The following is a 72,089-nucleotide window of genomic DNA, read 5'->3' on the forward strand; positions in this document are numbered from 1 at the left end:
ACAACAATTGTGGTCTACTCTAGGAGATAAAGGGGACCCAAACACATCACATCACATCCTTCCCAAATGATTTGAATGAACCACACACACTAACACATCCTCCAAAGTAGGCATCAAATGGAATGTGTACATAAACAATAAAACACACTAACCAGTCGGCTCTAAAACATCTTCCAATACACAAAACTCAGTGCAAATATACACACACCATGAGGAGATCCATATCAACATCCCAAATCAATCACTAGAGCATATCTAGACAAAAAAGACATGATCCAGATAGGATACACCACCTTAGCCAACCGAAAACCAACCCAATTGACGGAACTAAGCTTACAACAACATAACTCTACTTGCCAATTAAAAAATCACTAGAAAATTGAACTAAAACATTGCACAAATGAAATGAGCATGTCCTCCAAGCTGCAACAATGAAAACCACATATCAGTGAACTACCATGAATTCTCTAGACAAGTTCTGATAGAGACCCCATTGTCAGAAACAACAATAACTAACTCTACCCATTTGAGTCATAGAGGAATTGCATAATTGATAGTACAATGTACACATATCATAAACATAATATCCAGAACCACACTCCATAATCTTCACATAATGGAGAAATGCAATTTCATTAGGACATTAAATACTCTTTCTTGCATAAATATTGTTTCCAATATATTAACACTTCCACTACACCAACCTTCTAAAAATACCTCAAACATGCACAACATCACTACTAGACCACGCATCAACATCAAAACACTCACTTTCAAACCTCCAACAATACATAGTGACATCAATGACAACACCAGATATGTTGATATCAATGACAACACAAGACAATACAACAACTCAAATTTCCAAGATTCTCCCCCTTTGTCATTGATGGAAACACTTGTACCACCACCAACAAGCATAATCTGTATCTCTCCCAGTATCTCTATATTTATCTTCCCCTTTGACATCAAGGACAAAGGGAACTTTACTAAAGTCTCTCCCTCATTCCGATAAAATTCTGATAATTGCAACATTCACTACTTCCCCTGAGAGCAACCACCACATTAATCCAAGAGAAAAATATGAACTTTGTAACTCCCCATGGACAAATGCACCATCTAATTGTAGTTAATTTAAAGGAGGGGAAATAACCCCCAATTTTTGTCAGAGATACTCAAAATTCTCCTTCACTAAAGCCTTAGTAAAGATAGCTGCAATTTATTCCTCAATAGGTTCATACTCTAATCTAACTTCCTTCTCTGCAACCTTCTCTCTTAAGAAATGATATTGGATTGAAATGTGTTTAGTCCTTGAATACATTATCGGACTATTTGAAATTTTAATAACACTTGTGTTATCACACATAATAGGAATTGCCTCATCATACTTCACCTTGATATCTCTAAAAGTTTTCTTCATCCACATAATTTGAGAATAACAAGATGTTGTTGCAATGTGTTCTGCCTCTGCAATAGATAATGACATTATTTCTTGTTTCTTACTCAACCAAGAGACCATTCTATCTCCCAAGAAAAATGCACCACCACTTGTGCTTCTCCTGTCATCTGCACATCCGACCCAATCAACATATGTATATGCTTTCAAAGTGAAACCATCATGCTTCTTATACCATAATCCATGATTTGGAGTCCCTTTCAAATATCTAAATATAATCTTCACTATTTGATCATGAGATTGCTTAGGATTAGCTTGATATCTAGCAACCAAACAGATAGCCTACATAATATCCAAAATTGAAGCAGTCAAATACAACAAACCTCCAATCATAGATCTATACTATTTCTAATCAACACCCAAATATCCATCATCCTTTCTTAACTTACAACTAGTATCCATAGGGGTTGCAGCTAGTTTAAAATTCTCCATCCCAAACTTCTCATAAAACTGATAGCTCACATATCATAAACATCTCAAGTTCCTTTTACATTTCTTCTGCAAACTTCCTACATACATTATCATCTCCTCCAAATATAATTTTTTTCTATAAACATATATTAATTTTGAAACATACAATTAATATCAATATATGACATTCAAGTATTATAAAATTTATGTAATATGTCACTCTGACTGATTGGATGAAGTATCTTTGTTGTCTTTGATATGGCTTTTGGGAATTATGTAAGGGGAAATTGATCCAATATGCAATTATGGAGTGACCTTTGCTATTCCTAATATGCTAAAATCTACTACTATCACTTATGATAATATATCTTCTTGTTCCTAATCCATCTTTGTAAGTATGCAAATATATGCAATATTGCTTATAGCAATGTTATTTTTGTTTATGTGTTTTACCTTATATGTATGCAATTGTCTTCTCCCTATTGCTTATAGTGATAACATTTCCATGTCTAATTTGAACTTTAGAAATATCCAAGATGGTGGTGCTCATCTTGAATAATTTCCCTAATTATATGCAACTTGATTTGCCAAAGGCAAGTTCTCACTTGAGTGATCCAATAAGGATAAATAGGTAATAAGAAATAATCGATGATTTTTGGAATGAGCATTTTATCCTCCTTAATTATCTTATTCAATCAATGGGTTGTGTCTCTTCTCAAAATGGACATATCCTCTAATCACACCTTTATATGACCATTTGTTAAAGATTGATTAATTATTGTTGATTGAAGTTGCTTGTGCTTAATCTCACCCCTTTCCATGGATAAAATTTGTTAGTCGATTGATCATCTATTAATCGATGTTCCCTTATGTTTTTAATATAATAATTGTTTTGATAACTAATCAATGAAATGATTAGTTCCTAATTGATTTTGTTCATGCCTTAATTGGTATTTGTATGATCATATACTAGAAATCCATCTTTGATATGGATTATTGACTTCCCCTCATCCAACAACATGCTTCTTGATAATATATATTAATCTTTGCACAATCAAACCCATGAGGAAATTAATACTCTTTTTTTTATCTTATGACAATAGTAAATACGAATGGATGTTATAGTGGTGACATTGATAAGAAGTTGTCTCCATGTATGATCGGTATGGCACTTATATTTGACTGTTGTTGTATCCATGCAATCGGTCTGCCTTCATGTTGTCTTGATGATGATGTTAGGATATGTTGCTCATCATCTCCATTGTCTTTATTCTAATAGATGTTATGGATCAATCCATAAGAGATCTCCATGAGTTTCCATATAAAATCAATATTATGATCAAGGCTTCAGTATGTCGTGAGCCTTCATTCCTTGATTATGAGAATTCTTGTCTTTACTTCTACATCTTATTCTCCATGCCATACTTGGACACTTGATAGGAAAATTATAGTCTTATGGATAAAACATTTTTCCTCAATAAGGTCTTTATGCTACAATCTTTATTGATACAATGTGTAAGGTTGTCTACTTGTACTTTTTAAATACTATATACAAATTATTATTTCCTAACTACTAACTAGTTGAAGATGTTTCAAGGCTACCATCCTTGGTCACATAAGTATTTTAATTCTTATTATTATTAGGTTAAAGATGGGGACATCATAGTCTTCCCTTCTTGGAGATGATTGCCAACAAGCACTTTAAAATTATTTCTTCCTTCATTTGAGGCTCCATCTTTCTTCACTATCCAATTTGGTGTGGAAATTATATCTCTTTGACTTAAAAATCCTTTGAAGAGTCCTTGGATACTATCCTTGAATCTTTTGATGAGCTTGAAAAGTGTCATAAAGTTGGGGACTTTTTTGGATTGTTGTTGATTTGTTCCTTCAAGGAGCTTGTTCACTATAATTTGATTGTGACCCTATATGGTCTTGTCACAATTCATATGTGAGCTTGTATTGGCTTAGATATCAAATAGTCCCTTAAGAATAACCTTCTTACAATCAACCTTAAATTTTAAGGTCATGGTCTTGAAGTCTTGTGTTAACTTGCCAATAGAATCCATCCATTATATCCCTAGGATCGTGTCTATATTGCCCAACTCCAACACATGAAAATAATCACGAAGCACATAACTTCACATCATGACCTTGAGAATTGGTGCTAAAGTTTGGAACTTCAATATTGAACCATTAACTATTGTTATGACGAATATTTCTTGTTTACAAGTTAGAATTTCAAGGGAGCGGATAAGAGTTGAATTTACGAAATTGTGGGTGGCCCCACTATCTATGAGAATAATAATGGGACATGTTTGCAAAAATTCTTGGACTTTAAAATTTGTAGGTCTAAAAGATCCTATCATTGTGGCTAGGGTGTCATTCTTTTGAAACAAGGGTGGGTTGGCTTCATCATCCAATTCATTGCTATTCATGTCCTCATCTTCTTCCCCCTCACTATTGGGTCTCACCTCTATATAATGAATTTTTCATTTACCCATGCATTAGTGCCCTGTATCCCATGGTTCTTTGCATGTAAAGCATAGTTTTATTCTTCTCAAATTTTGTTAGGTCTCTTCATCCAATTGGTTCCTCCAAGGTGTGTCCCTAAGGAATGGTGGGCTAGTTGGATCCTTGGGTTTTGCTAGTTCATTGGGAGGGTCTTTTATTTTTATTGTCCCTCGATTTCTTGATAGCCACTAATAATGTATTTGGATTTAGGTCCTTTATCCATCCTCTCAAATGGATCCATGAGTAATTCCATATATAGAACTATCAACCTTATTTTGGATATGTTAGTGACTAGAATTGACAATCATAGGAATTCCATTATGTATTCATCAATAGACCCTTTTTGTTTAAGTTATGTCAATTCTTTGAAGTGAAGTTCCAAATCTTGTTATCAAATATTTCAATTAATCTCTCCATGAATTTGAAATAGAAGGTGATTTGGGCATGCCCCATGGTGGTCATTCCATGGTACTATCATTCATGTGCTACCCCATCCAAGTGCAAGGCCACATATTTGATGGATTCTTCTTCGAACATAGGTTCATTTGGAAATAGTATCAATATTTTGTACCTATGCACATGTTGTTGTCTTACCCAATCCATTAAAATAGGGTATGTTAAGTTTTCCCACTTTCCTCTTTAACTCAAAATTGTTATCATGGTTTCCCTTTTTTGGCATGTATCTCATTCTTAAACCCATATAGTCCTTTAAGGACATATTAGTTTGAAGACCTCCATCCACCCAATCTTTCCTTAATTGGTCTTGAATATATACCAAAGAGAGTTCATTTTCCTCTTGTTGTTTAACTCTTGGTATAAAAGTTGGTATCATGGGCCTATAGCTCTTTATAAGATTCTTGTGGTTAGGAATTCCATTAATGGATTGTCCTTGATTTCCTCCTTGGTTCCCGTTATTGTGTTAGGGTTCATGGTGAGATTGATCATAATTTGTGTTAGCATATCAAGTATTTGAGCCATCATTTGTTGTGTATCCCTTTGCTTGGTGAAGAACTGATCCATATTACTATCACACTCTTCATCAGCCCATGCTTGTTCCTTCTTACTTGTTGTCCTTAGGGTTTTAGCCGTATTTATTTCACTAATAAGTCTTTAGTTCCTTGTCACTCATAAGCATTCACATATTGGTAGGAATGCTCACTTTGAGACCACTTGTATTGTCCCCTTATGCTAGTACTTAGGAAGAAGGGAACAATTAACTTGTAAGTCAATTGCATGGGACTTATTTCTTATCAAAAGACAAAATTCTTATGAATCTTATATTGTTGATAACAAATACCACTTGATAGAATGACAATTGATGATTTTCTATAAACATATATCAGTTATGTAACACATAGTTAATATCAATATATGACATTCCAGTATTATAAAATCTGCCACTCTGACTAATTGGATGAAGTATCTCTATTGTATCTAATATAGCTTGTGGGGATTAAATGCAAGGGCAATCCGATCCGATTAGCAATTATGGAGTGATCTCTGCTATTTCTTATATGCTAAAATTCACTACTATAGCTTACGATAATATATCTTGTTGTTTCTGATCTATCTTTGTAAGTATGAAAATACATGCAATATTGCTTATAGCAATGTTATTGTTGTTTGTGGTCTATAACTTATATGTATATAATTTTCTTCTCCCTATCATTTATAGCAATAATATTCCTGATGCGAGCTTTAAAAATATGCAAGATGGTGGTGCTCTTCCTGATTACTTTCCTTAATTATATGCAACCTGATTCGCCAAAGGTGAATGCTCACTTGAGTGATCCCATACGGATGAATAGGAATGAGAAATAATCAATGGTGTTTGGAATGAGCATTTTATCCTCCTTAAATATCTTATGGTATCGATGGGTTGTGTCTCTTCTCAGAATGGGCAAATCCTCTAATCGCACCTTTATACGATCATTTGTTAAACATTGATTAATCATTGTTGATCAGAGTTGCTTGTGCTTAATCACACTCCTTTCCATGGACACGAGTTATTACTTGATGATCATTTGTTAATCGGTATTCCCTTATGATTAATATAATCATTGTTTGGATAACTAACCAATGGAATGGTTAGTTGTTGATCGATTGTGTTCATGCCTTTATTGGTATTTGTCTGATCATATAATCTAACTCCATCTTTGATATGGATTATCAAGTTCCCGTCATCCAACGATATGCTTCTTGATAATATACATATTACTCTTTACACAATTGGATCTATGAGACAATTGGTTCTCTTTTTGTTATGTGATGACAACAATGAATAAGCATGGATGTTATTGTGGTGACATTGATAAGAAGTTGTATCCATGTATGATTGGTGTGACACTAATATTTGAGTGTTTTTGTATCCATCTAATCAGTCTGCCTTCATGTTGCCTTGATTATGATGATGGGATATGTTACTCATCATCTCCATTGTCTTTCTTCTGGCATATGTTATATATCAATGGATAAGAGATATCCATGATTTTTTGTATAATATCAATATTAGGATCAAGGCTTCATTATGTAATAAGCCTTCATTTATTGATTATGAGAATTCTTGTTTTCACTTCTACATCTTACTCTCTATGTCGTACTTGGACAGTTATAGGAAAATCGTGAAGTTTTATGACCAAGACTTTTTTCCTCAATAAGGTCATAAGGTCTTCATGCTACAATCTTTATTGATACAATATGTAAGGCTACCTACTTGTACTTCTTAAATACTATGTAGAAATTATTATTTCCTAACTACTAACTAGTTGAAGGTGTTTCAAGGTTGCCACACTTGATCATGTAAGTGTTTTATTGCTTATTATTATTAGGTTAAAGATGGGGACATCACAGATTCTCATTAATCTCAAAGATTTTTGATAAACTTTACAATTCCAAACTTCATAAAATCTCTTGCATACCTCAACAATACAAGATATACATGTAAGAAAATAAAAAGAAACACACACGTCTTGCAATATGGATGATACTTGTAAGAAATCATAAGCTCTTTCAACCTCCATGCAATGTGTCGTACTCATTTGCTTGATCCTTGTAGCATGACATGCTTAAGGCAACAAGTTGGCCAATGTAACAATGAAGTTTCAATGCAAAACTTAGAAATGATTGTTCCAATGCCTTGCTAACCCTAAATTTCAAAAGGATTCTTAGCTTTGGTCAAAAATTCCCTCTTAGACTAGCATGGAGTATTTATGAGTGTTAAAATTTTCATTTAATTGCCTAGGACTTGAAAATAAATTGACATCACTCATTTATTCCTTATAAGTCGTGAATTTAGACCTCCAAATACTTATAACCAAGTATTGTGACCATATAAAACCTTTTAAGAATCCCTAAATGACTATTTGGCCAAGGTTACATAAAAAAATTAACACCTAGCTTGCCTATGCATTTTAAAAGGCACTGTCTTTTGTGTGTCTTGATAAGATTGCATGTTTTGTATGAAATCAATTATTGTGTCACCCAACTAGATATGAACATCAATCTACTACTCCCTACATCTTCCCATCATCTCAACACACTCAACATATTAGTACAAATGTCTTTTTAATTTGATCTATTTTAGTGTGTTCCAACTACCATGTGATTATATATAACAACACAAGGATTATCACAATACACATTCTTAGACTCTCATGATTATATTCTCTAATAAGGTGTTTGAACATAAATATGGCAAGGAGAAATATAGGCATGAAGTGACAACTCGAATAGGGGTGCACTATGTAGTGGGTATTGTTTATATCAGGGTAAGTGTCGTGCTTCCATGGTGATATCTATCGCATCACCTTACAAAAATCCCCCTTGGTTTACCAGAGCTAGAGCTAGATCTATAAGTGAATGAGGTATTACCTACCTCAATTGTCTAACCTAGGTTTGGTGGATATTCTTCTCAATCTTGACACCCTTGACACCTAAAAGACTATCCAACCTTAAGGATTTAAGATCCACAACTTAGATCACAACACATTATAGGACAATATTTGCAAGAAGTCATATTATGGTGTACTCTATCTAAGATATGAAATTAAGATGTAGAGGTATAGCAAAAAATAAATCTAAAAATTAGAATCAAAACCTTAAGGAAAAGCAATTGGTGGGTTGGAATCACAAGTTCACCTAAATGCAAAGAAATAAAACACACTCTAAATTAATTTAAAAGCATAATTGAGTGATAAAAGAACAAATAATAATCAAGCCTAAATTAATTGAAGCTTAAATAGAAGTGAATAATAATATAAATATTATAAGTGCAAATGTATCTTGTTAGTATGATTTTAATGATAATAGGAATTTTATCTTTTATTATTATTAACAATCAAAGTTATAGATCAAGGATTATATGTTCACTAATAAGTATTTGATAAATATACACTATGAGTATGGGACTAGATCACACCTATGGTGTGATCGAGGATGCTTTTCCTTTGTATGATCTAGTTTGGTTGCTACAATTTTTTTTTTAATTGATATGATAAACACTTTGATCTTTAATATCTACATCAAAAAACATAGATGATGCTAAAAGGAACATTAGGATCTACTATGTCAAGAGGAAAATATTATGACTTCATTGATTGTGAGTAAAACCTCTTTTTTAGCGATACAAAATTGAATACACACTAAGGAAGAGATGTGATGCCTATGTTAGTCAAATATATTTCAATGATATATTCTAATGATACTAATGACCTAAGGCTACCTATAGAAACAAGATCCTCGATGCTCAACTTTAAGTATTTTTCTATGTGAGTTGATAGAGTAACAATCAAGTTTTGAAAAAGTCAGCCATGGAATTGGAAAATTTAAAATAAGAGGATGAGACCATCTTGCCACCTACTCCAAGGGGCATGGATACACACAGAACCTAATTGAAGAGAGTAGAAACCTTAAGGGATTTGGGTCATCTTGTCTTAGCATAGATAAAGCTATATTAAGCTAGTAGGCTTAGAGCTTGGGATGGTTCATGCTCCGAAGGAATAAAATGTAGTAAAAACATGGTATTCGTTTTGTCCTCGATAATCCTTTTTTTATTTGCATCTACACTTGTCTAACTATATGTACAAGTTATTCCTTATTTTTCTATTAGTATTACTTCTCATTCATATGAGATTTTCCTTAATGTTCCATAAAAATCAATTTATTTTTCCTAACATTTCTTATTGTCTTTAGTTTTTTCTAGAACTTCTTTATTTACAACCATTCTTTCCTCAAAATTATAAAGATCATTTTTATTTTATTTATTTTTTCCAACTTCATAGTTATATAAATTATATTTTCACATATTATATAAAATAAATTGTTTTCAAAGATAGAATATATGAAGGACATATTGTCCCTTTCATAAAATGAGTACATTCCACTTCATAATTGTCTAAACCATATTTCCACATATTATACATAGTATATTGTTTTTAAAAATATATTACAAAGTGTTAGAATGTCTCTTTTATAAAATCATGAATAAATGTAGCTAAACCCTAAACCTAATTAGGATTTAAATAATCCATTTAAATATTATTAGGCATAAGATATCTAGAATAGGTAATCAACAACAAAGCTAACTTTTGAATATTTTTGGCAACCAATAATTTTTTTGACAATCTAGTTCCACATATTTTGTTAGTCTAAAATTATCAATTGAAAGATTTGTAAAATTAATTTTATATTTTGAATTGGAGATCATAGTGATGTTCAAATTGTATTAAAAAAGAAAGCATTTGTGTTGATAAACATGTGGAACACCAAAACAAATGAGTTAGGCCACTCCATTACTAATACAATCACAACAAAAAGAGAAAAAATTCAGTTTGGTCACATTATTAGTGATAGGACCACAAAATAAATAAATAAACATAAAAAAAAAAAAAAAACTAGTTGGATCACTTAATTAGTGATACAAGCAACAACAAAAAGAAACCCTAAAAATTTTCATTTTACAACCACAAAGATAAATGAAGAAATCCAATCTCAAACATTAAAAGTTAAAAAAAAAACACATGGAAAAAAAAATAGTATGTGAACCCTTAACCCCATGTAAAACTATGTTTCAATTTAAAACCATTTAAAACTATGTTTTTGTAGGTGATTGTATTAGGTTCATGAGGAGCTTAAGTTTCTATTTTTTAGGAACATGAGATCGCCTGAAGAAAAATAAAATTTGCTACTAGATTATTTGGATTCTTTTCCTAAAAATAGAAGCCCCTACTTTTTAGGTTTGCATATTTAAGTAGTGAAATGGGGTGTGGCTAGATTTTGCCCCACTAGCTTAAAAATGTAGGTTGCCAAAGTTTAGATTTTTGCTAAAAAAATATTTGGAAGGAAAATATGTTTTTTTACTTGTTTTTGTTGTATATATGAAAGTATTATGTTCATGATATCACCAACTTCCTTAAATTTTGGAGCTAGACTCCACCACAAAATTCATGAGACCAACAACTTTAAAATATTCCTTAAAAATCTCACCAACCCAATTATATTTTTTAGGAAGCTCTTTTCCATGGAACACCACCCTTAGTGACCTTCCATTTAAAACTCGATGGAGGAGTAGAATGAAGATAACCCTCATGAATAAACAAGAATGAAAAACAACTAACATTTCAAACACTTCAAAACATAGAGAAGTGTAGTGAAAAATATGAAAAAGAAGAAACAAACCACAACAAACACCTCAAAACATATGCCTTGCTAGTTCATTTCCTTCATGAGGTGTAGAATCCTCACTTGGACCGAAGACATGTAGATGATGACCTAAAAGATGAGCCATGAGCAACAAACCAACATTGATGATGACCATTTCTTTTGCGGAAGCCATCACAAATATAGAGTTGAAGTGAACATGTTTTGGTGCAAAATGCAAAAATTCTAGAGAAGAGTCAATAGTAGAGTGTTGGTGAGCAATAAATGTAAGGTATTTAAGTATTGAAGACTCCAAGGCAAGGAAATTTTGCACCATCCATGCATCGTTACTACTCGGAAGTCAAACCTTAATTATAAGTAGTTAAGTTGCATACAGAGACAACCAAAAAAATCGTCAAAATCTGATGTACCATTTAAGATCTCTGGATACACAAAATCAGCTATAACCACCACTACTGATACGCTTCGACTAAGTTGAAAAGGAAAGAGGAGAGTTTTATATTTGGTATATTTAAAAAAGTGGCAGTATGCTGGTCGTGGCTATTCTAGCTCCAAAACAGACCTTTCGTACAACATGTTAGTTACAGGTTAGTCAATCGCATCCATTAATTGCAAAATCGACGGTGTAAAACGAGCTACTAACACGCGTGTTAGTCAATCCGTACTATCTTTTTAAAACCAGAATAGATGTGTCCCATTATGATTGCTCGCCACAGGTCATCATGGTCAAGGATTGAGCACATATTTGAGGAAGTGGCTATGCGGCCACATAAAAAGCAAAACAAAATCAGAAACGAGGTACAGACCAGTGCTTTACTCTGTAGGCATCGCAGAAACAAGGTACAGACCATTCACAGAGAATATACACTGTATAGTTCGATGTCCGATTGCAACTGGCTAGTTAACTCAGTACAGGACGGCCAGACATACATTAGGAAAATTGGAGCATTCCATGACTGAGCATTTCTAGAAGGTTTGTTTGATCCAAGAACATTTAAACATATAGAAGAAAAAGAATTTGATGCAGCTATTGGATCAGAAGGCTCCGGTATCCGACCAAAGTGAGTAGAACTATTATCCCTGGTTAGTTGTTTCTTTCGCGCGAATGTGATTATTGCTGCATATGAGAAAAGACTAGTGGAAACAAAATCACAATAATAGTTGGCGGATGAAAGAAATACTGGAGTTGAAATTAATGTATGATTTTTTCAAATTAATGAACTGCAGCAACGCTGTCATACAAAACTATTGTCACCTTTATTTCCCAATTGTTAATCCACTGAATTTAATTATTTCCTTGCTACCCTTATTTCCCAGTTGGTAATCTGCAAATCTCAGTTCCTCATGACTTTGGTCTCCGAATTCAGGCATTGCAGATATAGAAATAAACTTTCCTGGCGTCTTCCAATTATCTGCCTCATCTGTAGCTTTGTATGATGTCAGCCCACTTCCACGTAGATTGCCAGAAGATATTCGCCCAAAAGCTTCGGTAATGAAAGTAGATGTCGTGGATTGGGTTCCTGTATAATAAAAATGGGAAGAATCAACGAATTTCTGTACAAAGAGATCATAATGTTATCACATAACAGTCCATATGAAAGTAAAAGATACCACATGACTATCAATAAAGGGCGTGAAAACCCTATCACCCATTAAATTAAAATTTAAAAATGTTTTAGGAAAATGAGTCATTCCAACAATATAGAATGAGAAATTTAATTGAGGAAAAGAAAAATGGCTTTCTTGAAAAACATGGCTTACCTGATGTTGAACCCTGAGAACCATGTTTAGATGCATTAAATCGAAATGTTGGAGCGGTTGCTCCAAAAGCAGTAGCTGATAGATCAAAAGCAGGAGTGCTGCAAAATCCAAAGGATGGCAAACTTGAAGCCTCACTAATTGAAGTGCTGGTACTACAAACCGTTGGTAAATTTGTTGTACCAAATGTAAATGTTGGAATAGAAACCGAACCAACTGCTTTAAAGGGTTGAATAGCTGCAGCAATTGGTTGAGTCCTGCAACCAGATTCTGTTTGATAGGAAGTGCTTCTAGGACTGCTGGCAAATTTGGCAGCTGAGGTTTGCCCGACAGATGTAGCTGATAGACTAAAAGCAGGAGTGCTACAGAACCCAAAGGAACGCATACTTGAAGCCTCACTAGTTGAAAAAATATGAGTACCAAATGCTGGCGCAGTTGTTGCATCAAATGGCGTGATTGTACCAAATGCTGGTATAGAAGTGGAACAAAATGCTGATATACTTGCAGGTTGAATACTTGTGAGAAACGGTTGAATAGATTCTGTCTGACAAGTGCTCGTAGAAGGACTGCTAGCAAATATTGTAGCCGGGGTTGCTCCAACAGCAGTAGCCGATACATGAAAATCAGGTGAGCTATGAAACTTAAAGGAGCACATACTTGAGGTACTGGTTGCACCAAATGATGTGTTCATCGTACCAGGTTCTGGTATAGAAGTGGAACCGAATGCTGGTATACTGGTTACACTAGATGCAGGTTGAATAGCTGCACCGAAAGTAAAAGCAGGTTCTGTCTGACAAGAAGTGTTCCTATGACAGCTGGCACATTTGTTGAAGGAAAATTCTGAGGAATGGAGACTTGAAGGCTTGAAACCTGAAATACTGGGAGCATCAAATGTCGTCACATTCATCATACTGAATGATGATGTCTTGCTACCAAATGCTGGTGCCGAAGTGAAACCAAGTGCAGAGGTACTATTTGCACCAAGAGGACTTCCATAAGAACTTGATTGAGTAGGGTTTGGTGATCCAAATCTTCTAAATGAAGACTTTTGCCTTGATGTAGATTTTCCTGGATAAAAGAACATAGATGCAAAACAAAATCAGAATGGTAGTTAGCTACGTTACCGAATCAACCACACTACACTCTCTCACAATGCAAATGTTCCAGAATTGTCAAAACAGTGATTCATGCTAGTATTAATGTCAGGTAATTTCAATGAAAACAATTGCTCCAAAAATGCTAATGACAAAAAACAATTTGAAGATGAAAATATTTGCTTCAAGAAATTTGAGACTCGGTCAAGAAAAACATTTCCATCTAACATGTGCCTGTACAGCGGAAAAGCATCCATTTAAATCATGGACGGAAAGAAGGAAAATAGAAAGAAATTATATTTTGACTAGGTTGCCAAACTTTACTTGAAAAGAAATTCGAATGTCAAACATTTACTAGCCAATAAAATTTGCTAGGAACACTTCAGCCTTGCAGAAATGTTTCCCCTTATGATATTCAAGTATGGAAATGCTATTATAAAATATCTAGAATCAAAACTTAATTCATGTGCAAGTTACCAAATGCAAGTGGAGTGGCTGCATCAAAACGTTGTCCCAAAAGCTGGTTCAGCTGTTCTAAAGAATCTCCTCGAGCAGGGCTTTGTGACCTATGCCTGAATAAAGACTTCTGCCTGAATAAAGATTTTCCTGCATAAAAGGAAATACAGGGAAAACAAATCAGAGTGGTAGTTAATTATGTTGCCAAATTCACTTCCTACCCTCTCCCACAACAGAAATGCTCTAAAATTGTCAGACTCAAAACAGTGATCCAAGCAAGGATTAATGGTGGGTGATTTCAATGCAATAAGAAATTGCCCCAGAAATGCTTGTGACACAAGTTCAAGTCTTGGGTGAAATCATTTGCTTCAAACAATTTGGGACTTGGTAGAGAAAATAAAGCATTTTCAACTAACGTGTCTGCACAGCAGAAATGTTTCCCTCTAATTTATGGGACAAAAGGAAGAAAAATATAAAGAAACTGTATTTAAGTTGTTAACTAGGTTACCAAAACTTGATCCAAAACCATTTTTAAATGTAAACATTTCACCTCGGCTCCACAAGGGCATGCCCCCTATTGTGACCATTTCACACATCACCCCATCACGAATGGGGACCTCCTTTTTTGCTAATAATTTTAGGTCTCAGGCAGTTTGGTAGTCTAATCTCTCTTTAGGTTGAGATGACTCATAGCAGCTCTCAAGAGATCAAGTGATGAATTGAGATCAAAGTTAATCATCGGATGATGTCTCAGATCAGGTCAAGATATTAAGCAAGTGAAATTCTAGGCCAGAACTTGGAAGCCAAGAACAAGCAAGGAGGTAGGAGCAATTATCAAATGATGAAGCATAAAACATGTCCAATCCTTGCCTTGGAATGACTGAATGAGGACAATGCCTCAGCAAGAACAGAAGGATAGGCTAGGTCCAAGAAAACTGACCAAAGTGAGGAATGTTCCTCATGCCTTCAAAACCACGGCATGTTCCTCACTGCCTCAAATCTGCGACCTAGCAGTATGACTTGAAATTGGTTGGTAATTTGAATATGGTTGCTTTGGCGAATCAAGAAAGAATGTTGTTTGAAGATGATTAAGAGAAAGGGCTCCCAATGTTGAAGGAGAAAATGATAAAAATTGCAATGTTCCTCACCACCTCCTCCCCACAGCATATCCTTGGTAATGTTCCTTACACCCTTCTTCCCACGGCACCTTCCTTGCATCTCAATTTCCTCAATCACATTCCTTGCACCCTCAAATTTGCAGCATGTTCTTCACCTCCCCAAAACTCCGATCTTTCCTTAGCAATGTTCCTGACCCCTTTCATTCCATGTCACATCACATGCCTTATCCTCCAAAATCTCCAATCCATCCTAAGGAACATTCTTCACCCCTTCCATTTCACAGCACCTTCCTTACCACTTCCTTCCCATGACATATGCCTCACCACTCAAAACCCACGGCACATGCCTAGGCCCCCCAAATCCACGACATGATTTCGGGAGGCAAGGTTTGGCACTAAAATGAAGGAGGCCGAATTTTGGGTAAAGCATTCCAACTCAAACATGACCATTGGAGCCTAAATTCAAAAAATAAAATAATAAAACATTGCAAGACAAGTTGGCCTCCCTACATTGGAATTTGAATCTTGCAAATCTTTAAATAGAAATTGAAAGATCAAGTCGGCCTTATGATGACTTCGAAAGACCAAAAGACGCATCCCTTCAAGATCAATGCCTATTTAAGATGGTTGATCATTTCATTTGATCAACCATCTCATTCGATTTATCCTCTTAATAGCAGCGATTTTCTTCCAAGATCAGCAGACATAAAATTTGAAGATCACCAAATTTCTTCCAGCAAAGATCAACGATCTTCATCACAAAGCAGCGATCTTCTCCAAGACAGGCGAATTCCTATCCAAGACAAGCGAATTTCTTCACAACCCCAGCAAATTTTATCTTTGAGCAGCAATCCTGATCAGTATTGTAGGAGAATTCAACAAATTCCTCCAGTCAATTAGCAAAACCCTTATTCACCAGCAGGTTGCCACAATGATATATAACAATTTTGAAGCAATTTTTGCAACATTAAGAGGCAGTCTTAAACATCAGCATTATAGACAACTACTGACAGGTCTGATTTTGACATTTTGATCATTTTATATATCAGAACCAGGTCTGATTTTGTGATGTTATAGTCACCAACCAGGGTTTGAAAGGGTTTTTAATTATAAAGTTCTTTTCAACATTTGTTTTCAAAACCCTTAATTTGCTTCACGGCACATGCGTAGGCTCCCCAAATCAACGACATGATATCAGGAGGCAAGGTTTGGCACTAAAATGAAGGAGGCCGAATTTTGGGTAAAGCATTCCAACTCAGACATGATTGTTGGAGCCTAAATTCAAAGCATAAAATAATAAAGCATTGCAAGACAAGTCGGCCTCCCTAATTGGAATTTGAATTTTGCAAATCTTTAAATAGAAATTGAAAGATCAAGTCGGCCTTATGATGACTTTGAAAGACCAAAAGATGCATCCCTTCAAGATCAATGCCTAATTAAGATGGTTGATCATTTCATTTGATCAACCGTCTCATTCGATTTATCCTCTTAATAGCAGCGATTTTCTTCCAAGATCAGCAGACATAAAATTTGAAGATCACCAAATTTCTTCCATCAAAGATCAATGATCTTCATCACAAAGCAGCGATCTTCTCCAAGACAAGCGAATTTCTTCACAACCCCAGCAAATTTTATCTTTGAGCAGCAATCCTGATCAGTATTAAGGACAGTTCAACGAATTCCTCCAGTCAATTAGCAAAACCCTCATTCACCAGCAGGTTGCCACAGTGATATATAACGATTTTGAAGCAATTTTTGCAACGTTAAGAGGCAGATCTTAAACATCAGCATTATAGACAACTACTGACAGGTCTGATTTTGACATTTTGATCATTTTATATATCAGAACCAGGTCTGATTTTGTGATGTTACAGTCACCAACCAGGGTTTGAAAGGGTTTTTAATTATAAAGTTATTTTCAACATTTGTTTTCAAAACCCTTAATTTTCTGATATGTGTTCTTGCCTGATATTAATTTCAATATTGTAATCATCTTTTAGGCAAAATCTGATTTTTGAGAGTCCAGGGTTTCGTAGCAGCACCTAGGGTTTAAGCAATCTATTGATTTTTGAGCTTTTTAAGACAGAATTGCTATCCTAGTTGATGACTTTCAATCCTATGTGCATCAATTACCTTTCATGAACCTATCTTAAACAATTCTCACAGGTAGAACATGGCAGCCCCAAAGGTCAGAGGTGTCACAAGGCAGGCTCTCATCATGGAGGATTCGAGAGGGATGTTACCTGAATCAAAGATCACATCACTGTGGACGAATGTTGGAGACACCAACTTGGGGCAAGATTGACATGAAGAAATTTCAAAGTCCTCTCTACACAAGCAAGCCTTCTAGAGTCTCAAAGAATATGATCAAGAGCAGAGTCGTGCGAGCAGCTGGTTTTCCTCCAGCCATCTAGTGCAATGAACTGATGGTTGAATGTGCCAAACACTATGATGCTAACAAAAGGTAAATAATGGCACTGGACGGCAAAGTCTTAGCATTCTTATCAGAAACTGCGATCAACAAGACATTCAACATATCAGAGCCTAAGGATATGATATACAAGAATAAGGACGAAGCACTGACAATCTATGAGGATAACCTTGACAAGTGCTTAGGCATCATAAATAAGTAGTGGCTATGAAATGCTAGGCCCACCCTCTGCAAAGTATCAAACAAGCTTCACTGAACTAACTTCAAGGAAGAGTTTAGTGATTTGATCAGCTTGCTCAACAGGATCATGGGAAGTCCTCATGCTTCCTCATTCGAGAATTGGATGTTCTACTTCATGGAAGCAGTGACAACAAGCAAAGAGAAGATCAATTGGGCAAAGATCATAAGCAACAACATCGATCTACAACTAAGAAGACTAGAGCGCACCAAGCAATTTTATATGAGTTCCTAGATCATCTACTCACTACCATGAGCCTACTAGTATACGGGATTGATGTATGGAGGCCTAGTTAGAAACGGAAAAGGAGAAAGAAGAGTGTGAGAACTACACACAACTGCACTTTCATAAAAAGGTGCATTTCTAGAGAGTAAATGATGCTTTCTCCATGCATATATCAAGAAATTTACAAGGCAATATCTATCAGAGGTTATCCCCACAGGCATAGGAGTTGGTGAAGAAATATGGCACTTTGTTCATTCAATTTCCCAAATTCACCTACATAAGAGTTCAAGGATGCTTATCCCCACCATACAAGATTCCACACTATCTTACTAACAAGTTAGTGTTTTTTGAGCTTTTTAGACAATTGGTCACATACGACAGGATTCAAAAGAATAAGCATAAGATTGGGATTTCCTTCCCTATTTCAGTCAGACAATCATTGGAAATATGTCCATCTCTACAGGCAGCTGAAAAGTTAGAAGAGGAGATGAGATTCTATCCCCTTACCGAGTATCCTTCACGAGCTAATTTTGATCCATATGACAACATGAGGAGGATAAATGGTAGTAGGCACAAGCATAGGCTACACATAGAGGACTATTGGATGAACACCAAAGATGACTTTGAGATTAGAAGAAAGGTATTCTCCAAGTTGCCTATAGATATCATTAGGATATGTAGAGTATTTCCGATCCCAAAACAAGCACGGGATGATGGAAAGTGCCTCCAGCGTACTTATGAGCAGGAAAAGGACAAATAAAAATTGGATTGATGTGGAGATCACCAAATTGAATGAGCTAATGAAACCCATCATGTTGTACACACAAAGATGGGTAGATAACCAAAGTAACAAATTGAAGAGTCAGAATGCCTAGCTTACCTTTGATATGATGGGAGATTCAGATTCGTCAGATGATGAAACAGAGAGTGTAAGCATGAGCGAAAATACCACTCAGTCAACTCAACCTAAGGGCTCCAAAAGAAAAGGAAGTCACAAGGAGGGATCAAAGCAGAAGAAGCAAAGGACAAGTGCAAGTCATCCTTCTACTAGCACCTCTTCCATCCATGAGGTCGCAAGGAACAAGACTGCCATCAATGAAGGACAATCATCCTGGAAGAGAGGCAGTGATCAAGGTGTGAATGAACCACTAGAATCCATTATACATAACAATCAAGGTGATAAGACAGCTAAGGGTAAGTAGCCTCAAGTACAAGATCCTCTAATAGTACAAGAACTAGTTGCAAATGATAAGGCCATTGAGGATGAATATGTGAATATAGATGATGATGGTGAGGAGACGACTTCCCCACCCCGTAGAATAGTAAATCAAGGAGCTGCAAGTAGAGAAGGAGCGATCCACTATTCCAGCATGGCTACAAGAAAGAAAGAAAAAGGAAGTGATAGTAACTAAAGAAGAGAATTGAGAACTTGGATGACTTCTTGAATAGAATTGGTCAAACAGAAGAAAAGAAGAAGGCTACCAAGCTTTCAAAGATCACAAGAGATCCCGAATCATATAGATTGCTACCCCAAGAGTAGACAAGCCAGAAGATCAGATTACCGCCGATGAGTATGATTTGGATATAATTGAGTTAGGTCCTCCTAACATTGAACAGACAATGGAAGACTTGAATGATACAATGAAGATAGTCCAAGAGAGGTTAAAGATTGAACTACAAAACAATAAGAGATTGGAAAAGGAATTGAATGCCTTGAAGAATTATGTACAACAACTTAGACATCTAGTAAGGCAAGTTGATCCTTCAAGCATGGCTCCATCATTGCTTCCATTAGATTTAGTGGATGAATTGGAAGAGTTGAGAAATAACTCTCAGCTGTTGAAAAGATGGATTGATAGATCCTACACCAGGGCAAATGTTTTTTGTGGAAGAGCTAGTAAGCATATTTGATAAAGTTTCTAGTGTTCTTGATAGGACTCAAGTCCTCATGGCCTCTTGTGATGTTTTTGTTTATATAAGGGATTTCACTATCCTAAGACTACAAGCATTAATGAACACACCCAAGAAAACCTTGGTGAATGCAGAAGTGCTAAAAGAAGGACAATCATACGACTTCCACAAGTGGTACAACTTGCTTAGAATGAGAAAGATTGTGTTTCTAAGATATCAGCATTGGTTGTACCCAAGTTGAGAATGCAACTAGCGTGATACATGACAAGGTCATGGCAGCAGCAAAAGTAATACTTGGAGAAGACATGAAAGAGGAAATCCACAGAGTAATTGATTGATTGATGGAGAGAAGAAGAGGTATCTTCTTTGGAGCAATCGGATCATTTTCAGATGGGTAGCTGGAGAACATTCAATCCTTAATGTCATTAGTTGGCAAGATCACTGACTTTGGGCCTGAATAGGAGAAAGTTTTTGTCATTGCCTTAGCCAAATTGAGCTTCATGGAAGATCAGTTGAAAGCCATGCCTAATGCTCTAGAAGAAGAGCTCAATTTCATCATGTCCAAATTCATCGAATTTGCTTCTAAGGAAAGAGATCAAGGGAACAAAATTCTAGATGAAAGTTTGTTATGATCCCATGTGGCATCTATTTTTCTCATTGGAGGATTTTTCCTCGAAATTTGTGCCAAATGGATGTCATATTCCCATTGGCTGATTTTTAATAATTTGCAATAAATTAGGTATTTTGTTGTAACAAACCCTAATTAGGGTTTAGGTCACATGATCTTGGCCATTCATTGTATGGGGAGCACTATATAAGCTCCACTCATTTCATTTGTAAAGGATCAATTAAGAGAGATTTGAAGAATTGTTGCTTTGATGTTGCCAGAAATAATAAAATCATTGAAGTGTTGGTGACTTATTGTGTTTGGAGCATTTGCTTGTTTATTCATCCTTTTAAGAGAGAACTTAAAACTTTTTTAAAAAAAGAGAGTAAATTTGCTTAAGTATTTAGATGAATGAAAGATTCATGTGCATGATTGGTGGTGAATCTTCCATGTTCACACTACTAGTATTTCATTGATTGTGAAGTATCTTGCGTAGTCAACTGAACTCATTTAGCCAAGCTTAATTTCAATTGCTTCTTCTTCATCGATATGCATCGTCTTGATGATGTCTATGTTCTTGGTAGTTGTTGTGACCTAATCACACATCACCCCATTCAAAATAAGGACCCCCCTACTTTTTAGGCCCTCTCGGTCGCTTTTTTGGTTTTTGGGGTCTTTTGGTGGCAATCTTGTTACTCTCACTGCTTTGCAAGCGTTTGGGGGTCAAACTGATCAAGTCTGCTTTTTGTTTGAGCGAATTTGGTGAAGTCTAGGCCTCATTTTGTCAATTTTAGGGTTTTTGCCTTTAGTCCTAGATTTAAGGGGTTTTTGTTAGGGTTTTTGAAAAACTAAATGCAATATTGGAATCAGGACACTTCGAGGAACCTCCCAATAAAATTTGAGCGAAATCGAAGCAACTTTTAGAAAGTTCCTATTTTTTAGGGATTTTACTATGCCTCGGAATGCCTTCATTTTGCCAAAAATCAAACTTACTATTTTTATTAATTTCCATTTTTAGTAAGTTTCTATTTATAGTAAGTCATCTGACATCCTTTTTTGGGGTCTAACACTGACATTTTGAAAACTTTCTATTTTTGGAAAGTTTGTTTTTGACGGGACCATTCAGGCAAGCAATGAAGATTGAACATTCGTGACTATTTCTAAATCCTGAAAGCTAGAAGCAGACAAGATCGATCAAAAAATGGCTAAGTGTTGGCATCCATTCCTGAAGTGGAAAGCTCAGAAAATCATCTAAGTCCAGAAAAACACTTCAAATTCACAAATGGCATCCTGACCCAAAAATGGCCGAAATCAACTAAGTTTGGATACAGAAAGATCAAATTTCAAGGCAAAGTGATTTTGGTGCCCAAGATCAGGTATGGGTGCCAAATCAAGACCATCATGGAGTTCATCAAAAGTATGAAAATCCCTCCCAAAGGCAAAATGGTGCCCTAGTCTTGGATAGAGCGCCCAAATTGGTGATGCATGGAAAAGGTGAAAATGTTCAAAATCCTTGCCAGGTGGAGATTGGTGCCCAAGACTAAGGATGGGCACCAAAATGAGGATGCTTTGGAGAATTGCAAAAGGGAGGGTTTCCTTGCCACAGGGAAAATTCCGCCCTAGGAAGTCAAAGGGCGCCAAAACCACTATACCATGGAATTCATGAAAAGATACAAAATTCCATGACCAAGGTAAAAATGCGCCCATGAGGATGGAAGGGCGCTAGGAGGGAGTCATCATGGAAAAGCAGGAAAAGTGTAATTTCCTTGGCCAAAGAAAAAATCTGCCCAAAGTCTCAGGAGGGTGCCAAATGGAAGGAGCTAGGGAAAACTTCAAAAAAGACAATTCCACGACTTAGTCAAAATCCCACTCAAGGAGCCAAGGGGGGTGTTGAAATGTCAAGATCATGGAAAATGTGGAATTCCTCCTCCACATTCAAAATGCGCCCTAGGGATAGATCTGACGCCAAAATACTCACACCATGGAATTCAAGGAAAATTGTGGATTCCTCCTCCAAGACCAAACAGCGCCCTAGTGCCAGTCAAAGCGCCAAAGTCATATCACCAAGGAGAAATGCTTGAATTTGAAATTCCTTCATGAGGTGAAGTGAGTGCCTAGGAAATGATGAGGGGTGCCAAAACACACAAGGCATGGAAAATGGAGAAAGTTCAAAATTCCATGGCATGGAGGAATCAACGCCCTGGTCAAAGAGAGGGTATCAAAATGATTAAGACATGGAAAATAATGAAATTCCAACATCCACTGGATTCCACGTCCAAGACCAAGATTGAAGAGAACTTTCAAAGGCGAAGGGGAATTCAAAGGTCAAGAATGGAATGAAATGCAGAAATCCCCTCGGGAATTTTTTTTGAAAAATCTATTTTTAGACACTAAATCTCAGTGGAATCTACAATTTTTTGCAGATTTGGGCTCGTGAGAGATTTCTCTCTTGGACTCGGGTCCTAAATTTTAGGAAAGTTCCTAAAAAATAGGAGATGGTTGGAAAGCGTGGAAAATTCCCTCCAGAGCAAGAAAAGTCAAGCCATGTGGACAAATAAGGTGAATCTCGAAGAATCTTCCAATTTCCCTCCAAAATTTTAAAAAATGGAAATTAATGAGTTGGCAAGGAATATTCTAAGTATGATGCATGACTTAATGCATTAAGAAAAATTTCCAAATTTGAACTCAACTACAAGGGAAATTCCATTTGCATGGTGTGGTGAATGGGAAAGTATGACGCATAGTGAATGCAACTGCCAAATTAGATGATTCCCAACTTAGCAGCATGATTGGAGAAATTCTATATAAGCGTGAGGATGCATTTCATTTCTCACGTGCAAGATTTAAGAAAGAAGAGTTGGAGAGGAGAGTCATACTTAGAGAAATTTTCATCATTTTCAAGAAGATTTTCTAGGATGGTAGAATCAAGCAAGGTGGCTACCATCACTAGGCAGGCACGGATAAAGGCATAGCTGAAAGGATTCCTTCTGAAATCCAAGATGGTGTCCAGGTGGAAGGAGATCAACGATACAAATTTGGGAACCTTCAACTTGGTGGCTTTTAGGATCAGAATGTTCGGAACAACAGGACACAACCCATCTCCTACAACTGCCAAGATAGTCAGAAGTAGAATTTTTGTGGCAGTCGGTTTTCCTCCTGCAATCCAGTGCCCAATCTTGATTCTTGCATGTGCAAAACACTACAATCCAGAGCGGAGAACAATTTCCACACCAGGTGGCAAGCTATTAGCCACTTTGACTTCGGAATCAATTGGTGAGGCCTTCGGAATTCATTCACATCATTCAATGACTTATCGGACCATGAATGGAGCAATGGAGCTAGGGCAATATATGATGCAGGTCCTAACAGATGTGCAGAAACCAACAACAAGCGTTGGTTGCTGAAGCCTAGACTGCACATCTCCAAAATGTCGAAGATGTCACCATCTTTGAATCCAAACAGGAATATGTGGACCTGATAATGATGCTAAGTAGGATAATGGGATGTTCACATATCGTGAACTTTGAGCCATGGATGTTTTTTTACATCGGCAAGGTTATGAATTCCAATGGGTTAGTAGATTGGGCCATACTAATCAGCCACTACATGCATGATTAGCTGAAATATTTGAAAGAAAAGAAGCCCTAGTCCTTCTACATGAGCTCCTACGTAATTTACATGCTTGCAAGGATGGGAGGCTTTGATGGTCTTCCTGGAAAAGGAGTTATGGGTTGCGGACCAGCACAACTAAAAGTTCATGAGAATTATCCTCAATTGCACTTCCACATTACTGATTCTTTCATGTTGGCGAATGACACTTTCACCATGTACCTGACCAAACTCATGCAGAATGAGCTCCACACGGGAGTGTCACCTCAGGCTAGGGCATTGGTCTAGCAATTGGGAGCCACGTTCCTACAATTTCCAAAATTCACATATATCAGGACATAGGGTTTCACCTTCCAGCTATATAAACTACCATAGTATCCATCTGACAAGCTAATGTTGTTAGAACTTATGAGGTAGTTGACAGCTTACGATCAAATTCAAAAGAAGAAGTTGTCTATTGAATTCCCAATCGTCCTTGGAGACTATGTGGAGGTATGCCCGAACTTGGCAACAGCTAAGAAGGCGGCTGAAGAATTGGCATTTTATCGCTTAGCATATTACACCACCAGGTCTCACTATGATCCATATCGCAAGATTAGGAAGGTTGTGTTGTGACCATTTCACACATCGCCCCATTGCAAATGGGGACCCCTACTTTTTGCTTTTTAGGGTTTGTTTTCTAGGTCTTTTAGGGTTTTGTCTGTTAGCCTTTGCATTTTGAGTTTCGCCGAGGGGATCACCAGGATAGCAGGTTCGGCTTGAGTTTGGTCAAGTTGGTGAATGATGAAGTTTGGAATGTCCTGATCCTGAAATTTGGCTAAGTCTGGAATGTCCTGATCCTGAAATTTGACTAAGTCTAGAAACTGAAAAACCTCAAAAAAACTAGATTTTGCAATATAGCTCCTAGAGGTCTGAAACCACTCTCAAACATCCTGAAAGTATATATGGAATATAACTTAAAGTATAACTAAGACTTATACTTAAATGTTATATTCCATAAAATTATCCTGACGGAGAGTTCAAAAAGTCAAATTTCGCTCCTGACCCTTGCTGAGGATCTAGAGCGAATTTCGCTCCTGACCCTCTCAGGAGGTCCAATGTGAATCTCGCTCCTGACCCTTCCAGAGGGTCCAGGGCGAAAATCAATCCAGGACTCATTTCTTGCCTTATTTGACCAAATTTTGACTTGCAAGGCATTTTGAAGGGAAAGTTGGAAATGTTTGAAAACCTTGAAAAATGATGGATTTTTGCCAAGATTAGGAATTTCGCTCCTGACCCTTACTGAGGGTCCAAAGCGAAATTCGTTATGGACTTCATATGCCAACTCGCTTGAATTTGAAACCTTGTTCCTGGCCTTGAAAATGATCTTACCTTGCCCTGTGAAGTGGTTTGAAACTAAAAGATTGAGCAATTTAGCCTAGATTGTAAATTTCGCTCCTGACCCTTGCTGAGGGTCCAAGGCGAAAACGTTGTTCAAGTTTATTTCTCGCTAATTTTGGCTAACTTGTTTTGTGCAGGGTTTCTCGGAGAGGAGATTGGACGTTACTGGATGCATTTGAAAGTTTGAAAGTTTGAAAAATGGTGAATTTTGGGCAACAAAGAGAAAATCGCTCTTGACCCTCTCTGAAGGCCCAGAGCGAAATTCTCAAAAGTACATTTTTCTTGCAAAGTCAAAGCAATTTTTATGGTTGGAATGGATGCGCAAAGGTATGTTTTACCCATTGAAGAAAATTTGGAGGGCCAACAAGAGGTAGATAAGCTTGAGATTGAAAAATCGCTCCTGACCCTCTCTGAGGCCCAAGGCGAAATTCTCCATGAAGGTCATTTTTAGCATTGTTGTGGTCAAGATGAGGTATTAAAGGCAAGATGAGCGGTGGAATGAGCATGATGAAGCCCCCAAACTCGTTTAAAGATCAAGAGATGAAGGATTTTTGCCCAAGAGGGACAAAATCGCTCTTGACCCTCACTGAAGGCCTAGGGCGAAATTTGCAAAACCAACAACTTCTCTTCAAGATTGCGCTAAGGCAAGGTTGTGCTAAGGTGGAGAGGTCCTCCAAAACGTGATGAACAAGGATTTACCTCCAAAACTTGATGATCCTAGCCTAAATTGCAAAAGTCGCTCCTGACCCTCACTGGAGGCCCAGAGCGAAAATCTTTGAAGCCCCTATTTTGCATTGCAAAAGCAAATCAAGCATGCATGGAACGAGTAAAGGAGATCATTGCTTACCCCACAAGGAGAATTGACAATTAAAAGATGAAGGATTAAGAGCAAAATTGAAAAATCGCTCCTAACCCTCTCTGAGGGTCTAGGGCGAAAAAAAACCTAAATACACTTTCCTCCTAAAGATCAAATGAAATCAAATTCAAAACTTCAATTAAAAATGCCATTTAAATGCCTAGATGAAGTTTTGGGCGAAAAAAGGGAGGTATGCAAGGTCTAGATTGAAAAATTGCTCCTGACCCTCACCAAGGGTCCAGGGCGAGATTAGTGATATCCTTCATTTTTACATTATTTGAGCGTGATATTCTTAAAAATTCACCAAATTTACTCACTTCGAAGCCTTTTGAAGATTAAATCAAATTCACATTAAATTAAAGGCATTTCAATTTAATAAATTAATTTTGTACCTTGAAATAATCAAAATAAACATCTTAGTGGTATTAAAATTAATTTAAATAATTAAAAAATTAAAGGTTGAGCGCACAAGGCATTATTTTGTCTTTATTTATCAAGTCGGCCTTCTTCTTGGTGGTTTTTTATTTTATTTTAAGGCTTATTTGCTAGGTCAGCCTCAACAAGAATCAAGGTAAGCGCTCTATATAATGGGAGAGGTTCTTTAGCAAATTCAAATCTTTCTTGCATTATCTCTCATGCGAACTTGAAGAGCATATCTTGAGGAGCGAAATCCAGAAGATTGAAGGTGAAATTAAGCAAGTTTGAAGGTGAATTTCCAGATTTTGGAGAAGCTAGTGGAAGGTGAAGCTCTTTTGAAGGCTAAAGGAGGCGTACTTCATCCAAGGGATAGCTATAAATCTTGCCCAACAAAATCCGGTCTTCTTCCTTCATTTTTCAAGGTTTTGTACTTAAGTACTCAAGGGAAGGTATGAAGAATTACTTTTTTGAAGATCTCATTCAAGACTTATTGTGATCCCATTGCAATTTTGTAAAATCTAAGTCTTGAAAATCCAATTTCCATTCATGATTAATTTGAAAATGTATAGTTCTTGATTTATCATGACTTTTTTCAAATTAATATCTTAAGTTTTACCTTTGAAAGGTCTTAAATTTCATGCTTTGAGGTTTGATGCTCAAAAGACTAACTTTAATATTTTGTGTAGGCATCAAATGGAGATCCCGGAGTTGGAAAATCAAGCCAGATCAAAGGCGGTCTCCTCCAAGAAGATCAAGCAAGGATAAGGGCGACCTCCTCCAGTCAAGCATCGACAAGGATGGCCTTCTTCGATCCGGCATCATCAGGAATAACCTCTTCCAATCCAGCATTCCAAGGCGAGGTACATCAATCATCTTGCACATCGAAGACAAGGGAGTCAGAGCAAAGGTTCGTTGAAGGAGCAGATAGTTCCAGAAGAGTTAATTAAGCAACATCAAATTGGCATCAACCAAGTGTCAGACGAGTTGGCATCCCAGTCATCACTCCTCCAGTCAGATTGGTTCACCTCAGCATGTCCAGATGCAATGTACCTAACTCATGGAAGGTGGCACAAACTTTGATGTACCTACCCCAGCTATCTATTGGTCGAATTTTCCAGAGAAGAAATGTGTCCTTAAAATGTAATTTTATCATTGGTCAAACATTAAATGTTATGTAATGGTTGTAACAAACCCTAATTAGGGTTTTCATTATTGAATCTTGGCCTTTGATCTCAAATTGATCTTAGCCATCGAATTGTATTGTGGGCACTATATAAGCCCCGACTCTTCATTTTGTAAAGGCAGTTAATGGAAGACAAATAGTGAATAGTTAGAATAGTGAATTAGCTAGTTGATAGACTAGCAATTAGAGTAGAGTAGAGAGAGAAGGCAAAGATTGTTGCCAAGGTGTTGTTGTAAAAGACTTGTAAAACTTCATTGAAGAAATGGTGAAATTCATGGGTCGATTCAACAATTTGCATGGTCTCCATACTTCTCATATTTGATTTCATGTTATTAGATGAGTGGAAGAAATGTGCTTGATTGATGGTGAAATTCGTATATCCATACTACTAGCAGTTTGTTGATTGCAGACTTGCCTTGTGTAGTCAACTGGAATCATTCAGCTTAAGCTTAACTTCAATTGTCGCTTCTTCATTGATATGCATCAGCCTAATGGTGTCTATGCCTGCAGTGATGATTTGAACATCATAAAGCTTTCCTTCGAAGATCGCACTAACCTTGTGGAGATGGTCCTGGGATGTCAAAACAAGACTTAGTTGGAATTTCATCAAAGATCATTCATTGCTCTTACATTCTTAGTGTTAGGATTAGATCCTTTCCTCGCCCTTGTCCTTTTTCCTTTTTTTTCAAATCTAAGCCAGTGAAAGCCTGTGTTCCAGCAATATTCAAAGCAAATCAGACGTTCAGTCATCAAGTGTAAGTCCCCTTGTGATTCCAGCAAATCACATCATACCACAAAGAGCTTATCCACAAGTAGAGATCCTACAGCAAAGAACCTTGAAGTCACCCTGATTGATCCTTTTCGCGATATCTTCAGCATTCAGAGGCTTTATTCAAGAGAGGATAAGGTACCCTTTAGGTATTTTATTCTGTGTTTGGCTGTGTACAAAATACACATCAACAGGTTGCTAGAGTGAAATTCTTGCACAAGTTTCACCTAGAATTGGGAAGATGCAAGGGACGATTTTGATGTCAGAAGGAAGATATTTTCCAAGTTGCCCTTGCAAACAATCAGAATAGGTGAAGTGATGCAGGTGCCAGATTAGGTGAAGGAAGATTTGGACTTGGTGCAACTAGAATTCGAAAAAGTGAAAGATCAACCTATATAGCTTCTAGATTGGATAGAGCCTAAAATTGATGACTTGGATATTTTGGCCAGACCGGTTCCAAAATTTACTGAACATTGGATTGATCGGCATATAAAAAGACTAAAAGAAGGAAGTGTCCGCATGAATTTCCAATTGATGGGAAATCTTGATTCCCATAGTGAGGCTACGAAAGGGTCTTCACTGGCCCAAGGTGGAGAAAGAGAAGTTCAACAAAGGGAGGTTGGTCCTGGAAAAGAAAGGAATGTTCTGAAAAGGCCATGAATGGTGAAAAAGAAGAATACTCTGTCGGAAGCCCAACAGGAAGTCCATCAAGAAGTTCAGCAGGAGATTCAGCAAGAAGAACCACCGCAGAAAAGAGCAAGGGTGGAAAGGATGCAGTCACCAGCTAGTTCTTCCAGTGTGCGAGAGGTAGAAATGTTCTCACAGGAAAATCCAACAAATCCACCTCCGAGAGACATCCCAGATAGTGCTCCAACACAAGATATCCTCAGCATCTATGCTTCACATAGACCCAATCAGCCAAGAGGTCAGAGACAAGAAAAACCTCCTCAGCAGGAAGAGCCTCAGCAAGATAGTTTTGTGTGAGCCATCCTTGGGGAGATGGAAGAAATATCATAGGAGCATGAGCAGATGGAAATTCATAGTCACTCCATCCCCGCTCCTGATTGGCTGATGGATAGATAAGGAAAGAGCCAGAAAAGGAAATTGATCTAGCACAGGAATTAGAAGAGTTGTTAGAAAGAATGGATCAACTGACATAGAAGAAGGCTCCTAGGAAATTTTCCAATCGTGAGGGATGAATCCGGATCCCGAACCTTGAATATAGCTAAACCTGCGGTCTAAGTTGCTAGTACGGATACGGTTACGGTACGCCGATACTTGCTAGTACGAATATATTTAATTTTAATTTGTATTATTATTATTATTTTAAATACGAATATTTTAATTATTTTGTAATTTAAAAGTTTGTAAAAATATCATTATAACATATATGATATATGTTTACTTAATAATTATGAATAATTTTATTTTTACTTTAAATTAACTTTAAATATTTAAGATTTATTATTATATAAATATAAATCATTAAATGATAAAAATCTAAATTTAAACTTAATAAACTAATAAAATAAAGTTTAACAAACAAATAAAAATAAGTCAAACTATAATCATATCGTGTAGTAAAAATTTGAAACAAATCAAAAAATTGAAACTTACCTGGTCGTGGTCGCTCATTCCTTGTCATGGCTCAGCTCCCATCCGCACAACTGCTCTCGCCGCAAGAGAAAAACGGATGCTCTCACCGTAGGAGAGGAGAAACTGTGTCTGCGTCGTGCCTCTTGTTGGCGCATGCGTCATGCTCAGTTTGTGCCCAAAACGTGCCCTTCTTCTATCCGACGCAAAACAGGAGAAAACAAAAAAATGTGTTTTCTAACTTTTTGTTTTAGCCTTTTATGGTATACACAACCCGTTTTCATTCTGAAAATTGGAAAAAAAAAACCTCGAAAATCATGTCCGACTTTGATTTGTAAAAAAAAGTGACGGAATCGCCACGTGTACCCTAGATGCATCGGGATTCGTAGTTGAAACGCAGAAGCGTTTTAGGAGGAAAATGAAAGAACCCTATCCAAATCCACAGGGGTTCCAAAACGACTCAGAATCTGAAATGAATCGTACTTGGATACAGCATAAATATTGGATGAATCAGTAACCTAGCCTACGTTAGATAAAGACATAAATGAGACGAGGCCAAAAGATTATGTAATTAGGCAAGTTGATCTAGGTCATGCTTCTACTGGGCAGGTAATTGAAGACTTTGAAGGATCTTCCTTGGCCCTGAAAGAAAAGATGTAGAAAACTAAGGCGAAATGTAAGAGGTTGAAGGAAGAAAATAGGGTCTTATGCGAATATATTAGAAGTCTCAAGCGACCGCTTAGAGAAGCAGATCCCTCATTCATTCCTCCTTCCTCTCTCCCTAAGGAAGTCATTGACGACACAGAAGTAATCAGAGTGATGGCCCAGAGTTCCAAGGAATGGGTGGAAGATGTATTTACTGAGGCTGAAAAATTCATTGAAGATTTGGTTCATCTTCATACCAGATTTGTTGCCCTTCTAAACAGATTGGAGATAGGGAAGGTCTATGGGAAGACAGGCACATTTATCAAGACTTAACTATTCCGCGACTCAAGGCTCTAATGAACATTCTGAAGCAAACACTAATCAATGGGAAAGTAATTCGGGAGAACGAGATTTATGACTTTTCCTGATGGTTCTGTGTTGTTTCCTTTGAAAAATTCAACATGGAGTCTTTAGCTTTGAAAGACTTGATTAGAAGGGTGCAAAAGGAAATTATCAATGGAATTGAAGTATTGTTAGCAAAGAGGCTGAGTGAAGATGGAGTGACGGTGAATTCCTTGAAATTCCAGTTGCACGAATTCTTCATCATAGGTTCGTTTTCTAAGGAACATTTTGCAAATGTTTCCTCATTTTCCAACACGATGAAGAAAACACAAGAAATGATGGTGGAGTGGGAGAACTTCTTTTCCAAGAGCGAAGAAGAAATCACATCGATGGAGTTTTTACATTGAAAGCATGCCAAGTGTCTCCGTAGGAGAGCTGGAAGCCGTCCTCAGTAAATTCATTGCGTATGCAATTAATGAGGGGGATAACAGTCGTCCATTCTTGGACGAGAATCTTTTGACTGAGTAGTGGTGGTGCATTTACTGCTGGAATATTTTTACTTAGTGGCGGCCTAGTCAATGCATGTTGAATGCATGAAGAATCTTTTTGCATGTAGCCGCCATATTAATGATTTTATGACAGATCCCCTTTGCATGCAACCGTCGCATGAAGAATGATGGCCATTTACGGCTGCATGAGGAATATTTATGGTATTTTGTGCAAATTCAATGTAATGGGATGCATTTAATGCATAAATGGATGCCATTTTTGGCTTATTTGAATTTATCGTATATGGACTTAGTGGCCATTAATTACTGATTCCCACCTTGTTGCATCTTGAGTGGAGAATCTTTTAGGGTGAAACCCTAATTAGGGTTTGAATATTTTCATGGCCCAAGGTCTATATAAAGTGGTGGTGCATTTACTGCTGGAATATTTTTACTTAGTGGTGGCCTGGTCAATGCATGTTGAATGCATAAAGAATATTTTTGCATGTAGCCGCCATATTAATGATTTTATGACAGATTCCCTTTGCATGCAACCGTCGCATGAAGAATGATGGCCATTTATGGCTGCATGAGGAATATTTATGGTATTTTGGGCAAATTCAATGTAATGGGATGCATTTAATGCATAAATAGATGCCATTTTTGGCTTATTTGAATTTATCGTATATGGACTTAGTGGCCATTAATTACTGATTCCCACCTTGTTGCATCTTGAGTGGAGAATCTTTTAGGGTGAAACCCTAATTAGGGTTTGCATATTTTCATGGCCCAAGGCCTATATAAAGGGGTGACCCCCCTCATTTGTAAGGGAGGAGAGATTGTTGCTTAAGATTGTTGAAGTAGCCAACTTAATACATTGTTCGATTTTGATGGTGTATTCCTGTTCTATTTTAGTAATTGCCTAGTCTTGCTCTCTTCAGTTAGAATAGATTTTGCTTTATGTTGTTAGAAAAACTGGATTTGATAGGATTATTTGTTGCAGAGTCAGAGCTCATATTTTTTGTGTGCAACTGATTGTTGCACACTTTGCAAAGTTAGCCTGAGCCTATTATATGTGTACGCTTAACTTCGATTATCAATGAAGATTGTTCGGCTTGATGGTCTTTGTTGGTGATTTGAAAAACCTCTACACACCCTCTGAAGATTGCACTACCTTCGCATAGTTGTGCTTTGTTGGCAAAACGAAACGTGGTTTGACTCTGTATGAGTGATCCCGTCTCCTCGTTCTTAGGTCTAGATTAGACTTAGTGTAGTTCTCTCAACCCTATCCTATTTACTTTTTGCATATCTTAACCCAAAAAAAAAAAAAACAGAGCTTTCATTGCAAATCATTCGGGTAGAAATCCTTGAACTTGCAAGTTGGTTAAAATCTTTTGTGAGCATACGTAAGTCCCCTTGGATTAACAACAAACCTATCAACTGAGTCACGTCCACGCGCAAAGGAACCTTGAAATTAGCCGTTTGATCTTTCTTTGCAATCTTAGCATACGGCCTGATTCTAAACAAGAGAGAGCGAAGTGACCATTGGAAACTTTATTGTGTTAGATGTAGTCCTAAAAAATATGTCAACAGTAGTAACTTGAACATCATTAGCTATCCTTAGAAGATTGAACTAGCTTTGTGGAGTTGTTCTTTACATGTCAAAGAAAAGCTTAGTTAAGTTTCACTTGAAATCATCCATCATTCTTTCATTCCTAGTGATTAGTTTAGCATTCCTAAACCCTCAAGATTTTGCATTTTTTTTAAAAACGATCATTAGTAGTAGGAAAAGGACTTATTGCATATCATTCGTAAGAATAGAATTCCTTGTGATCAATAATTTTGTCTCCTAAAAGAACAATTGCATAAGTCCCCTTGGAAGAGCAACAAACACATCAACCATTGAAGCTATCCACATGTTAAGACCCGACATTATTAACCTTGGAGTCGTCTAAAGTGATCTTAGCACTCAACACTAGAGAGGATTTTGTTCAAGAGAGGATAGAGTATTCAATACTTTATTCTGTGTTCGAGGTGTCATAAAACACACATCAACAATGTCATTGAGACACAGGTAGATCATGGCTGCAACATCATCTAGGACTTATCTTAGACACTCACGTAGGACTTGTCGTGATGTTGATCAAGGGACAAGTGATGCAAACTCCTTTGGGCCATAGACTTACATTTTCAATTTTGATATTTGTTTTGATGCCATATATTTCATAATCCATGAGATTTGTATACATTTGACAATGTTTATAATTTTATATATCTAACAATGTTGCTTCACTCAACTAAAAATTAGAACTCTTTTTTACTTTTACTTTTTATACTCGTGATCAATGTATACTTGTGTCTATGGTCAAAGTAGCTTTTGTTTGATTATTTTATTGTGTTTTTAAAGTTTATTTAGTAAAGGGTGAATAAAACAAGTTTTAAATCCTTAAAAAACTCTGTATTTCATGGTCTTTTCGATTTGTTGAGTCTTTGCCAAGTCTCAGCACTAAGTCCAAGTCGGAGTAAAAAATCAGCTTGTCGAATTTGAGGTGAGTACGAGCCTTGTAACTATGCCTTATACCTCTTTTTATAACTGATTTTTCAAGTACTACATATATACACAACACCACGCCTTCACCCCCATTCCCCCTACCATCCTTAAACATAGGCCCTTGATCCCCCATTCCCAAGACCTATGCCCTCATCAAGAAACTCCATGGAACTATGATCAAATAAATATTAACCATTCAAAAAAGAAAACAGTTGCAACATTACTCACCTGATAGGGAAATTTGAGAAATAAAAGGAGATGTAGTACTTCCAAATGTTAAAGTTGAGGTTCCTCCAAAAGTAATTGGATTACTAGGAGAACCTATTCCATTTGTATTCATTGCACCAAATTTTGGAGTTGTGGTACAGAATGTTGATGTCAAAGTGGAACCACATGTAGATGTACTAATTGCACTAAAAGGTTGACTTACAAAAGTAAGTCCTGTCCCACTAAAAGTGTTCCCAAAAGGATTTAATGGAAACAAGCTTGATGATTTCAATTCTCCAAACAAAGGCTTTTGCCCAAATGTAGATGTTCCTGCATGTGAGAAAAATACATCCTGTTAGCATTTCGATTTGTCTCAAATTTGCAACAGTATGTGAATTAAAACCTCTATTCAAATTATAAGGAGTTCAATAAGATCTAAACTAACCCTATGTACTAAGTTATAAACAAAATACATAGCTATTCACAATATCTAATGTTTCTTCTAGGATGTGAGCTTGCATGAATGAAATAAGTTAATAACTATTTGCTGGTTTTTTTGCCTTGGGCACAAAGGAAAGACTAATAATAGCTCATCTCACAAGTGAGATTTATGGATTTTTAATGAAAACAACTATCTCTAAACATGACAACACCACCTTCCAACTGACTAAAGAAAAGACTAGCAATCTAAAGTACACAAGATCTAGAAAGGAATACCTAGCTCAATACATGATGGTACATAATGTCATGAACCATATAGCTAAGCCATATAAAAAAGCTACAATTTAGATGAACAAACAACCTCAATACAAAGCTTGATGCTACTATTCATTTTTTATATAATCAATAAAATTACAGACATAGACAACGGTGAACAAACTTGAATAATAATTTCAGCAACATAAGCATAATGTCAACTATTTTAAAAATTCTTGTGCTCCAAGCATTTATCTATAGGTTACAGAATACCCAAATTGGGGTATTTAGGATACTAATTAGTTTATCTCAAAAACTATTTTCTTTAAAGAACATTTAAAGCTTTTGAAAAGCAAGATAGAAAGAAATTTAAGTAAAATACTGTTCTAAAAAGTTAAAATAAAATCTAAATAAAGAGGAATCTAGAAATAGGCAATTAGCCCTATTTGTCTAATAATAGGACTTCCAAAAAAGCAACTATGAAAACTAGTAGTTTGACCCATGAATCTTCTTTGTGGTCCCAAAGCAGCTCCTCACTCTGAAAAATGCCCAATTCTTAAACAGTACTAAAACCCTAACTACCAAACGATAGACAACTAAACCAGACAATATTGGTGACTCCGCCTTGTTTGTCCATTAATAGAACTTCTGAAAAAGAAAATACCAAAACTAGTAGATTGAATCATGAAGCTTCTTCGTGATCACAATGCAACTCCTTACTTTGAAACATGCCCAATTCCTACATAATACTAAAACCCTAGCTACCAAGCCATAGCCAACTTCACCAAAAAATCTTGGTGACTCAAATATGAACAACAAACAATCTAAAAATAGGCACTTAGTCCTATTTCTCCAATAATAGGACTTTTGAAAAAGCGACTACCAAAACTAGTAGTTTGACCCGAGAATCTTCTTTGTGATCCCAATGCAACTCCTTACTTTGAAACATGCCCAATTCCTACATAATACTAAAACCCTCACTGCCAAGCCATAGCCAACTTCACTAGACAATCTTGGTGACTCAAATATGAAGTCCTCTTTGGAAACAAGACAATTCGATGCTCTAAATGACTTTTCAATCATTAAAACCTTATGAAACAAAACATCCTTTGACAATAGTCTAACTAGAATGAGATGATAATATTCACAGCACTGTTATTTCTTTGCATTAACCAAACACCTAGAACATACCCTATTGAAGATCAATAGTATTGAAAACTAAGCATAAACTGTTGCTGCAACCCTCAAGAAAGACTTAACAATGTTATTAAGCATTGCAATGCTTGACACTTCCAAGCAGATTTGATACTTGAATACAATCAAATTCCTATTTCGGTTTGTTCTGTCACTTTGGAGTTGATCTCACTTGTGGTATGCATGTCAAGTATATACCATTTATTCACCTCCTGTGATGCAATCAGATGCTCCTTGATCTTGATTTAACCACTTCTGCTGCTGTTGTCGTTTAATAAGTCGTTGGACATTCAAGCTACTCATTGTTGCTACTAAAATTTTTAAGGCACCTATTTGAGATTTCTATGTTATTCAAATTTCAAACAAATGTCCAGACCTGCTAGGTGTGCAGTTCTTCTATATCAACCACTAAATGACCTGAATCAATGCATCTGCACACCTCATAAAGCTCTAGCCTTCGTCTCCTGGCATAATGCTTCTGCTTTGGAATACTACTTTGAGAAGGAATGAGGGAAAATTGAGTAAACACATAATCATGCTTTGTTTTATTCCAAAAAGGTAATTCATCTCTCATTGATTTATCCCCATACAGCAGGTCGGTCCTCATTGATTTTTGGCTTCAGAACCTTGTAAAACACAATTAAGAATGCATTTATATCTGGTATTGTCACATGAGAAATTCATAGGCATTTTGTTCATCAGTAAATATCATCCATGCCAACACTTAGCCAAACTTCCTCCTGGACTGTCTTTCCATATCTCCTGCTATTATGCATGATCTGATAAATGAATAACACAAACTAGGAGACATGCATCCTTAGAAAAGAACAACCTCAAAGACAGTAATGAACCTTAACTCCAGTTTGCAACAAATCTGATTAACAAACACGAAGGAACACAAGAAAATGGTCTTCAAAAGGCATGTTTCATAGGGTGTAACAAAACCAAGTATGAATAAAAATGATGGAACTGTCTGTTTCCACATCTAAAACAGCTCGTGGAAATCAAATGCTAGAAAACTGAAAAGGACTGAAACAGAAAACCTTAGGACAGAAATCCATGAAAAAAGCATCATATTTGCCACTTGAATAATGTCCATCATAGGCAAGCACTCATATAGCTTATGTTTTACTTATGAACATCTTAGGTGCCTATTTGGATTATCCTTGTCCTTGAAGTCTGGTTGCTTTCACATAGGCACACTCGCATTTGTCACCACCAAGCCATTTGGTCTTCATCTTTGAGTTCTTGCACTATCAATCCAAGCCCACTCTCATGTTCTTGTTACACAAACCTTGTTAGACCAACTCCATCTCTCTTGAGTCTTCTTCAATAGAATAGAATAGCCTTATCTCCTACTTATAGACATGCCTTGCCAAATGCTTTGTCCACTATAGAAACAAAGCACATGGAAGCCACTCATGCTTGTAAAGAAGCTATCTGAATTAAGCAATTGTGTTTAGATGTGAGGTTGAGTCCATGAGCTATTAGAGCTCTATGTGACAATTAGAGTGTTGTATGTTAGGCAAAGAATCTGACCTTTCATGTGAAGATGAAGAATATTGATGTCCAATACCATTTTGTTCGCAACATGGTAGAGGATGAAAGGGTAATGTTGGAAAAAGTTGTAGAATTTTGCAGATGCATTGACAAAGACAATGAGTTCAAAAAAGTTTAGGTAGTGCTATGAAACTATAAGCCTCTTGGCCTCTAGCAATTAGTTCGTGTGTGTTGATATTCCTTTTCCTCTTGCAAGGTGACGACCTTGCTCCTAATGTTGACTATATAAACAATGCAACTTCTAGACTATGAAAGAAAAAAACTCAATTTCTGAGCCATATACTTTGTTTTTGGGGGAAAAAATTGAAGTGATCGGCATCACTTGTAGGGATTCCTAATGCATAGATTATGATGTTGCTTATAACAAGTGTAAGGAATATGACTTTTTAATGTGCGAACTCATCGTGGGAATTGAATGTTGGTTTTCTAACTAGGTATTTTTGGTTCCACTATATTCGAGTAGTTTTAGTTCATGGTTTTGGAATTACTAACGCGATTCGGAAACATGTCTCCACCCTCCTTGAGACACATCTTAGAGACGAAAAAGCATCTCTGAGAATTTACCTGCACCCTGAGATGCCATTTTGCAATAGAAATTTCACACCCACAAATCTTGTCGTCTCCTACATCTCCCGCCAAGAACCTCAGCATCTTCTGCCTGTCTAAGTTTCCTGTGCGTCTCCTATGACTAAATGTAGTTTAAAGGTTAAAAAAAAAAAAAAAAATCCTATCCCAAGCATTCACTGGCCACAGGAAGCCATCAAAGCCACCATAGAAGACTGAAACACGCCCATAACATCATGGAAGATTGAAAAGATGCCCAAAATGCCAGGTTTGCATTCATTTATGGTTTTTCTTTCAATTTTTTACATTTGTTTTCATAACCTGTGCACTTGCAATCATGGCATTCGATAATACCACATTTTTTTGAGGCATCTGGTTAAACAGTTTAGATGCTTTGTGAATGCTTCCACATTTTGCGTACATGTCTTAAGGGCGTAGGCTAGGTTCAAATCTCCCTCATTGCAAAAACCCACAATGATGGTGGCATGGTTGGAGTGTAAGAAATAAGGGTTGCATTAAGATGTGATCTAAGGTTAAAGTCTTTAAATGTGACCTAAACTTATCCCATATTGTAACTAAAATGTTATTCCAAAGTTGTGATCTAACAAACATGGGATGTGTACAAGTGTAACCCAAGTTTTATGATATTATGTATGTGGCTCAAGCTTAAAACGAGAAAGTGTGGTGTAAAGAATACCAGTTCCAATCAAATATATCCCACGTTCAAAATCTTCATAATTTGGCACAAGCTTAACCCACAATGCAGTACATTTGAGTGTAACTCTAGTTTCGAATATTCGAAATGTGGATCAAGCTTACTCCCTGCTACAATAAAAATGTTTTAATGCACAAGCACCATTGAATATGTTGGAATGTAACCCATGTTTAAGATTTCAATTGGAAGGCCCAAGCTCACCCTGCATAGCAATAACAATCACAGTGAAAAGTTTGTGGCGTAATAAAATATGAGGTACATTTGGTGCGACTTGGATTTTACATAATCAGAATGTAGTCCAAGCTTACTTCACACCAACTCTAACTAGGAAATTATGCTCTAATGAACATAGTATATATTTGAGTGCAACCCAGCCTTAATAAATTTAGGAAGGCTTACCCACACAGAAATGGTTATCCAGTCATCAAGATGTGCCATGGCATCCATGGTTGGATGTTACATAATTGAAGTTTTGATTTCTCATCGATGAAGACTGTTATTATTCACTTGAGACAATGGTATAGTCAACAAGCTACAAACGATCCCTATCGATGAAAAAAGAGAAGTCAAAAGTTCAGTTATGTAGCATCCAGCCACGGATGACATGATGCATACTGATAGCTGGATGGCCATTTTCTTTCCACACAACTATAAAAATTGTGGTCTAACAAACAGAGTATGATTGAAGGTGCCCCAAGTTTAATAGCTTCAGAAATTAACTGTGATCCAGAATTAAATTTTTCAATATTGATGTCTAAACTTGTGTAATAAACATAGAGTATGATTGAGGGTGGCAAAGGTTTAAAAAGTTCGGAAATCATTTGTGATCCAAAATTATTTTTTTCAAAATTGACATCCAAAGTTGCCCCTCGCTAATGATAAGGGCAGAGAATATCCTATTCAAAATTCATCAAGCAGAAACTATATTAAGAAAAGAACTCTTCGGCAGGATAAAAAATATACCTGTTCCCAATGCAGAAGTAGAATTAATGGCAGACATAGACGATGCGCCAATAGATATGCTTGGTGTGAAACTAATTGATGCACTACTACAAGTTGAACTTGAACTTCCTGTCTGTGGAGCAAATAAACTTGTAGTTCTTAACGGACATGAACAGAACCCTCTGCCACTCTCTGCTCTTTCATTTTCTCCACCATCCTCTTCCTGAAAATAACTTGGGGTTTCCATCTCTGTGGAGCAATGCTCTTTAATGAGAATATCCTTCTTGGCCTCTGCATCTTGCTGCATACTATTGTCTGTTTCCTCAATTATATTAGGAGGGCCAGTACTCGTACTATTTTTGGTATCTAGAATGGCAATCTGCTGCATCATTTTTTGAATAAATTCTTCATGGCTGGCCTGCATCCATTGCATAAATTCCCGGTGCTTTTCCTCCACTTTCTGCATGAATTGCTCATACTCTCCCCGATTCTTAGCCACTATTGCAGAAAGCCAATTGGGAACATTCTCTTCTTCCATGGATGCGCTCCTTCCAAATGGGTACTTGAAAGGATTATCTAGGATGGATCAAAAGAGCATACCCACATAACCCTTGCCACACATGAATCAAAGAGAAAATGGCGGAACTGAAGAGTGGAAACGTCCGTAGGTATGAAGGAAGCTCAACACATGATGTTAAGATGTCCCATGACTCTTCGTATTATTTGAAATAGGTAGTGATGATCGTTGGCGTTTGAATTTTAGTTTCTTTAGTTGCCATGTTACTTGGAATTAACAAAAATCAAATTTTGATGGCAGCACTAGAAGAGAATCTAAACTTCTCATTTTATACTTAAAAATTGTGTATTATGTTGTTTGAATCTAAACTTCTCATTTTATACTTAAAAATTGTGTATTATGTTGTTTGTAAGTGTTTTGCTAAGGAAGTTTCATATATTTAAAAATTGTTGAGCTTAAACCTTATGCGTTAGGTAATCTTTCTGCTCTACTTTTTGTAAATGTAAAAAGTGTATCCACACCTTTTCTTTTTCTTTTTTTTTCTTTTTGTTTTTCTGGTATTGACTCGTAACTTATATAGTTATATATTTAAATTTATTTATTACAAGGCTGAAAAATGTATATTTTATATTATTTGATTTATTTTGACTTGTTAATTTCAAATTTAATGATTAGTGTAAAACTTACATATTTTTGTATGAAAATTGATAAGCCATATGATCTTAACTTGAATTCTTTCTATTAAATATTACATACAAAATACATGTTATCTATTATGGGTCAACTTTATGAGGCTTAAATCGAACTAGTTTGAATCTATATGCATAAGTTTAACCTTCAAACTTTTAAATTCAAATTTAATTTATGGACATAAGTTAACACCCTTCCTACTAGTGTTACTTGATGACTTGGCAGTGAAACATTTAAATTACATGCTAGGGTGTTGTAGAAAAGAACAAATCCTAATTCATACATTTAACATATTTGAACCCACTCGAATTTCCTCATGTCACAATTCTCGGACGCGGCTAATCTGGCTCCAAAATGGCTGACTAACCTTCGTGTTATACACACAGCTGAAAAATGAAAGACGCAGCTAGTTTTGTCGAGCACAACCAAGATCTGTAATTTTTTACTTACCCTTGTGTTATGCGGAAATTGTGACGTTTTTGGAGCCAAATTAGCTACAACCCACAATTCTCTACATATATTCATTTTGCATATCTTGCTATAGTTTACAAACACAAATTCTCCCTTGACTATTTGTTAAAGTTTGGAACAAATCATCAAAGAGCATTACTAAGGTGAGATTCAGAAGAACCATATCACTTTTTTCCTTATCCTTAATAGATAAACTTTCTTTCATAGGTTATGCAATAGATACAAGATGTTTGGTGTAATGCATCAAACATGTGTGTCTTATATTGTTGTTTGACTTTCTTTTGGTAGTGATATCATACTTATCAATAATGTTTTGTATTGCCATCAACATACTCTATCAATAATATTTTTTTATTTGCATCATGGTGTATGACTATGTATTATGGAATGTGTATTGTGACTTTATATGTTTATACTATAACAATTTTTCATTTTCATTATTTTTACTACATCTATTATATATGATTATATGTTATTTGGTTTAGCATTATGATTATTGATTTTTTACATTTGTGATATCTAGATCATATTAGCTTTAGATGATCTTTTAGTTGATGTAGTTTATTGGTAGTGTTTTAATTGATCATATCATGTTGGAGGTTTTAAGTTGTGCTTTAGTTATCCTTATGTTGAGCAAAATGCCCATTTTATTAAATGTGTAAGCACATTTTTTCCCAAGATAAGGATGGTTTGGGTAAATATATTATGTTGACATCCCTATCCCACTTATTCAAGTTTTTGAGTTATGTAACCTTAAGAAGCCATGATATGATTTAGCATCAATTACAAATCAATGTATTGTGGATAAACCTATAAAGTATATGTTTCCTTTGCATGGATTTATTTAGCTATTGATTATGCTTGTATTTATTCAAATTTTTGAAATGTTTCATCCTTGAGTGATGTGGAATAATTTAATATGCTTATGTTGAAAGAGTTTATTTGTTAAGTTCCTTAGTTTAGGTCTTATGCATTTGAATATTGAGATTGTCAAACACAATAAGTTGAAATAAATTATTTGAAATTAAATGCATCAATCAATTGTAATGCAATTGTTAAATTAGTCATTTTAAAATATTTATCCTTAAGGCATTTGGATATAATTATAGATGAAACATTTTGTATAAATATCTATTAAAAATATATAATATGAAAATATCTATTTTCGAATATAATTTTTGGAAATGGGAAATGGAACAAAAAGCAACTTTGCAATTTAGGGTTTTTTGAGTGAAAATGAGAAAGAAAATGGTTTTAAAATAGCTTATGATTTTTGGTCTATTTTTCCTCCTCCATTGTGTCAGTTCTCACTTGCTTGCCAAAAATGGATTGCTCAAGAGGATTGTTATAGGATTTAAAGTGAGATCAAGTCTTGGGAGAGTAGACAAGCTTGGTTGTGTGATGTTCAAGAAATAACTTATCTGTTTATGCTTTGAGGGCATCTGTTACAATATCAAGGCATTGCTCTTTAAATTTTGTGCATATTTGTGTATCCTATTTGTTTGTTTTCATTTTTTTAAAATAATCAAACAACCATCAATACTCTAGTGAAGTTTCATCAAAAACCTACATGATATAAAAAGTGTGTTTGTAAATTTTTAATTTTTGTTCTCATTAGGGTATTCTTTATTTTTGTAAATTTTTAATTTTGAAGATTGAATAAATTTTAAGCTTCCATTAATGTTGATTAATATTTTTGCATGATTCTTATATTATAAAAATGTCAATTTTGGATTTGAGGACATGTAAAATCTTATCTTTTTTTTTTGGATGAATGTCTCATTGTGGGAATATGATTTCTTATCTTTTGGATGTTGATGTCATATTTTTGGTCTCTTACATTTCACAATATTTTGATCATTCTAGACATTTTTGTGCATGGATTAAACTATACGAATAGGAGTAGAGTGAACCCCTCATTTGTCATTTATAATTGGAATATTTTTATGTGAAGAGCATAACAAGGTCAATATTTAATAAGATAAAATTGATTGTATGGATCAAACATTAAAATACACCTAATCAATATATATGGCATTTCTTGCCTTGAACACCTTGAGAGGGTTCATGCACAATAGTGAAGGGACATCATACCAATCAAATTTGGGATAGGATGACTATATTTAAGCCCCGTTTGATATGGTGTCATACTTTTCAACATCCATGCAAATTTAAAAAATATCGTGATGACACTTTACATCCTAAGTCTAGTAGTATTATCTTATTATTCATCAAGTCATTGGTACTTTATGCATGTATGTGCTTCTCTTCACATTAGTGTTTTTAAATCATCACTCGTTGCATATTACTTGTTAATTTTACCATTCTCTTGTGCATTACTAGTTTGTGGTGGTCCATAACCCTTCTACACCATTATTTAATTTTAATAGCATTGTGTATGATTATTTTATGTGTTGTGAATGTCATGATCTTAAATCATCCCATATTATATTATACATTTAAATTGGTATGATTTCTCAATTGATCATATATTTTTATAGAGAGGTAGACCTTAGGGTCCCAAATGGTTGGGTGATATTGATCACCATTGGAGAAAGATGGGGCTATGGCTTAGAGAGAATGTAAACTTTATTTTATCATTCTTATGTTGTAATACCTTCATTGTTGTATTTTTATGAAATGAGTAATTAAGGAATTTTCTACCTTTATGGTTCAATTTTTTAAGGTCAACAAATGAACATTGTAAATAATTGTAAACTATCCATATTTGGCAAGGTGCTACTATATTGTATTATTTTAATCATTATCATTTGATTTGATAAGGTATTATAAATTGAAATGGAATCTTATGATGTGTTCATCTAGATTATTTGTGTCTAGATATGTTTAATTTCAAATTGAAATAAAGTTATGGATTTTATGTTATACTAGGAATATTAGTATGATAATGGATTAGAATCCTTAGTTCATATTTTACATTTGATTCTTGGTAGGACTTAAGAACTCTCATGTATGTTAGTTGCCACATTCAAGGAAAATAAATAAATGCTAATGATTAGTGTTTTTTGTATTAAAATGAATTTCCAAACTTATGAAAGTAGACATGGTGATTTGAAGTTGGAGAACATAGAAAATGTTTGATTTAGCTTGTTTCTAAATAGCACTTGGATCAAGATATACATGTTGCATTTTGTGTTAACTTGATTAGGGATTTTAACAACTTATCCTTCAGTTCTAAGAGATTTCCACAATCCATCATATAATTAAGAGAGTATTTCTAGATTCGATTGATGCAAAAATCTTTCACACAATCGAATCCAGAAATACCCTCTTAAATTATCCTTGTCTTTATATTGTGTTAAATGTGACCTTGTTTCTATATTTTTATGATTGAAACATAATCTTTAGGGTTATTCATGGTTGACGATATCTCTGGATTCAAGTTTGGAGCCTTTGGGAGCCCATTATGGAATATTAGGTTGCACACTATCTAGAATAGTTTTATTTCCAAAAAGAGAAATTTCAAATAGTAAGATGCCTAAAATTTGGGGATGATTGCAAGTGTACACTAGTAATAAGGGTGACTTGACCTAACATGGGTGATCTAGGTTACTAACAAGGGAAATCCTTAGACAATGGACATTTTCTAAAAAAAATAGATTTTTTTTCTAAATGAAGTTGCTCACTATGGTCTACCTACCTACCTATCATCTTAATTTTCATACTTATGAGGTAATTTAAAATTTATTCACTTTGTTTTGAAAATTGTGCCTTTGCATAAAAATTGCTAGTCAATGGTTTAATTGGTTGAGGTTTTGGATCTCTCAATTTACCTACCTCTTAAGTATTTGTACCTAGTGTTTGGATGCCATTTCCAAATCCTTGTGGATGTTGTTTGTGTTTTCTTTGGGTTGTGTAATGAGGTTATTTTTATAATAGAAATATATTATGGTCTAATTCCTAATTGTTGGTGTAATTAATGTGTTTTTACCTTGGTTATTTTCCACCTAGGTCCTAATTACACATCACTTAAGCTTACTTAGGGAACCACATAGGAGTAGTTGGAGCATTTCCACTTCACATTGCATTATCATGTTATCGTTTACATTTTATGTGTGTTTCCACCTTTAGTGCCTTTATCACATTATCGTATCCACCTTTTGTGGTTGCACTTTTCCACCTTTGGTAGGTAATCCACCTTTGTTGGTGTTATCATGTGATCACTTTTCCACTTTAGGTGGGATGATAGACTATAATTTTTTGTCTCATGTCATAAAAGTATGACACTTGTCATAATCTTATGCACTCCTGTGTTCTCACCTTGGCTATATAACCAAGGGCTCTCCTATGTAATAATCAATTCATCGCATATTGTATGGAATCCAATTGATTCTATTGCATCATTGATAGGAATGCAATTTATTCTTGTCACATTATTTCTCTCTTGTTTATGAGCTTTCGATTTGGTCTCTAGATCTTGGTTGGCTACCTTCATAGCCAATACTTACATGGTATGTGAGCTAACAGAGTGCCATTGGTTTGCCATTGGAGAGTTTTTTAAGGCAATTTTGGAGTTTTGGATTTGTGGCTTTTTTGTTGCAAGTCAAACTTGGAGTTTGTTGAGTTAGATCTGAGGCCACCATAGGATTCAAGAGGTTTGAGAAAGTTAGAATTGCCTTTTGTTTCATCCAAATCCAACTCTCTAGGCCAAATATAGAGCCATTTGAAGTTTGGAGGTGTGGCGACAATTTAGGCATCATAATTACACAAGTGATTTTCAAACAATGATATCTTAGTCATCCATATTCCTTTTTTCGAGAATTTTTTTAATAGGGGTAGAATTTTATGCTCTTCAGAGTGGTGTAGTTGTCTGATTTTCATACACGGATTTGTCAAAAAATTACGAAATCCCAATTTAAATAACTTTTAAGGCATCGTTGGGGTTCATATGGACTCCTTTTCAAGTGCAATTTTTTTTCAAAGTGCATAATTTTTTTTGTATTTTATAGTGATGCTATTAGTTTGTAGTCAATATGATAAAAAATCCCACTTTCAACGACCTTTTTTTTCCTATTTGGCAATCATAATGCTTAGATCTTGGTTTGGTCTTTTTCATAAGTAATTTGAGTCTAATATAGCTTGGTTGTGGGAATTGTAATCACTGAAATTAGAAATCTATTTTTATTTTATTTTGCAAGGGGTCATTGTCATTTTAGGCACTTGTAGCCCCACAAGGTACCTATGGTACCGCAGATGTCCTATTAGGGCATTATTTTTTAATAATGTTTTACTTAAACTTTATTATGTTTTTGTAGAAACAAATTTGCACAATAAATAAGCAAATTTGGTTAAAGATATTATTTAGTCCACCTATCACACATGTCATGCAATTATTCATCTTCCAACCAATAGCTATCATTAATGGTTGGAAGATATGTTTTCTTGGTGACATACCAATTGGAGGGCATCATTAATGGTCATTTGTAGGACATTTATTTGTGGCATCGTCATTTTCATGTTTGCAAATTTGCATCATCTTCATGTCATGTTATAATCTCTTGTTTGAGCCATGTTGTAAATGCACTAATTTAAAGTCCCGCGCCTCTTTGTACTTTGTCATTGATGACATATTTTATGTAATCCTCCTATACTCCATAGATTAGGAATTGTCTTGTGAAACTTGGTACATGTCTCTAGTTGAGAATGCATGTAGTTTGAGTACCCAGTTGACGCTCATACAAGTTATCTCTATGTTTGATCTTCATCATGTTGTGGTGAGTGATTCATCAGTTGTTCTTCATCATCAATAGTACCTAGTTTTGTCACACTTTGACATTCTTGGTGCAACATTGGCTCTATTTCTTCCTATTGGGAGGAATGTTGGTTGACATCTTGGACCACCTTTGCAAGAGATTCTACATTGAGGGGGGGATTCATGGTCTTTCCTCTACTCTCTTATGGGGGGGAGGTGGGGGGACTTTTTCCTCACATGAGGTTTTGTTCTTCTCATTCTTTGAGAACATTGTATGTTTTCATCTCTCTTTTGGGGAGGAGTTTTGTCCCACTGGATTTTCTCCTTTTCTCCATTTGTGAGAGATTGCGTTGCATTTGTATGTGGGTACCTAACATGGCCTAGTTGTTGGGACCCATCTTGCATTATTAGCTTTTGTGCACATCTCCCTAATTTGCACTTAAGGGGGGGTGTTGGTGTAATTACTTGGTGTTTTACCTTGGTCATTTTCCACCTAGGTCCTAATTACATGTCACTTAAGCTTACTTAGGGAACCACATAGGAGTAGTTGGAGCATTTCCACTTTAGGTGGCATTATCATGTTATCATTTCCACTTCATGTGGTGTCTCCACCTTTAGTTCCTTTATCACATTATCATATCCACCTTTTGTGGTTGCACTTTTCCACCTTTGGTGGGTGATCCACATTTAGTGGTGTTATCATGTGATCACTTTTCCACTTTAGGTGGTATAATAGGTTGTCATTTTTTGTCTCATGCCATAAGATTATGATACTTATCACAATCTAATGCACTCCTATGTTCTCACCTTACCTATATAACCAAGGGGTCTCCTATGTAATAATCAATTCATTGCATATTGTATGGAATCTAGTTGATTATATTGCATCATTGATTGGAATATAGTTTATTCTTGTCACATTCTTTCTCTCTTGTTTATGTGCTTTCTATTTGGTCTCTAGATCTTGGGTGGCTACCTTCATAGCCAATTCTTACACTAATCACCATTTATTGAGAAAAATATACACTTATATAGTCATCATGATCAAGTTTTCACATGAAAAGGTTGGGAATTCCTCTTGTGTTGTCATGTTTGGTGCATTGTCTTTGTGTGCTTCAATTGTCATTATGCTATATTGTGGCATCATAAGTGCAAAGGTGTGAAATGTGTGAAGTTGATGTCACATTTGTATCATAAGGAAAGTGTATAGAAATGGGGGATAAAAGGGGGTCAAAAGTGGTCATTTTTCTGTAAAATAAAATAAACCTAAACTTAGACGAGTAATTTGAGATGCATGTACTAAAAATTTAAAGCTACAAAAAGAAAAAGAATTATAGAACTAGATCTAATTTCTGAACTACTAAAAAAAATTGAAATAGATAAGAGGGTCAAATGTTGTACATGTCTTAAAGTTTCTTACTAAAATATAACAGAACGTTCATTGTGCACCCTCTATTTTTTGTTGCATTCAATATTTTTTAAACCACTTGGTAGAGGTGTAATTAAAAATGACTACTTGATTAATGTTTTATTGAATTTTTAATTTTATTTTTATTTTTTTAAAGTGGATGCATCTTGAAAACCACACCACTAGGTGTATAGATCACATAAATTGCACAAAAATAATAGCAAAATGCATTTTATTTTAAATATGAAAAGAATGAAGCATAAAAGAATCTTATAATTCTTTTTCAAATTCCAATAACTAAATCAAAGGTTACCAAGAAATATTGATACATATGTATTTGATGAATGGATATATTAGTAAAAGAAGATAAAAAATAATTTATTTTGATGTATTTCAAATGGAAAAAAAATATATAGTTAAAAAACTAAGAAGATGTGAGACATATTGATAGTAATTTAATAAAAATGAATAAGTTTATTGATATTGAAGTTAAAAATGCTATTGAAGATAAAATAGCATGTCAAATGTTGGAGAGTTAGAACCCAACCCTTTAGGTTCATTATCCAAACCTATTTCAAAGTTAAGAAGGCATTAAGATTTTTGATTGAAATATTCTAACAGTGTATCTGGGTTAAATTTAGGATGTTTGAATGGTAAAAGTGGTGGCATTGGTCTATATCCAACCACACATCTTCTCTCTACTTTTGATAATGCACTTCTTAACTACTCTTTCAAAGCTGATTATTTTTTGACTAGAGGTTTCTTAGATTAATTGATGAAATTACATCTAATGGGTGTTGTGATGAGCTTTTGCTTGTAATCTAATTTGGTCTAGTTTGTGATGTGTTTAAGGACCCTCTTCTTGACCTGGAGTGATTGCTAGACTATGTGGATGCAGGGGTGATGGCAGTTGCTTTGGACTACTTTGTTAGTCTACATAAATTATTGAGCCTTACGTATCAATCCAAAGGTTTATCACTATGCATCCCTCCCTTGCAACAAATTCCTTCGAAAGAGGGTTTGAACAACTAGTGGTGTCCTTTCATCTAGTGCAACTCCTCCTTTTTGCCACCTTTGTTGATTTCTATCATGGCCGCTGGCTTTGCAAAGAAATTTTCTCCTTTATTGTGTCTTTTTGTATTTTTTGTTGGGCTTCACCTATTGAGACCTTCTCAATGGTTGTATGTTTATTTAAGTCTTATTTGTATTGGGTCATATTTGGGTTTGTAATGGTTCGATCTAGGATACTTCTTCTTCCATGGGGATTTTGTTTCAATACTGCCCCACATATCAAATTATAAACTTTGTTATATCTATTCAATAAAATTTAGTGGCTTTGCCACTTTTATGTTTTTTTTTTAAAGATTTTTGATTGAAAAACATAAGCACATTATCTAATACACTTTGTGTTAATGTCTATTCAATAAAATTTAGTGGCTTTGCCACTTTTATTTTTAAAAAAAAGATTTTTGATTGAAAAACATAAGCACATTATCTAATACACTTTATGTTTATGTACTCTCTCTCTCTCTCTCTCTCTCTCTCTCTCTCTCTCTCTCTCTCTCTCTCTCTCTCTCTCTCTCTCTCTCTCTCCTTTTCCCTAAATATGAATTATTAAACATTAACACTAAATAATAAAATCTCTCTCTCTCTCTCTCTCTCTCTACATCTCTTTGCATCTCTAGATCTCTATAACTTCCTCTATCTTTGTCTATCTATCTCTTCATGTCTTTCCTCATCTATTTCTTCCTTGTCTATCTCTCTATCTCCCTCTATCTATATCTCTCAATCTTCCCATCTTTATCCCTCTCTATTGATATCTCTAAATCCCCCCCCTCTATCCATCCATCTCTCTTAATATATATTTTAATTCCTCTCTCCACTAAATATCCATCTCTCTCACTTCCTCCATTATCTATTTATCTCTCCCTCTCTCTACATCTCTCTCATTGTCCCTCTCCTCCTCTCCATCTCTCTCCATCTATCCTCACCTATATCTCTATCCACTATATCTCTTTATCTCTCTCTATTCGTATTTCTCAATCTACCTCTCTCTAATGAACACATGATTAAACTAAGAGGGGGTGAATCAATATAATGCAACTTTTACTAATTTAAAACTTTACGAATCACAATAACATCATTAAGTTAATGCCAACAATAATGCACATGAGAAGAACACAATAACACCCAATATTTACTGGAAACCTTTATGAAATAAAACCATGAAAAAATATTACTTTGATTAATCTTATTTCTACAAATTTTGTAGGCACCAATGTACTAGAGACACCAACCCCTCATTCAATCTATGAGCACCGACCCACTGGAAGAACCAAATCCCACTTCTAAACTTGTAGACACCAACCTACTAGAGGCGTCAACCCCCCATTTTACCCACTAGAAGCACCAAATCCTTCTAGATTTGTAGGTACCAACCTACCAATCTCTTAGAATAGAAGGGTTCAATCTTCAAAGTACAATATGATAGATTTATGCAAACTTCCTCTTCAAATTTTCTCCATGAATCTTCCCATACCCTTGTTGAAGTCTTCACAACACTTTCACAAATCATGCATAAGTTTTATCCAATGTCTTCATAAAGTGAAGTCAAAATAATCTCATAAATTTTTTCATGTATTTGACGCACACACACATATTGACACACACTTCACATATTTCTTATGCCAATATATATCATCATAGATCGATAGATAGATAGATAATAGATCGATAGATATATAGATAGATTCAATCTTCAAAGTACAATATGATAGATGTATGCAATAAATATCATCATAGATCGATTGATAGATAGATAATAGATAGATTGACACACACTTCACATATTTCTTATGCCAATATATATCATCATAGATAGATAGATAGATAGATAATAGATCGATAGATATATAGATAGGTTCAATCTTCAAAGTACGATATGATAGATGTATGCAATATATATCATCATAGATTGATAGATAGATAGATAATAGATAGATTGACACACACTTCACATATTTCTCATGCCAATATATATCATCATAGATCGAAAGATAGATAGATAATAGATCAATAGATATATAGATAGGTTCAATCTTCAAAGTACAGTATGATAGATAGATAGATAGATAGGTTCAATCTTCAAAGTACAATATGATAGATGCATGCAAATTTCTTCTTCAAGTTTTCTCCATGAATCTTCCCATACCCTTGTTGAAGTCTTCACAACACTTTCACAAATCATGCATAAGTTTTATTCCAATGTCTTCATAAAGTGAAGTCAAAATAATCTCATAAATTTTTTCATGTATTTGACACACACACACACATATTGATACACACTTCACATATTTCTTATGCCAATATATATCATCATATTCCTATGAAGAGATGTGATCCTTCTTAAAGGAGATGACAACTTGAATAGTAATGACTTCTCCTTAAAATCTTGTTATAACTGCTTCACAATTCTACATGTCTTTCTTCTAGATCTGCAATATTCTTCATATTTCTGTTTGGTGATAGAAATAAGGATTCACTAGTTTAATCATGTAAAGAAGGGATTAAAATAATTTCCAACCAAAAATGTTTAAAGGGGGAATTAGATCCAATAGATTCAACCTCATGAAAGGGTTGAACATAGCTTGGATTTCACTCTCCCTTTGTTTGAGTTTAAACTGAATGAGTAGATAGATAGATAGATAGATAGATAGATAGATAGATAGATAGATAGATAGATAGATAGATAGATAGATAGATAGATAGATAGATAGATAGATAGATAGATAGATGAATAGATGGATAGATGGATAGATAGATAGATCAATAGATGGATAGATAGATAGAATGATAGATAGATAGATAGATAGATAGATAGATAGATAGATAGATAGATGGATAGATAGATAGATAGATGGATAGATAGATGGATAGATAGATCGATAGATCGATAGATAGATGGATCGATAGATAGATATATAGATAGATAGATAGATGGATAGATAGATAGATAGACCGATAGATAGATGGATAGATAGATAGATCGATAGATGGATAGATAGATGGATAGATAGATAGATAGATCAATAGATAGATGGATAGATAGATAGATAGATAGATAGATAGATAGACGAATAGATGAATAGATAGATAGATAGATCGATAGATAGATAGATATATAGATCGATAGATAGATGGATAGATAGATAGATAGATCGATAGATATATTGATAGATGGATAGATAGATAGATAGATAGATAGATAGATAGATAGATAGATAGATAGATAGATAGATGGATGGATAGATAGATAGATAGATCGATAGATAGATCGATAGATCGATAGATCGATAGATAGATGGATAGATAGATAGATATATAGATAGATAGATAGATAGATGGATAGATAGACCGATAGATAGATGGATAGATAGATAGATTGATAGATCGATAGATAGATGGATAGATAGATAGATAGATCAATAGATAGATGGATAGATAGATAGATCGATAGATAGATGGATAGATAGATGGATAGATAGATGGATAGATAGATAGATAGATAGATAGATAGATAGATAGATAGATAGATATATAGATAGCACACTTCCAAGCAAGGATGAACGATTCTATGCAAGAAATGATACCTTTATAAAAGATGCAACTCAACAAAGGAAAAGTGAATCCTTGGAAAGAGATAATATTGAAACACTATCCTTGCCCCCCCTAGTGTGAAGAAAAAGATAAACAACCTATTATGTTTCTAGCCAAGAATGATTGCACATGAACTTGTACCACCATGGATGACGAGGAGCCCCCAAAAGTTAAGTTACTAATGTCACATAGTGAGGAGCAACATAAAAGGCCAAAGGAGTGCTAAGACACTACCTTTGGATTCTTGTTTAAATGGATTGCAATTAGTAAGATAATGAGAGTAATTGTGATGAAAGAGACAATGTGTACTATTTTCATCTAGCTTAGGATTCTTTAGAAATTTTTTAAAAGGGAACTTAATGTTTTGGTCATATTTATGTTTCAAAAAGATTAATTTTTCTACTTTTAGATGATCCTTAGTAGAGATAGTATTTATCTCTTGTTGGGTGGAAGGATTAGTCTTTGTTAAGAGAATTGATAAGGAAGGGGGGTGGGGGAAATCCTACACTTTCTCTAGTGCATTATGAAGGAGGATCTATAAGGACTTTAATTCCTTGTTCCATATTTCCAAGACCTTGTCCACTATAGCCTTGTTTAGAAAGCATATCATAACCAACCTCATAATGTGTTCTAATTTGTAAAGGGGAAGGACTTTCATTATAGACCTCATTAAAATTTATTGTATAAGTACACCTTGAAGGTCCAACCGAATGAATAGATGAAGGGGAAGGATATTTGTAGGGATATTCTTATTTCTATCATCATTAGGTTGGGAAGAAGTATTCTCATCATCTAAAGATTCATCTTTACTCAATGCTATGTTAGGAGATAAATCATGAATAAAATCCATATCATCATCTTGTGTCAAAATATGTTGATTATTAAGATAAGCTCTTGGATAATATGAAGGATCTAGAGTGATAGATGTGCTAATATTAACATGCTTACCTTCTCCCTCTTGCGCCAAAGTACCTTTCTGAGAAGAGGATTCATCATTACTCTTCAATGTTACATATCCAATGGAGAGATCATTGATAGGAGTATTAGCTCTTTCCTCATGAATAAAAGATGCTCTATGAGAGATACAAATATGATTTAGTTCAATATCATCTCTAGGATTAGCAAGGTTACCATTTTAAACATCTACCAAATCTTTTATAAAATCCAAATATTCTATTAATTTTTTTAAAAATATCACCATATAGAAACATGAAATATGTATGAAAGCTTTGAGAAATGAATTGAATGTAGGAAAAATCTTTGAAATCCTCATAATCCAATGCATTAAAGTGGTATGTATGAATGCAAGCAACATAAGTTAAAGAATCTCTATTATCCAACATATGATTTTGGTAAATATAGCTAATAACCAATGCAATTACATGTGTAATAAAAAACCAATTAGATTTTAGTAAATTCCACTATGAAGAATCAGGCCTAAAAACACAAGTCAAATTATGAAAAATCATATATGAAACATGGGTCAATGAGTTTGACTCAAAAACTACACAGTTGAATCTTAATAGCAACATCATAATTTGACTTCTAGAAAATATCTCCTACTTATCAATTGATGAGGTAAAGGGTCTCTATAATGAATGGTTCATAACAAACAACACTTGTTGAAGGTTTTGCAAATGGGGTTGCAAGCTAAGTGGGTTTCACCTTGGAGGAAAATTTGTGGTTAAGCACGCTTGAGTTGGACTAGTACAAGGATGGGTGACCTCCCAAGAAGGCCCAATGCTTCTGATGAATACTAAGAGGGGGGGGGGGTCAATTAGTGTGCCAAAAATATTTGTACTTAAACACTTTGCAAGACTAACAGTAAACCGGTAAAACAGTTTAGCAGACAAACCAGTTAGCACACATGCAAACCAAATAGCAAATAATGCATTCACCCACAGAAGCACAAACACCATAACATAAGAGATTTTGATGTGGAAACCCAAATGGGAAAAACAACGATGAGATGGAACTCACAAGTAACTATCTGCAAAATAGAAACCAGACCGGTTAAGGTCAGACCAGTTAAGATCTTACAATGTTCTTTACTAGAACAGATCCTATTAGGAATCTCAATCTCTGTTAGGAGATAAGTCTGATTAAAGACTACCTTGCTAGAGGATTTTAGATCCACAGATGTGAACCACCTTGTTAGAGGATTTACAAGAGGCTTTTGGGCCTACCCGGTTAAGTGCTACAGACTTGTCGAAGATATGAGTAATCAAAAAGTGAGTGATCTAGCGAATAGCACAGATTGCTTGGTTAGATCCTTGATAGCTCGATCCTAATGCATTACAACATTACTTCAATCTTCTACACATTCATACTCTCTCTGATTCCTCAACCACCTTAAACCCTAGCAACAATATCAACTTCACCAACAACAATGACCTAAAACCCTAGACATGATGTCCTTATAAAGGAATCTGATTTCATGTCGATCCAATAGATTACAATCCAATTCCCTAGGTTCAATGAACCTGCACATACTTGGTAACATGACACAAAAAGCACCGTTAAAGTGTCGGCACCGTCAAACAATTGGTGGATGGTAATTCATCACAAAATGCCGGTTGGTAACTCATCATAGAGTATTACTAGTTCATACAATATACCAGTTCAAGCAAAATGTCGATTGCCAGTTTTGACAAAAATGAAGACTGGGAAATATGTGTTCTGCTGCTTTGACCCTTCGTACCGATTGAGATCCTCGAACCGCTTGGGGTCAGCATACCGCTTTAGATCGGTAATCACTTTCTGCAAAACACCAATAGTCTAAGGACTATAATGCATCATACCGGTTGGAACATGTACTGGTTGAGCTTTGACATATACATACAAAAATGATCTCAATGTAAGTGTGTGTCCATCAATGACAATCACAACATAATCATAAAAAATGCCAACAACTTCACCTCTGTGAGCATCACCTAGATGCAATGAGTGCTAAGTGGACCATTCATTCTCATGAGAGATGGGTTGTTATGAACCACTAATCATGAAACATGGGTCAATCAGTTTGACTTGAAAACTACAAAGTTGAATCCTAATAGTAATATCATAATTTGACTTGTTATGAAAAATATCTCCAACTTATCAATTGATGAGCTAAAGAGGCTCTATAATGAATGGTTCATAAGGCACAACACTTGTTGAAGGTTTTGCAAATGGGGTTACAAGCTAAGTGGGTTTAATCTTGGAGGAAACTTTGCGGTTAAGTGTGCTTGAGTTGGAGTAGTATTGGGATGGGTGACTTCCCGGGAAGGCCCAATGCTTCATCTCTATGAGAATCACCTAGATGCAATGAGTTCTAAGTGGATCATTCATTCTCATGAGAGATGGGTTCTTGTGAACCACCCCTCATGAAACATGGGTCAATGAATTTGACTCGAAAACTACACGATTGAATCCTGATAGCAATATCATAATTTGACTTGCTGTGGAAAACATCTCCTACTTATCAATTGATGAGCTAAAGGGGATCTATAATGAATGGTCCATAATGTACAACACTTGTTGAAGGTTTTACAAATGGGGTTGCAAGCTAAGTGGGTTTAACCTTGGAGGAAACTTTGTGGTTAAGCACACTTGAGTTGGAGTAGTACTGGGATGGGTGACCTCCCAGGAAGGTTCAATGCTTCACCTCTATGACCATCACCTAGATGAAATGAGTGCTAAGTGGACCATTAATTCTCATGAGAGCTGGATCCTTGTGAACCACTACTCATGAAACATGGGTCAATGAGTTTGACTCAAAAACTAAGCAATATCATAACTTGACTTACTATAGAAAATATCTCGTACTTATCAAGAAACTACATTTTATTTAAACTAAAAATAATTAAAAATAAGAAAAAAAACCCTTGTATTGCAATAGTGAGTATGCATTGGGAGGAAGGACAGATGCTAAAAATGACTGTCAAATAAATTAGATATGCTTTCCTATGCTTTTGGGTGAATATAAAATTGTAGGTCATGTGTTTGCATAGATATAGGAAATAGATATTTATTTCAAATATGGATTTTTGTTATAAAAAAGATTAATATATGTTTTTGGCTAGATATTTCTATAAAATAAATGAAATTGTTATCTAACAATTTTAAAATGTGGCCTATGTGTTTCATGTTATTTGCCAAGTCCAAGTGGATAATTTACCCATTGCCACTGCTTGGTCCACCATTAGCTTGCACTCACCCCTTGATTTTATCAAAAATATGTCCACCTCAACTATTTGAACATGGTAGGCCAATGAATACTGGTAGAGTTTGTTGTAATATGCATGAGAGACTACTTGTTTCCCTTCCTTTGAGCTAGCAAAACCCTTGGATTGATTTGATGTTTTTATTAAGTTCAAAGACACTTTACATATTCATGCAAGCGCTTGACATATTCTTATTGATGAATATTTTGATGTTATGATCTAGTAATTATTATGCGATGTTTAATCAAACTTTCTCTGACCCCCCTCTAGATTATCCAAAATAAATTAGGGCTTTCCCTTTTATAGAAAACCATACTATGCAAGTTTAAGTATATTTTGTACTCTACTTGACAAATAATAGCTAGTTGGGAAGGGGTTAGCTTCATGGGGGCTTCACTTAGTGAACTTGGGTTATATCACGTGCGTTAATGGCATACTAAATAATCCCCCTATTTTCAAAAAATATTGCCCTAAACTCATTTTTTGTCATGCCCTCCTAATACACACCCTGAATTAGAAGTCCCCTTTTTTTGCCAAATATTGTATTTTTTCATAGCTCGAATTAAAAACCCCCCTATTTTCACCGATGGACAATATATTGTACCCTCATTTTTAGGATATTAAACCCTCCAATATGAATGCACGTGATATAATATTGCCTAGCTAGTGAAGCCCTCGTGGTTAGCTTGGGGCCATAAGACATTGAATTTTTGAAAGGTTAATATGTAGTTGTGGACCTAAATTAGGTTCAAGCCTACAACTATGGATTAAACTTAGATTCCTAGGGGTTGGGTAATTTGCAAGTTGTCTCTTGACCCCTAAAGTATAAGAAGTTATTTTTAGTAAAGGCTTAGGTCAATTGCTAACTTTTTACAAAAAAAATAAACTTGTCATGCACTACATATGGGATGTGCAAGTGCAATAAAGAGAGTCTGCAAGGGAGGGCAAAATTTGAATGTATGTATTTTTCACCCTCACAATATTTTATTACATTGAACTTTGTTGAAATTTGACCCTTTACTTTACATAATAGCTTAATTTAGAGGAATTTAAACTATTTTCCCTCTTTATAGCTTTTTGAAAAAACTTGTAATTGTGAAAACTCCAATACTCATTTCACTTTATTTTATGTTTTGGGCCCATGATTATTAGGTTGTTTTTAATGCACCAAATGGTAGATAAAATGGTTCATTTCACATAGAGATTGATAAATAATGTTCTCCATTCCTAAATCCCACCATTACACATCCCCATTAATCCACTCCATTACATTAATATTTTATTTTACCTCTCTATATTAGATACTTGAGCATAGACCTGATTTGGATTAGTTTCATTCCAAAAAAATTGGAGTAAATATTTGACTATTGATAATTAAAATCTTTGTTGCCTTTACCACTATTTATTGTGAATTGACTAGGGTGATTATAAAGACTAACACAAATTGGAATGAATAATCTAGGATTTCTAGTACATCCAACATCTAGGTATAAATTACACAATTAGAGAGAACGGAGGCTTCACTTAGTGAACCTGGGTTATATCACCTGTGCTCATGGCATACTAAAGAATCCCCCTGTTTTCAAAAAATATTGCCCTAAACTCCTTTTTTTCGACCCCCTCCCAATACACAGCTTGAATTAAAAGCCCCTCTATTTCCACAAATATTGCATTTTTTCATAGCCCGAATTAAAAGCTCCCCTATTTTCACTAATGGGCAATATATTGCACCCTCATTTTTAGGATATTAAACACCCCAATATGAACGCACGTGATATGATTTTGCCTATTTAGTGAAGCCCCCATGTTAGAGAGCTCACTTGTGAATTGGATTACAAATAGATAACATTACCTAGATACCATCATCTTAGGAGCATCTTGTAGGCTTTCTCATTGTCCTTAATATTGCACTTAGAGTTGTAAAGTCAATTCATCCAATGGTTTGACTTAGGAGAATTCAACCTTGTAATTCAATATATATTCTCAAAGGTGTTTGTAAACATTACTTGTCCTTACACATAATCAAACATTAAAAATCAAGGCAAGTAAAATTCAATAGGTAGATCATTTTTGTAGGCTACATGATCACTTATGCATATTAGATTAGTTCTACATTCATCAATTTTGACCCCCAAAAAGTGCATGATTAGATTTACAAGTTAGTAGTACATCATGAATTTTTTTAATACTTTGACAAATAACTTCTTGGCATCTAGTTAAAGGATTCTACATCAAAATTAAAACTAAATTTTCATGCACTTAATTTATTTGATTAGTATTCTTTTTTAACTCAATTTTTTGGTCTCTCTAGCTATTACTTTCTTTCTATTTCCTTATTTATATTTTTAGATTTCTCTATTGATTTTTTATATTTCTCTATTTTGGATCCATTTATAAAAGCCTACACAGTTGAATCCAGAAGCAAAACACAACAATCATTATGGATTGTAGAAATCTAATGTCTCAAACCAACCTTTTATTATGTTGACTATTTCAAATTTTAATAACATTGGGCAATCATGCTATCTATTTGGCTAAAAACCTAATGTATGATACTCATATAAAAGATATTGATGTTTAGTATCACTTTTTCTAAGAGATGCTTGAGGATGGAAAATTCATATTATAGAAGGTTGAAACCTTAGTAAATGTTGTATATTTCCTTACTAAGCCATTAAGAACAAAGAAGTTTAGTGGGTGTAGAGAGGCCATGAGCCTTACCTCTTCTAGAGCTTCTCTTTATTCTTCTAATTTACCTATTTCTCTTGCAAGGTATATGACAATGGGAGAATGTTGGGATAGGTGTCATACACTTTGTAATATTTAAATATATAAATTATTTATTTAATTATTTACACCCATTAGAAGTCACATTAGTTGTCACTGTATTTTTTAATTTGGAACTTTCTAATATCTCTTAGATTTCGCGAGAGTTAATGAAATTTTGATAAGTAGAAAATTATTTAAGATTTGTTGATAGGGAGTAATTTGTGAACTTATAGAAGATCGAGGAAGATCACCCAAATGATAGATAAAGTCACAAGTGGAGATCTTTGGTTGAAAGATGATGTTGTTAATTTAGCACCTCTTGATTAGGGTGTCATTTTTTTATGAATGAAAATCGGTAAACTCTAAATTAGTTTATGGTTTGTAGCTTATAAATTTAGAAACCATATCTAATTTTTGGTTTTATTCATACCTATATGTTAAGTGCTTGAGTTGAAGGAAGTCATTTTGTAGGTTGTGGTAGCCACAAAGAGTTGTAGAAATCTAGAGAGAGAAGTTAGTGTAACTTATTTTAAGACAATACAATCTTTGGATCTCTTTGGTGTGAATTTTTTCTTGTAATGGTTTCTTAACATATATCTTGTGTTATAGTTTACATCTATTTGTGATATTTTATTTTTTCCATCTATGATTTATCATTGTTTATGTACTTGTATGCTTGCTTTTTTTAGCATACTTTCACTATAAGGTTATATCCCATTTCTACAAAACTACTTTCTAGAGTAGTTCATGGATAGGGTTGAACAAATCATTTTTTTAATGTATTATTAAGGGGTGATTTGTTTTCTTAAACTATATTTGTTAATTGATTAACATGTGCAACCATTTGGAGCCTCATGCCTTATAATCGATTTTGAATGAAGAAAATAAATTATGATAATAATAATGTTAAGTGAGGGAACCTAGGATAATGATTACCTAGGGCCTTGGTATAGCTCCTCAAATTCTACATGCTTTACCTAGGATAAGTATTGCTTAACTATGCATGTAGACAATATAAGATCTATTAGGAAATGCATCTCCATTTTCTTATCTTGGAGAGCATCTAATGTTGTTAGGTCATAATGGCCTCTTTAATGCATCAACATTGAGCTTAAAACAAACAATGCTTGTTGTGCATGCAACTTTTTTGAGGGGGAGAAGGGGAGTTTATTGTTTAGTTAGTTAGTTAGTAGTTAGTTAATAGATTGCACTCTGATTACTCAAAATGTTAGTCATCATACTATATATAATTTTTATTTATTTTAGTCTTATATAATTTTCTATATAACAGATAAACTCCTCTCACAATATATAGAAGTTAAAATTTTATATATTTATATCGTACATAATTTATAGATCATTATTCTTTTTTATTTATATTACTACTCCATTCCTTTATCTAATATTAGAGCTTGAAATGATTGAGTTGTGAAGAAGTTGTTGATGGACACACATAAAAGCCAAGTGAAAGATTTTATTTTGGGCCTCTAGTGACTCACATAAAGTAAGGTTTTTTGAGGCATTGAGGGTGGCATTAGTCAATCCATGCATACATATCTATAATGTGTGAGGAACTTATTGTAGAAGAGCTACCCATGCTGGTTGTTTGGTTGTTTGAAGAACATAGTCTTGTGGAATGTACCACTGAAAGTTTCATACACACATTAAAGATTAGGTTGGATTTTGGGGAAAAAAAATAATAGGAAGGAAAGTGCTAGTTCTAAGGGGAGATGAAAAGTCACCTTCATATTTGTGCTTTCTTCTTCCTTGATTTGCCTCCATTTTTTTTTGTTATTGCTAGAGTGTTGCCTTGTGTTATGTCCCCCATTTTTTAACTTTTTTTATTAAGTTCTTTATTGCTTGTCATTTTATGTTGGTCTTTTTAGAGGTTTAATTTTTTTTTTTTGCTAATATGCTTGAGTTTTTATTTAGCTTTTGTGTTGGGCTTGGTAGCTAGAAGATGCCTAGGCCATTCCTCATGAGGGAAGATGGGTATTGGCTAGAGTAATTGATTGTGGGCATACAAATAATCCTTTGGGAAACATTAGAGATGGTGTAGTTACATGAATTAAGAAGGAAATAATTGATGCTAGTTCTTATAAAATAACTTTGGTTGTGGATGGTTCTACTTCAACAATGGAAGGTTCAACTTTTGCGGAAGATGGATGGACATAACAAATATGTGATAAACAAGGCAATAATCTTGTAACCAACCTTAAGGATTTGTCCCAACGAGGAAATGGTTAAAGCCATATATATAAAAAATTGGACTAAAAAGTTTGTATACTTTTTGCTTATTTGAGTATATTATGCCATTGTCAAAAAAATTAGCGGGTCTTAAATATTTGTGAAAAAAAACTAGGGTTGCAAATCAATATTGCAAAATAGTGCAAAAGAAGTCCTTTTTCATATGTTTTAAACTATTGAAATGCAAAAAATGTGGTTGATTTTTTCTTGGAAGGTAGCAAAATATATTTGTAGGGATTTGCCTTGGATTTGATGGTTCAACCTATGTATGGAATCTTCTATTCATTGCCTAGATGGACATAAATTTGTAACCTTCAACCACATGTTTGGTATTTAGTTGCTCAAGCCTTTGGATAAAGTCATACAAATGGAAGATACTAAAGCTTCTTTACCCCATATAAATGTAAGAGTTCTAATTTCCTTAGATATGACTAAGGATCTTCTTCATAGTGTTGTATTCGTATCGCATAACAAAATGTCTCCTACAAATCAATTATCTGGGTGGTCCTTTTCTTTAATAAAAAAGATGGTCATATGAAAATGAACTATTCTATCCTAAAGGTTAATATAATAACCACCCTTGGTTACTACTAATATTTTTTAACTATTTTTTCATTACCTTTGAGCAACATCTTAATTACCCAAGCAATTTATTAGATTGTCCACTTGAAATTTTGATGCCTAGGTGTTTCTATAACTTATTAAATTATTCCAATTTAGAAATCCTAACTTTGCAACCTTAGCAAGTGTTTTACCTAATCCATAAACCTAATTATGTTGCATGATCATGTTTTATTTGTCAATAACCAAATTGTTTATTAAATCAAAGTAAAACAAATATCCGTCTCCAATATTGTGACAATTTTATAATATCAAAATCTAACAATGATATCATCACACCCTATAACTTATTCATCAATCTTAATTTAATTCATTAATTTATTATTAATATATATATATATATTAAAATTAAAAAAAATATTCAAAGATATTAATTATTGATTATTAATTTATTATTACATTGATTCCAATGCTACCCTCTCTCTCCTACTCTCTTCTTTTTAGTTGCTTAGTTTGCAACATTATTCATTTCTTCTAGCATTCTTCATCCTATGATGGATCGTAGTGTGATTCAAAATGTTTGATGAAAAAAACCCAAAAACAACATTGATCAAATCTATAAATTGTGGAAACCTAATATTATTAATTATTATTAAAAATAAAGAATTAATATTAAAAAAATAAAAAAATGAAAAATAACAATTTAAAAAATAATAATAAAGGGTATGAAAGTGCAGCCAATTTATAAGTTGCAATCAAAGTATTAATAAAACCAAAAGGTATTTGATTTAATGACAAAATTCGTGTTGTAGGCATCTAAATGATACTGAATTCAAGTCTTATTCAATATTACAAAAAAAAAATGAATATTTAGAAAAAAAAAGTATTAATAAAAAACGGGAGGCAATCGGCACTTAAATCTACAAAAGAAAAAAGAAAAGACCAAAAAAAAAAAGGGAGAATTACTACCAAAAAAGATAAAAGGAAAATCAGCGCTTCAATTCCAGTTATTCAGACAAAACCTTAACAAGGTGTTTAAATATACTCAATAATCAAAGCCACCAGCACATGTCATAGACTAATGGTGGCCTGGATTAGACAACAGTAGGAGGAGAAGTAGGGAGGAAAGTGGCATTGACACTGATGGAATTAGTAGAATCTTGTCCAATCATCAAGGTATGTGTTCCTGCTGGCAATATCTTGTAACCTGCATTGTCCACCAAACCCAAGCTATCACAAGCATTGATCTTCATTACAACAACTTCACTGCTTCCAACTGTTAAAAACACTCTTTGGAAGGATATGAGTTGTTTCACAGGAGCTCCAACCCGTCCTGATGGAGGCACAACATATAGCAATACTACTTCACTACCATCTCTAGTTCCACTGTTCTTTATTTCAACTTGTATCTGAATTTCCAAATCCTTACACAGGTTCTTAGAAGATTTATCCTCTAAGCGAATTGAAGGGCAATTGGAAACTGGTTGTTCTGAAGATTCAAATAATGAGTAACATTTTTGGTTTTTAGGCAAGTGCACTTTAAGGAACTGGGAAGACTGAGACTTGATGGTGTATTGAAAGCTGGTGTAACTAAGCCCATACCCAAATGGATACAATGTGTCTCCTGTGTAAAATCTGTAAGTTCTACCTGGATATTGTGTTGCTAAATTTGCTCTCATGTGCATGTCTGTCATATTCACGATCTCTGCATACTGATTAGGGTACCATGTCATTGGAAGACGACCCCCTGAATAGATGAGTGCAGAAAATTTTAAGTAAACATGTTTTATAAGTGAATACACAAAACTATAAGTAAATATGTTTTATAAGTGGTTTGAGGATTCATATAAGAAGACATTGGATCGGACATAAATTGCAAGAATATCAATAGTTAGAAATGACTATCCAGTCATTAGGATGCATCATGGTATTCATGGGTGGATATTACATAACTGAAGTTTTAATTTTTTATCGACGAGGATTATTTGCAGCTTGCTCATTGTACAATTGCCTCAAATGACTAACAACAGTCCTCGTTAATAGTTAAAACTTCAGTTACGTAGCATCTAACCATTGATGTCACGATGCATCCTGATGGCTGAATATCCATTTCCATTAATTAGATCCAAAAGCATGCAATAAAATAAATAATAAAAAATTTACATAATAAATTATTCAACATAAAAGTACGATGATTTTGAAATTACTATTATATATATGAATTTTATGTTTCTTATGAATGTGCAACTTTCTGTTTGATCTATCATACCTGGACTGTGTGTTCCAAAAATTAGTTGAGCAATGGCATCACCACCTCCTTGCCCAGGGTATCCCACCCATAGGATCCCTGATATATTGCCGGACTTTTGTGCAAAAGAAATGTCAACAGCACTTCCTGTCATGACAACAAGAATAACAGGGCCCTTAGAAGCAAATGCAACTTGAGCCACAAGTTGTTGCTGTTGCCCTGGTAAGAGGAGGTCTTCTCTATCATGTCCTTCAGCCTCAAATGTTAGATTATATCCCACCACTAACACAGTAGTATCTGCTTTCCTTGAAGCCTCTACTGCTGAAGGTATTAAACTAGTATCCCCACAAGCAACATCATAGCAACCAAGTTTGTAGTCTATCTTGGTATATTTCTCCAAACCATCAATAGGGGATGTATACTTACAAGGAACACCTGGAAGTTCAAGTTAATACGATTTAATTAGATTATCAATATATATTAATCAAAATAAAATTTTAAAAATTGTCAACTACATTTTGATAACTTGAAGCTCAAAATGGTAGAATTACCTGCATAGTTGCCTATCATAGCTTGGGTGGCATTTGCATGGGGTCCAATCACAGCTAGGGTTGTTATCTTGGAGGTGGACAACGGCAATGATCCATCATTCTTAAGAAGCACAATGCTTTGCCTAGCTGCTTCAACTGCAAGCTCTTGATGCTCAGGTGTACACACGTCCTTAGCCCCAAGGCTTGCATATTCTTTACTTCCATCAAAGAAACCTAGCCTCATTAAAGTAGTATAGGTGTATACAAGAGCCCTGTCTATATCTGACTCTTTTACCTTTCCTTTTACAACTGCAGGTAGTAAGTAGTCTGTATAAAAATGTTCACAATCCAAATCCAACCCTAGCGTACACAAACAACATGTGATTAATAAGCCTCCCCCAACTACCCAAATAATCAAACAACACAATATATAACTTTACCTGATCTCAGTACATATGCTACTGCATCCTCAGGGGTTTTAACATACATCTGGCTTTGGAATAATACTTGTATAGAATCACAATCTGCAACAATATATCTAAAAATAGACAATCACAATAATCTCAGCATCAGCTATAAATTATAGCAGAAAACAATAATCCCAACTAGGCTCTACATCCAAAACAATTATAACAGAAAACTAGATTATTGTATTCATAATCAGCTCAATAGCGACTTTACTAACCCATTGAGATTGCAGAAAACAATAATCCCAACTAGGCTCTAAATCTAAAACAATTATAAAAGAAAACTAGATTATTGTTTCATAATCAGCTGAACAGTGACATTACTAACCCATTGAGATTCCATTCACCCCTAACGGTGTTTTTCAAGAGCTGAGGATCTGCACAAGAAGGAATGCCATTGATCTTATTGAAGGAACACATGGCACAACTGCCAGCACCCTGCGTTACACAAGCCTCAAATGGTGGTTGGAATGTATCCAGCATATCCTGTTGAGTCACCTATAGATCCCAACACACATTCTTAATAACAAAGTTAGTATGGGATTCAAAATGATCTAAGTTCAATATAGGATTCAACACACATTCACAATCACAGTTAATATGGGATTCAACATTATCATTGCAACTTAACGAAGGATTCAAATTAAAATGATCATGTAGGATTCACATGAATTGGAAAGCATAAATTAAATATGCATAAATGGTAATGATATTTTGAGTTGAGAGGTAGATTGATACACCGGAAGAACAAAATATGCAAATGAACACAAAGGGTTATTAATAATTTGCAATAAATAGGATATTTGTCTCAGACAATCACAAAGTTCATGAGCTTACAATACTGTTAGATTCACAATCAACCAATCTTACCTCTGCATCAAAATGGAGGCGGTCAATACCTTTCCAAGCATCAAGATCATAAGCAGTATAATGCTTGCAACAGGAAGCAACCTTAAGCATATTGGAGGAGCTACTGCTGGTATCTTGCAAACCTCTAACATAGTTGACAGCATATCTGCTAACCACAAGGGGATCCTCTCCTGGAGTTTCTTGGGCTCGACCCCATCGAGGATCTCTCAGAAGGTTTATGTTAGGACTCCAATAAGTCAGCCCTGCAGTTCCTGAATTGTGCATGCCCCTTGCCTCAGTTGACACAATCTACACATACAATGTTTAAAAAAAATATTAAATTTTTTTGTCAATTTTTCCTTGAAGTATACCCATATGCTATTGAAAATAACCAGATTCTATCTGCAAATGCCTACAACTTATTTACCTCTCCCATGACTCTCCAAAGAGTTTCATTAAACGAAGCTGCACTGAGAATGACAAGAGGAAAGCTAGTGGCACCAGGCACGCGCTGGTCGAACACAATACCAGGTCCTGTGTTCGAAACACCATGCAGCCCCTCTGACCACCATTCATATTTGGGAAGCCCCAACCTGGGCACTCCAGTCGAAGTGCTGCCCATCTGTCCTACTTTTTCTTGCAAAGTCATGCGACTCACCAAGTCTATGGCTCGCTCTTCAAATCCCAAAGATGAATCACAAAATGCAAATTGTTTGATATCTTTTCCCATCATCTCGAACTTCATTGGATCACACACATAGATTTCATCACCTTCACATCTGAATACTGTTGCTGCAATTACAGCAGCAATTACACATACCCAGCATTTCCAATTCATGATGCCTGGCATGATCCTCTGCACCAAATTGAAGTTCAAAAAATATATTGAAACAATGATTAGTTTAAATCGAATCTGAAAATCCTTGATGGACCCAATAGCTAGATTTGAAACATCAAGCTAAAATAATCTTCATAACTGAGATGCAAAACATCAAGCTTTGGACACTGATCCTTCTCTGCAGTTAATGCTCATATATAATTCACACTGTACATTTTAACTTAAACAGCATACCCAAATCTTTGATTATTTATTTAACTTATCTTAAATTACACTAATAAATGAGCCGTACAAGGAAAAAAACACTAATGATCCACGAGTTTTATCAGCTGTTTATTATTGGTTCAGACATCAAATTGTTGTGTTTAAAGTTTCTAATTCTCGTATGTGTTTGATTCCAAAACAGTCCTAGGAATAAGGCACAGTGCACCAAATTTAGCGAGTTCTAAAGCACAATAACTTTGTGGCGTACCAGAACGCCTAAATCACACAGAGGAATGCAATTGGGTGAAAAAAGACTTTTCCGAAAGATTCGAAATGGTATCATCATACTCCATTTCATAATTACAAGCCTTGCAAGGCCTATTTCTTTTTTCTTTCACCAAATTTAGCAAGTTCTAAAAGCCCAACGAAACACATAAATCACACAGACGAATACAATTGGGTGACAAAAAAGGATTCTTCTAAAGATTGGAAATGGTATCTCCACACTCTATTTAATAACTACAAGCCTTGCAAGGGCTATTCCTGGCTCTCTACACATTTTTCTATGGTGATTATTTGAAATTAGAGATAGTTGTTGCAATCCTCTTTAAGCAATTGACAATTGACAGTATGGTTTCCCGTTTGGTTAGTGATTTTAAAGCTAAAACTTGTTCATTTTGTTAGCATATTTTTTTTCAAGGTCTTTCAATTGGTTGTAGACTAGCTCATACTGGAATTAGGAATCCTTGATGCCTATTTTGTGGCCATCAAGAAACTCTTGATCATCTTTCTTGGTTATGTGCTAGAGATTATGAAGCAGTCATCGGTGAGGAGGGACCTCAAAGAGATCAATCCGGACCAGTCAGCAAGAATAAACACAATGGAAACACAAAGATATGATGGAGGCAATGTAGAACAAATTGTTTTATTGCATGAAAATTGATTACAACCAACCGTCAACAACCGGGTTACAGCATACCGGCTTACAGGCCTAGTAGAACCTACATAATAGGTCACAACCGGGCCCTTGAATCGTGAGATCTATCTTCTATGCATAGTCTAGCTACTTGATTATATGATTGATTGATTCTAATGCGCAATTACAATTATATATATATCGATCCAAAGGATCCAGTCGACCCAAAAAGGATTAAAACCCGAAGAACAAGACCTAACATGCAAAATAAACAAGGTCAGCCTCTGCCAAGAGATTCCTCCGAAAAATCCAAAGGATGAAACGTAAATCACGGAAAAAGGTCGGCCACACCCCAAGGAACATCGGAATCAATGCCCAAGGCTCTGCAAGCTTCAGAATGGGTTCTGATAGATCACCAAAATAGGTCCAAACAATTAGTAACAAAGGACTGTCAACCGATAACAAGAAACTGTCATGGAAACTGGTAGCGATATCTTGCCAAAAAATGATCCAAATGCAATGCGGTCTGGAAGCAAGAAAGATGATCAAGTCTTCAAGAAGAATCCAACTCCACAGGATCCGATGAGCCAAAACCAAGACACACAGAAAGGAAAACTTAAACTGCAAACAGAAAGCAAAATAGAAAGGAAAATGTTTTGGTTGATATAAGATTGCTATGAATCGAAGATGCTCCTACATCTGATTAGGCTACATGGGCTTAGATTCATAGTTTTTTTCAAACTCTTTCAACCTAAGCTATTCTTATGGCATATGGTTTTACTTGAACATTGGCTTAAAATCTCCTCTAGATATATCGATATATGTTTTTGATTAGGGGAAAAACAGGTTTTGAAGGGACCCGAAACCCTTTACAAACAGAAAATGATAGGATCTGAAATCCTCAACCAGAAAGTTGTTTGAAAAAAAGGAACAGTAAAGCATTGGACAACCATGGGTAAAAAGGACACCCAAAACAAAAAACAACAAAGTTGCAAAAAGAACAACCTGCAGCCAACCAAAAAACCCTCCCCTACCCAAGAACCATCAAGATTTACACTTAGAATTGCTCTTATGGGATCAAAGTCATATCGAAAGAAGGTTTAAAGGACTTAGCTTTTTTGCCTTTAACAGAAATCCATCCCTCTTCCACTTGCGTTGCCTTAACATGCCAATCCAACGCACCAAAATACTGAGAGTGAGAATCAAAAGCCGTTGTCTCAGCCTCACCAAAACCAACAGACAACAATGACAAAACCCCAGCATCACCAGTTCGCCTCAGCCCGACAGACACAGCTTCACTAGAGCCAATAGATGGCAAAACCTCAGCATTAACAGGCAAGTCAGTAGACTTGGTAAAAACAAGAGTGCTAGCCAAATTGTTATCACCAAAAGAAACCTCTTGAGTCTCCTTCACACGAGAAACATTAGGAGACACATGCACAGTTTCAGCAGCCCCACCAAGAGAGACAACCAAAGGGGGTGCTTCAAAATCCTATGGATCCAAAGCAGCCACCTCAAAAAAACTCCTAGGTTGATCTAGAATCTTCGACGCCGTACAATGTTGTACCGACGCACCTTTCCACCAAGTAGCCTTAGTTGCCTTTTTCTCAAACCCATAATACTCAGCAACATGCCTAGTTTTAAAACATCTTCTACAGCGAAAGAGAATCCCTTCATAGTCCAAAGATTGGATCCAAGAACCCTTTGAAGTATTAAGTAAAATTTTAGCAGGCAGCCCATTTGAGATATCCAAGTCAACAAGTATGCAGACAAATGTAGAATGGAAGCTATCAGAGGATTCAACATCCACCATCAGAAAGTCACCAAGGGCGTCTCCCACTTCCTCTAAAAGAGAACCATTCCATAAATGAAGTGGGAGATTAGGAAGCCAAACCCAGGTTGGAATCTTATTAAACATTTCAGTAGAAGGATTAAAATCAAAGTGTCAAGGCTTAATCATCAACAAAAATTTATCCTCCCAACTAAAAAAATGATCACATAAAATTATGTTTATGTCCTGGGCATTATCAAACTTAGCAACAAAAAACCCCTTAGCCATGCAAAAAATATGAACTTTACCTGTGATAAGAGGCTCTCATTGTTCAAATATCCAAGCGTGCAACTAAGGAAGAGAAGGCCAAAACCCCCTAAAATGGCAGATCACACCATGTAAAGAAAGGATAGAAGCATTATAAACAATTTCCTTTGTCATATCA

The 72,089-nt window shown here is 35.1% G+C and overlaps 2 protein-coding genes across 2 annotated transcripts; both read right to left on the reverse strand.

Moving 5' to 3' along the window:
- Positions 1 to 12,090: 12,090 nt before the first annotated feature.
- On the reverse strand, positions 12,091 to 41,388 carry LOC131049002 (nuclear pore complex protein NUP98A). The gene is made up of 5 exons (XM_057982997.2): positions 40,606 to 41,388; positions 34,935 to 35,243; positions 14,365 to 14,493; positions 12,797 to 13,861; positions 12,091 to 12,555 (listed from the first exon to the last, which is right to left on the reverse strand). Exons 1-5 carry the CDS (start codon positions 41,120 to 41,122, stop codon positions 12,293 to 12,295), a joined length of 2,283 nt encoding a protein of 760 aa, XP_057838980.2. The 5' UTR covers positions 41,123 to 41,388; the 3' UTR covers positions 12,091 to 12,292.
- Positions 41,389 to 64,799: 23,411 nt separating this feature from the next.
- Positions 64,800 to 68,921, reverse strand: LOC131048973 (probable beta-D-xylosidase 5). The gene is made up of 7 exons (XM_057982953.2): positions 68,343 to 68,921; positions 67,937 to 68,224; positions 67,395 to 67,564; positions 67,040 to 67,137; positions 66,621 to 66,959; positions 66,091 to 66,504; positions 64,800 to 65,568 (listed from the first exon to the last, which is right to left on the reverse strand). Exons 1-7 carry the CDS (start codon positions 68,763 to 68,765, stop codon positions 64,916 to 64,918), a joined length of 2,385 nt encoding a protein of 794 aa, XP_057838936.2. The 5' UTR covers positions 68,766 to 68,921; the 3' UTR covers positions 64,800 to 64,915.
- Between the last annotated feature and the right edge of the window lie 3,168 nt (positions 68,922 to 72,089).

This window comes from Cryptomeria japonica, chromosome 4, assembly GCF_030272615.1.
Source record: "Cryptomeria japonica chromosome 4, Sugi_1.0, whole genome shotgun sequence".
Taxonomy (NCBI): Eukaryota; Viridiplantae; Streptophyta; class Pinopsida; order Cupressales; family Cupressaceae; genus Cryptomeria; species Cryptomeria japonica.

Excerpts from the sequence above, each read along its gene's own strand:
- LOC131048973 (XM_057982953.2), bottom strand. The coding sequence starts at position 68,765 with ATGCCAGGCATCATGAATTGGAAATGCTGGGTATGTGTAATTGCTGCT. Across the intron at positions 67,138-67,394 it reads GGTGAATGGAATCTCAATGG|ATATATTGTTGCAGATTGTG; the intron begins GTTAGTAATGTC and ends GTCTATTTTTAG. Across the intron at positions 66,960-67,039 it reads AGCATATGTACTGAGATCAG|GGTTGGATTTGGATTGTGAA; the intron begins GTAAAGTTATAT and ends TGTGTACGCTAG.
- LOC131049002 (XM_057982997.2), bottom strand. The coding sequence starts at position 41,122 with ATGGAAGAAGAGAATGTTCCCAATTGGCTTTCTGCAATAGTGGCTAAG. Across the intron at positions 35,244-40,605 it reads TACTTCTGCATTGGGAACAG|GAACATCTACATTTGGGCAA; the intron begins GTATATTTTTTA and ends TCTCACATGCAG. Across the intron at positions 14,494-34,934 it reads TTCTCAAATTTCCCTATCAG|GAAAATCTTTATTCAGGCAG; the intron begins GTGAGTAATGTT and ends CCTTTTATGCAG.